At 49.4% G+C, this 71553-nt stretch overlaps 1 protein-coding gene across 4 annotated transcripts; it reads right to left on the bottom strand.

Annotated features, from left to right (window-relative positions):
- Positions 1 to 33995: 33995 nt before the first annotated feature.
- FAM174B (family with sequence similarity 174 member B) lies at positions 33996 to 69016 on the bottom strand. 4 transcript variants are annotated; one of them, XR_006887634.1, is made up of 4 exons: positions 68541 to 69015; positions 49804 to 49935; positions 34385 to 35854; positions 33996 to 34264 (listed from the first exon to the last, which is right to left on the bottom strand). XR_006887634.1 is itself a non-coding variant. In XM_046654691.1 (3 exons), the coding sequence occupies exons 1-3, from the start codon at positions 68855 to 68857 to the stop codon at positions 35851 to 35853; spliced, it is 453 nt and encodes a 150-aa protein (XP_046510647.1). In that variant the 5' UTR covers positions 68858 to 69015; the 3' UTR covers positions 33996 to 35850. The 4 variants fall into 4 exon arrangements, 2 of the variants coding, with proteins under 2 accessions (XP_046510647.1, XP_046510646.1); XR_006887633.1 differs by having other exon boundaries at positions 33996 to 34636; positions 35764 to 35854; XM_046654691.1 differs by having other exon boundaries at positions 33996 to 35854.
- Between the last annotated feature and the right edge of the window lie 2537 nt (positions 69017 to 71553).

Genomic DNA, 71553 nt, shown 5'->3' with positions numbered 1-71553 from the left:
CCACTAGAAGCCACACAGGAGCATCATGTGTACACACACACACATTCATATTCTTTCTCCTCTCTCTTAGCATTCTGGACGCCATTCTCTGATCCTCAGTAATTTGAGAAGCATTCCTGCAGTGAAGGATCAAAGTCTTGCCCTCTTTCCTCTTTCTCGAATGCAACCGGCAGCCAGCAGAAGTGCCTGCTTTGACTGAGGAATCTGGCAGGGCCGGCCCCCTCTCCAGACCCTTGTGCTTTCTCTAATGGTCTCCCAGTGGGCCCTGTGAGTCTGATCTGCCGGGAAGAGGGTCCCCATCTCTGGCACCTCCTACTCTTCCAGCTGATCTTGGATTTCGTGCTTTTGGCAAAGATGAGCGCTTGTCCCTGCCCATCCTCTAAGCTCAAATAGTAACATGACCGAGAATGCTGCTGACTTCCTGACAAATCCCTGTTTTCCCATCCCGCCTCACCATTGACCAGTTCTTTCAGGTTCTGCTTGGCTCTCTTTTTCCAGTCTGTGCATCTCAGAAGCTAACATGAATAGCCGCATGCATGATGAAGAGCCGCAGCATTTAGACAGCTAGAGATACATCCAGAGTCCCCTAAGGTGCTTTCCTGTCACAGTCCTTCCCATCCAGGAGCCCCCGAATGTCATCCTACCAAGGAGAGACGGGGCCCAATGACATAGTCACCTATCCCGGGCTGTCAGCTCCACGAGGCCAAAATACGCCCTGAGCTGCGGGCTTGGTCTTTTTGGGCTTGTCCAGGACCAGCTGGGCCCACCACTGGTGTCCTAGTCTAGGCCAATGCTTTTCAATTTTGGGGGACCCTAAAGCCACGGTAAGAAATAAATCTAGTAAAGTTTTCATCACCAGCCAGTACAGATATTTAGATATAATGTAAGTATAGGTATGGATACATGTACATACAATTGAAAAAAAGAAAAACTCACTTTCTGTAAGCAATACACTGGGGCTCTTGTTTCAAAGTGCTGCCTGTAAACCACTAAATTGATTTCACAACCCACTAATGGTCTGTGACCCCTAGTATGGAAAACTCTGCTGTGTAAGGCAGGCGATGCGTCTTCTGCCTTGCACCTTGGCAGGCAGCCTTTTATGCTCAAGGAATACCAAGGAAAGTTCCCAATCTGAGCTGATCCAAGAGGCCCTCTCCACCCACCACGTCCCCCTGGGGAGGCTGTAAGAAGTCTGGCTTCTCTGCTGCCTAAGGAGTTTCTGCTCCTGGCAACATCTCACAGAGGCCAGGCTGAGCACAGGGCAGGACTCGGCCCCCATCCCTCTCCATGGCTGTCTTCCCTGAACCGCTCCATTCTCCTCTTCTTTCTTCCCATTGTTTACAAGATTTTGGGGTGAACGGCAGTTGAACCTGGGGCGCCTCACAGCTCTAGTGGGAAGGGAATGGGCAGAGAGAAGTGGGCGTGAGGTGGAGGAAGGAAAGGGCCGATCCCGCTCCTGGGTATGGGGACAGGCGCCATCCCCATCCCCGGGATAATGGCTGGTTGGCACCGCAGCCCACGCAGGCCTGGGCACCAGCCTTTGTCCACCTTCCTGCTGCCAGGCAGAGGACCCCATCTTTCAGATCCCAACCCTTTTCTCCGCCCAGAAAAACCTTTCCATGACAGAGACCATCCGTGACCCTGAGAACCCAGTGCAGGGCGGGTCATCACTCACACCCTGAGTGGCTGGAGTCTGGGAGCATGAGATGGCATTCAGTTCCAGCTAAAGGAGGGTGAGACCCTGAGAGTCACTTGACAGAGTATTTTTGTTTTGTCAAAAGAAATCTGCAGTCTTCCGGCCCTCCTCACACTGCCATGGCCACCACCCCCTGGGTAGGTGGACTGGGAGCAGACAAGGGGCCTTTGCCACCCCGGCCGAAAGCTCCCAGCTGCTCACCCCTATGTGCACTCTCATTCTTTCCTTAATTCCTCTCTGGGTGGTGATGGTTGCTCTGCACCGATTTGACGTTCCCTCCCCTTAAACAGATGGTATTTGTTGTGTTCATGATGCTATTTCCAGCCCCACCAGCTCTCCGCTGACCTGCAGCCAGGTCGCCCAGCCCTCAGCCTGCCCCAGAAGCCCGGGTGGCCACTCCCATTGCTCCACACCGGAACAGCGACTTCCGCTCAGGCCACTCTAGGGTTGGGGCTGTGTTGGTATTCCCTGTCAATGGGTACAAGACTTTTCCTTTTCCCCTCAAGAACACAAGGAGCCACTTCCAGACTTTTATTTCCTCTCTTCATTTCTCCCTGGTCAATTCATCTCAGCCCAGGTTTCTTCCAGTCCAATCTTGGCATTAGTGTTGTCGACGTATGCATCTCTCCAGTGGAATATCACAATTCCCCTAGACGTGCTCCTGGGGATCACAGGAGAATCTTAAACCCACAAGCCAGCAGAGTGAGCAAGTACTGTTCTCAGGCTCTTTGTTAATAAAGGCTGAGGTTTCAGAGAACCAAAAAACACAATCCATGCCCTCAAGGAATTTACAGTGTCTTTGGAGAGAAAGACAGACAAACATAGGCAGCCATACAGGCAGCAGGAGGGAACTTAATCAGTTCAGAAGATTCCTAAAGAATGCCAGGTCACTGAGAGGAGAGGTTAAGCTGGAATCTGAAATTCAAGGCTCTCAGTAGGTGGGACGTGTACCAAGTACTCAGGACAGACATAGACGATGTCCACAGAAGAGTGAAGGATGAAGCAACAGAGGGAGAGAGGGAGGTGGCAGGTCACGGAAGGTCGGGTCTCTCACACCAAGTTGAGAGTTTGGACTTTAATCTGTTGGCAATGGGAAGCTGTTGAAGGTTTGTGAGCCGGACAGAAACAGGTGCCTAACTGTGACAGGAGACTTCCAGGCCAGTGGTGCATGGAAAGGACTGGAAGGGCTGAGCCTGGAGACTGGGAGACCAGTTGGGAACCTGAGCAGAAGTTACAGTGACTGGCAGCCAGTTTGTAGACCCATTGGAGGCTATGGATATGCACGAGTGGGCGAATGTCACAGTGATGGGGCTGGACAGTGGGAATTGACCTGATTTGTTGACTGATTGTGTTGGGGTCAAAGGTGACATCCAAGTTTCTGGCTTGGGAGGACTGGGCTCCATTACACAATGGGGGATCACCCGTTATTTGAGAACATAGTCAAAAGAGTTCATTTGCAAGAGTACTTGGCAGTAGGGTTATATGGAATTGCTACATCCTTGATGCAAGATCATAGAAATTCCACCAAAGGGATGAGTCAAATCACATACTTATTCTTTCCGTCTCAGCTTTCTCCTCAGTGCCTCCTTCAGAGTTTAGAGAATGTTTTCCTTGGACCTGGTGTCATTCTGCCCAGAAATGCTGGTGTTTCTCAGTTGATAGATTTGTAACCAACTGCCCCACTTACTAGGTGGCCCAAGCAGAGGTGGGGCCATGCCTTCTGCATGGCGGGGCCTGGTAGTTCACAGAGGACAGCTGATGTGCTGCCTGGAGCCGCCCTGGACCCCTGAACTGACTTGTCCTTGGGGAACAATAGTACCACTTCTCTTTCTATTGGCTCAATGGAGTGGGCAAGAGCCCCATCAGTTCCACTTCTTGTGGTCTGGGTCTTCCTTCTTGACCAGTAAGCTGCCTAGAGTGATGGGGATCTCTGCAGAAAAGCATGTGGCACCCGGGAACAAGGCCAATCTATTTCCCCACGGTCTGATCATTATCTACTTTGTGTCCTCACAATGCACAAAGCCCAGACATCAGGGCCACTTCTCTTGGTGCCCATGTCTGGCTTGTTCCCCTGAGGTGCCATTTCTATTCACACTCAGTTAGTGCAGGCTGTCCCTACTCTCTTCTCCTCTCTTTGATATTGCCAGAGTCTCCCAAGCCCTCAGCCTCTGCCTCTGGAATAGCACCTGTGGTCAGCAGTCAGGACACCTCTCCCAGCATTCTGGCCCCTGGTGCCCCTCCGTGGTGGAGCAGACTTTGTGGCAGTCAGCAGGGTTGGGAGCAGGGAGGGGTTGCTCTGGAAGAGTCTAGGCCAACCTTGTGGGGCTTGTCCCCCTGTCCAGGGCTTATTCTTTGGAGGGTAAAGTGTTCTGGAGTGAGCCCTCCTGTGTCTTTCCCTCTGTACTTTGACCTCGATGGTAGTTCTCATGCCACTAAAGATGAGCTGCCCCCGCTGATGCTGGGTCTTAAGTCCCTTATGCCTGGGCCCTCACGGCTGAAACCCTCTTTGGCCCCACCAAGGGGTGGCATGCAAGGCAGCCGCCTGAGTCACGGAAGCCCTTGTAGGCTGTGACCCAGTCACAAGGACGGCCCTCCAGGCTATGTTGGTGCAGATGCACACTGAACCCAGCTTCAGGAAGGCTGGCACAAAGGAAAGGAAATGCACAGGGTCTTCTGGGCCATGGTGGCCTCAGCTGTAAAATGAGGTCTTTGGACTTGGGGGACGAGAAGTGACCGTCCAGCACTAGCAGTCCATCATTTTCTGAAACCCTGTCAGCTTTTTCTTCTTTCCCCTAGCTCAATTTTTCCTGCCTCCTATATGTAGCGGACACAGGTAGCGGTCAACATGATATGGCCCAGTTCCAAGTCCTGGTGATTCTATCGTGATCGTATTAACATTTGCCTGACTAGAAACCAGGTGACAGGTCTAGAAGGACTCCCACTTTGGAAGCACTTTCATCCCCTAAGCATTGGTTAAATGCTTCGGGTGGGTACAGGGTACCAGCCCAGGTGATGCAGAACGAACAGATGGTAGACCCCACCTCTGGTTGCTCACGGTTCAGTAGGAGAGACAGACAAATAAGCAACGATCTAATCGCGTCATCTTCAAGGCCTTGCCTTCCCCCAATCAGAATGGCATGATGGACTTTTGACTCCAGCAGCAGGGAGGAAGTCACGACTTCCGTCCCAGTTCAACCTGATAGCACTGACACTCTTTCTGCTTTTCCTTTACACTTGGGCATTTTCTTTGTTTTTTGGTTTATAGGTGATTGGGCTCTTTTGATATTAGGAAACTTTTATAAATTTGGCTGATGTACACTGATTCCTCCTTCCCGGAATCACCTTCAGGGGATGAGCAGCCTGGGCCCATTTCCAGATGGGCACTGGCACCTGGGAGCCTGGCTGCAGACGAGGGGGGCAGCCTTGTCTGAGTGGCTCTTCCCTGGGGCTCTGAGCACTGGGCAAACTCGGGGGAGACCTGAGAGACGGTGGCAGGAAGTGTCCACCCACTGGTGCCAGCCATGACCCCAGGACCTACTCTCCCCAAAGGAGACCTGCCAGTTTCTCCTTTGTTCTTTGCCCTTCTCCTCTCCAACCAGCTTTCCTCCCAACCAGATGCTAAACCCATCTGTCTGGGTGACATTTTTAAGGCAAGGCAACTGCCCCCCACGACACCTGCTTTAACTCTCCTGGGGCCTGGGAGACCTCACCCTCCCTCTTCTCCATCCACCTGCCCCAGTCAGTCTTGACAAGGAAGGCATAGAAGTATTAGAACCTAAAACTATCCTAGATGTGTGTCAGCAAGGGTGGGGGGTCTTTTCCACCAATACCTTTGAAGCTGCTGTTGGGCACCTGCCCCCCAACTCTGAGCAGCCCCCTGACTCGAAACAAAGTGGCCTCCAACAACCCCCAGACACCACCTCCCCACACTGCACCTGGAGACTGACAGGGCATTACATCCCCAAAATCTTACATAGACACTTCGACCTCCTGTGCCTTCATGAGGATAAAGCGATGAGCACAGGCAGGCTGTCTGCCCTCAAGAACCAGTAGTCTAGAGGGATGAGACAGACATTAGTCAAATAATCGCCAAGTTCATGTCTACAATTCTAAGTGCCAGGAGGAAAATGCCCAGGGGATATGAGGACAGTGCAGGTTAAAGTGGAGAAAGGGGCTCTAGAAAATTCTATTTCCCTCTTGTCCCAGCTGAAGATGACTTCTTAACAACTTACTAGTTGGTTGACAACGGTTTCTTCTCAACTTCCTTCCAAAACTTGAGATAAAAGAGCTCTCCTGCAGGTAACTTGCATGTGGGACTCCAGACAGAAGAAGCCTTTAGGATTTGACTGGTTACTGGGGCTTCCAGTGACGGGAACGAGACATCCTCAACAGCCCCTTCAGGGGCCCTAGGCCAAACAGACGGAAGCCACCACCTGACAAGAACAACCAGCAGCCTTGCACCTGCAGGAAGGCTGGGTCCCTCCACTGTTATTTTATTTTTGACCTGCCCCTGGTGCCTTTGCCCCTGGAGACGTGCTGCTGGCTTGGGTCTTCTTCCCAGTCCTTCCTCTCCAAGGAGGGGGTCAGAAATCCCTCCAGAGAGTTCCACCCCGGTGTCTAATTTACTGCCTATACCACTTACCTGTGGCTGCCCCACTGAAAGTAGACTAACCTCTTCATTTCAAACCGTAGATTAATTTACAACAGGAAGGTGAATCTATAAATGGTCGTTTGCCCCCACATAACCCTCAGCTAAACCTCTTGTGCGGCCCGCCTGGACCCAGTCGGTTCACCTCTCAGAAAGCACAAAGCTAATATTCGTCTGAAGGCTGTTCTCCCTCCCTGCTCAACACCCTTTCCCCAGTGGGAGTCCTTAAGAAGCACCTCATTTGATGGGAAATGAAGCCAGAAAGTTTGGCTTCCAGATGTTGATTCAACAAGTGCTACCTTGATGTGCCCTTCTCTGGTCGATTGGGATCCTACCTGAGGACTGTGTTGGCTCTTTCAAACTTAACCAGGACAGAGAACTAGAGTCCAACAGGTTCTCTCTCACTGTTGGGTCTCACTGCCACATGGCATCGCTGTTGAACACTGACTCTGCCCCCCGCCCCCAACCCGTTCCCCAGACTCAGGCTAGTCCAGCAGTGAGCAGTGACAATGCCCTTGCTGGGCTGTGAGCAGGTTGCAGGCAACTTCAAGAGAAGATGGCCCCACTTCCTTGGTGTTAAATTCAACCTAGGGTGCTCCACCTTCAAGCATGCATGCCTGCTCACACACATGCACACACACACACAGTCACTATCTCCAAAGTACATCCAGTGTGCCTGAGTGGCTGGGTCAAGGGTTGTTTCCACCCCCACCACACACTGTGCTAGAAAGCCACCCTTTCCTCCAACTCACACCCTCCCTTCACCTTGCTTATGTTGAGTCTGGGTCAGCGTCTTTTCTCAAGATAATATTTTATGCCTGAGTTTGGCCCACTCTTTCCGTGTCAAAGACTTAGGACTTTAGACATCAGGAATTCGAGGTTGGAGTCTTTCCCAGAAGATCCTAGAACCTGTGCAAAGAGATCCACCTCCTCCCCTAATGAGCTTTGCATTCAGGAGATTCAGAGCAAGTCATAGAAGGTTCTTTAACACTATAAATCTATAAAAAATGAGTGCTTGCTCTCATTGCTTCTGCATAACTGAGAGAGATGCTCAAGTGGGTTTTTAAGGGGAAGAGATTAGCTTCTCTCAATTTAAAAAAATATTGAAGCCAGCTGCATTTACATTCCTTCTGGATGTGTGGTCCATTCTGTCTGCTGGGGGAATATGGTCACCCTTTCGCAACCTTTATTCTGCATATCCCACTAAGGAGTTAACCATCTAAACCAAAATTCTAACACTTTTTAGCATAGGCAATGAGACCGCCCTCTTGAGAGTTGGGAAAGAAAATACTTTCCCATGGGCTGTTCTTCTAGAAACAGACTACGAATCTAAACAGAGAATCCCTCAGCCCTCTTATTCATAAATAGTACTGATAGTGTTCAATGTGGTACACAGTATAAATCGGACAGAAAAATCTCATTTCCATCTGAGGTCAGCATCATATATTATATCACATTTGGTTCCATTTATCATTCTTCTTTAAATTTTTGAGATATTTAGTTGGGATAATTAGAAATCTAAATATGCTGAGCTGTTTTGGCCACATGTTGTGTAGCAGACCCTTAACAGCTCTCCCCAGTCAACATTTAAGGGCGGAATTTCTTACCTTGTTGCCTATCTCTGTTGAGTACCAGCCCCAGCCAGAAAACAAAAAAATTCTTCCTGGTCAAAGACCACATCCAATCTTATCAAATTATTATTACAAATTTCTCTTTGCCATAAATAAAATCTCAGATAAAATAAATCCTTGATGGAGGACCAGAATCTGTCCATCAGATCCAAGGAGGCGAGTTTAACTGGGGAGAGGAAAGGATGGGGAGCAGACAAATTAGAGCGTTCACTTTTTATTCTGTAAAGTTTCAAATTATTTGACATTCTTACAGTAAACAGTTACTTTCATGCTTTACTTTTATAATTCTTAATTTTTTTAAGTTTTAATAAACATTTCTTTCTTGATTAAATCTGGATATAGCTGTCCTTGGCTAATGTTGTACACAGACACAAGGATTTAAGCGTGGTGGTCCAGAGACACATTGGCTTGCTGTTTATCATCCCAAGGAGAAATCTTTTAGGAATAACGTAAGGCTGTAGCTTGTATTGAGTTTGGGCTCCGTTGATAGGAAATCCCTTGAAATAATGCTAAATAAAGCCAGTTCAGATCCCTGTACTGATGCCTGTAGGAAGTCTGTACTTTAGCATCAAAACGAGGCATATGGAAACTGTCATCTATCAGATAAGAATTTCCAGTACAGGTACATAGGAATGTAGTCTGATAGCCGCTCATATATGTTAGTGACCTGGAACCACTTTTAAGTGAACCAGATACAAGTCCCCCACCATGGAGGGCGAGGGGTGGGTGAGCTCTCCTCTGTGCAGATAACATGGTTTCATTGCCATGATTAGAAATACCTTGATAGACAACTGGCCCCACTTCCAGTCAGCTGTTACAAATTTTGCCCCCATAACGTGAGTAATATCCCCACACCTCATGTCAACAATTTTATTTACTGGGGTGACGTTTTGAAAACATGTATTTCCTGGATACAAGAAACAACTTTGCTCAAAGTTAATTGAGCATTTTATAGCGATTTCATAAATGCATTTGTAGGCTCAGGGGGCATCAAGTTACACCTGTTCTCAGAATGATTCAGGCTAGAATAAAAAGCACAGTCAACAAATATGCTTAAACACACACTGCGTTTGGTTGGGAGGAATCAAAAATTTAAACATAGATTGAAACTTAACTACATGTCACAGCCTCAAAAATAGATCAGAGCTGTAGAAAGATGGGATTTTTTAAATTGTGTGAATTTGCACACCAAAAATACTGGCATATTTTCATAGTTTTTATGTTTTGTTTCTAAATGATGAGAGAACAATCATGCATATTCCACACTTCCACATATAACATAATACAGCAAGGGAAAGCTTTTATTCCTGCCTCCCCAAAATGCGTGTACATTTTCCTTTTGAACACTGGTTTTTGAGGTAGCAGAGACCTCTTGATGTAAGAGTACCTCAAAATGTTCTTCAAACTGAGGATTTTGATGAGATGAATGCAACTTAGAGATTGGACAAGGGTTATCTTACAGCACATCTGTAGAATTATTTTCGTGTTGGAGCTCCCTGTTAACTTGTAATTCAACATCAGGACTCCTTATGCTTCCTAATTTTTAACTAACAAGTCCATTGTGGGTCTAAAGCAAATAACGGAGGACTAAGGGAAAGAGTTAAAACTGCTTGGTGGTCAGAGAGCATCATGGCAGCTGGCAGTGGTCAACTGAGAGCTAAGCCACTCAAGCACCTGAGTCCCGAAGATGCTCAGAGAATCTCCTCGAACTACCCCACAAATGCAATCAGTACACGCACAGAGCACCCACATTTTGCTTTAAATTGTTTAAAAATACTTATAGATTTTTAAAATAAGATGTTTACTTCTTTAATTCTTCCACGTGCCTCTCAGAATTCATGAACCAACAGTTGGGAAATGTCTCTTAGAACTTCTGATAGAAAGGCACAATAACTAGGACTCTGAAAAGTTTCAAAAGGGTTTGTTTGGGGGTGCTTTTTGTTGGCAGGCTTGTTTGTGGAGAAATATGGTTTCCGCTGACCTGAGTGTGCTTTCTCAACCCACACTCTTCCAACCCCTGGCTTTGTTAGGATTCTCAGCTTTCCTAGAAGATCTCAGTCCTACTCTGGCTGTGCTCCCTGTTAAAGCTCTTAACCAGCATCGTGGAGGAACCTTACTCCTGGGACTCATGAGGGACGAACTACTCATTCAGTTGAGAAAAGTATGGCGACTATGCTGAAACGCAGGACACCCTGTTCATTCGGCACTCCAAAACTACATTGTTCAGGCTTCCTAAATGCAGTCCTCATTTCAATAAACCCAAAAATCACACACTGTCCTTTAAAGTTACCTGGAATTTCAAGATAAGTTCAACTCCATAACTTAAAAACTCAACATGAGGCAAGAGGACAACATGCCAACTTGTTTCCAAACTCTACAATAGCCATAAACTGTTCAAAAGGAGAAAACAAAATGTTTGATATCTATAGACTGTAACATGGCTATGCACCAAGACAATAGAAGAGCATCAGTTGGAACATTTTTAGTATTAATAGGACATTAGGAAGAGGTAAGATACAAGATAAATATACAAAAAAATCTCCCAAATCAATACCCTTCCTGTATTCCAACAACAAGCAGAAAATATAGAAGGAGCATTGCATTCAAAGGGTATTGAAAAAATTTAGAAGCAATGCTAATGAGAAATGTCCAAGACCTATATTAAAAACACAAACTTTTTACAGAGATTTATAAAAGAGAAAAGCTAATGGAAAGACACAATCTTGGATTGAAATATTAGATATGGTAATGCTGTTAATCCTTGCCAAAGTAATTTTAGGTGAAATGCAATCCTAATTAAATCCCAGTGGGATTTTATTTTAGAACTCAATGAAAGATTTTAAAGTTTATTTGGAAGGAAAAAAAAAGACGTGAATAGCTGAGTCACTTAAAGAGTATCAAGGAAGTGGTTTCCCTAAGAGATCTCTAACTATATTATTATTGACACAGTAATTAAAATAGGGTGGTGCTGGGTCAAGGCTCTGTGGACCAATGAAGTAGAAGCAGACAGTCCTGAAATCTGTTATATATATTTTTAAAACTTGAATCTGAGAAAGGAATCACCAGAAAGCAGTGGTTAGTCATTGAATCATCTAAAAGTGAAATTAGAAAATGTGGCTGTTATGGGGGAAAGGGGGATCAGATTTGGTCCCTTCCTCACACCATACACCAGAATAAAATCCCAGTGTATTAAATGTAAAAGAAATGAATCCAAAAGTATCTAGAAGAAAACATTGGTGTATATTTAACTAAAGCCTAGATGAGGAAAAGCTTTCTGAACACGAAGTAAATGAAAGTGATTATCATAACAGAGAATGAGTTCTTTAAAAATAAATCGGGGGACCGGCTCCACGGCCAAGTGGTTAAAGTTCCATGCTCTGTGCTTTGGCGGCCTGGGTTCATAGGTTCAGATCTCGGGTGGGGACCTACTCCACTCGTCAGCCATGCTGCGGAGGCATCCCACATACAAAATAGAGGAAGACTGGCACAGTTGTTAGCTCAGGGCTATCTTCCTCAAGCAAAAAAAGAGGAAGATGGGCAACAGATGTTAGCTCAGGGCTATCTTGAGCCACCAAAAAAAAAAAATCAGAGACATCCTACGTAAAACATAAAGAGAAGCAACAGAATGATTAAAAATATTTGAAGGAAATGAACAAAGAGCTAACAGGCTTAACACAGCAAATACTTTTATACATCAGTAAGGAAAACCATCATGGTCAGAAAACCCAGGCATGCAATCTTTAGAAGAAATCAAAGTGTCTAACCAAATTCATGATAAATGTTTGATCTCAAGGTTAATCAGAAAAGGGAAAATCAGCAAAACGAGACCATTTTTTTCAGTTAATTATTATGTGTTTTAACTATTTTCACAGTTGATCAGGTGGAGTGGGGTGGCCTTGGGTCAGGGTAGGGGTGCTGCTCGGCTCTCTTTCATGAGAACCAGCCCCCAAGAAGCAGAGTTGACTGACAGTGTCAGCTGCCCGCTCCCACCCACTCATGACCACAGAGGGCCCCAACCAAAGCTTGAGAGTTAGGAGGGTCCTCATACTAGCCCATTCCCGCCTGTCTTGGAATTCCTCCTGGGAGAAACTTTGGTTTGGGGATTCCCCATCCCCTGCCCAAAACTTTCCCAGAATCAAGCAGTAGTCGCCTGCAGCAGAGGCTTCTACCCAGCCCTGCCCTCTCTGGCCTTCACAGATGTCAGTCGGCTCTCCAGCGTGCCCTGCTCCCTCCCCACTCCCCCATTCCCTGGGACGCCCCCTCCCAAGTCCACCTGCTCTCTGTTTCTCAGACCCCAAACTGTCACATGAAGTGACATAGGCACTGTCAAAGGCTGCTAATGGGAGTGCAAATGAGCACAACCTTTTTGGAAACTATGAATAATTGAATTATGGTTCTCCCTCACTCAATAGAATATTGTATGATCAGTAAATATCAGATTTGGGAAGAGCCTTGACTGGGAAAATACTTGTGTTATAATCTTAACTGGGCAAATTGAGAAACTACACTGACAGCATGATATCAATTTTATAAACTGTCACAAATAATAGATACATACATAGAAAAAAGCCAGGCAGCAAATCCACCAAGATGTACAGGATGGCTATCTCCGAGGATGGAATTCTGAATGATACTTTTTATACTTTCCTGTATTGCTCATATTTTCTGCAAAAAGTAGAAATTATAATCAGAAGATGTTGCTTTAAAAAAACAAGATTCAAATGTAAGCCAAAACAAGAAGTAGCGATGGAATCAGAGCCCAGCGTAAGTAATGTACAGAAACTCTTGTAAAAGAAAGACAAGCCGGTCCCTACCAGGGCTGGATGGAAAGGGTGACACTCAGAAGATGGGAGTGGTGGCTGTGGCTGAGAGAAGAAAATGGATGTGCACAGGGCATCATCTGAACTGCCAATGGGAACAATGGATTGTGAGAAAAGTCCTAGGAAATATTGAGAGGTTCAAGTCAGAAGAGCAAAGAGCCTTCAAGAGCTAACCTAACGAACCAATGGAAACCATGGAAGGTTTTTGGCTTTGCTGGTTGACCACCGCTGCTTTCTCCCCAGCTTTCCTCTGACTCTCCAGATTGGACTGTTCACCCAGAGAAAGCACTCATACCCCTAAGCAGCCAGAAGGAGTTCAGGTCTTAGTGGTCATGTGCGCTTCTACCTGACTAGATGGCACCTGTCTGGAAGATGGTCCAGGCAGCCATGGGCCCCGGACAGACGGAAACAGGGTTGCCCACCATCCCCACCTTCCAATCCAGGGAGGACGGGCTTCCCTTGAAGAAGCTGTTTGTCAGGATTTGTTTTTCTTCTCTTTGCTTAATCTGTGTTTCAGTTTTGAAAGGAGCTATTTGGGGAAGATTCCATTAGGGTAGATTACATGGTAGTCACACATCCCAAGAACGTAACTCTGAACAGCCCTCACATTTAGGGATGCAGAGGGACTGTTAGAGCCTGGGATGTGTAGCACCCTAAGAAATAGTTTGAAGGTTGCAGGGTGGGGGATCATGATAAACAGAAGCCATATAGATGCATCCCTGGGTGCTAATCTTTCTGGTTCTTTCTGGTCCAAGCACACCTCACTGCCCCTCACATGGACAAGTGCTTCAGGGACCCATCCCTCCCTATCAGATCTCCTCACTGAGACCTAGGAGGAAATCTGAGAGGAAGTTGGCTGCGGACATTTCCACTCTCCCCATCTTCTCGCAAACAGAGAAGACCTCTTCTGGCTCAAAAATGAGCAAACCAAAAGAAAAAAAACAGGAACAGAAAATAAATTCCCAGCCCCAAGCTTGAAGACTTGGAAGAAGAACACTCTTCTAGAAATTACCTCAGGCAATGTTTCCTAGCCATGTTTTAGCCATAGCTGGGCAGATTATGGCAACTGATTTTCTGCAGATGCTTCAGTTTGGAAAAATAACAAAGCCCCGGTTCCTGCTGGAATGCCTACACTAAGAAATCCTCCCTCTCTTGCTAGGCCTCTCTCGTTGCTCCTGTTTGATTCTTAGGGATCTCTCCAAGCCCTCCTCCCTTGATGCCCGCCTCTGTCTGCTCCTCTTTGCTTTTTACTCCTGTATATTGTAGCAAGCACACCTGTCACTCTTAGACGTAAACCATCATCTCCTGTCCTGGAGGACCCAGTGCTTCTTTCTCTCTATAGGGTCTTCCCAGGCGACTGTGGGTCTGACCTACTAGGAAGAGGGTACCAGATACCCCCAAGGGCTACCTGTTCCAATCTCCCTGCCCCTGCAGGAAGTGGGGTGTTCAAGAAGGGAGGGTGGGGTGAGAACAGGGAGGCAGGAGGCGGTGAGCCAACCTTATCTGTCTCCTTTCTTCCAGGCTGCAACAGGGCTCTCTTCTTCCAGCCTGTGCATGTCAGAAATTCACAGGCATTCTAGGGATCAAGACAAGCCCTGGACGTGTCATTTATCTTTTCACAGCTAACTGCTGAATCCCTTTTGATTACATTCCAAAAGGACAGCTCCTCCTACCCAGGTACTCTTGGCAGGGTCTGCTTCAAGAAGTGATGGGAGCACAAAGCTCACAGGGGTCCCCCAGGTCCAGAGAGGCTGGGTTCCAGGGCTGATATCCTCAAGGGGCAGAGGAGGTGTTCGATACCTCGTCCAGGAAGCAAATAAAAATGGTCACCCCTTTCTTTGGGACCTTTTATTCCCCCCATTTTGCACTTCACTCTCACTCTGCGTAATTCCAGGATTAGTCAGGATCAGCTGACACCTCCAGGAGAGTTATTCAGATATTTTTTTTAACCAGGACCACAGTAAGAAATACACCTTACGTGGGCACCCATTACACCCATTGCTGTACTTACAGAGAAAACATAAGTTTCACAAAACCATATTTGCCTTACTATGTGCAGCGTACTCTGAGGTTTCCCATTATTATTCTAACACTGTTCAAGACCCGCTAAATTACTTCCCAGCTCACTATTGGGTGGCAGCTGGCAGTTTAGGAAGAGCTGCCCTAAGAGATGGATGGTATCCCTCATACTCCCAGGCACCCTGGCAGCCTCCTCTTAGGTGTTAGAGAGAAACCATCAGACTTAGAACAGATTGGTGATGCGTATGTCATAGAAAACACCTAGGGCCCTGGCAGAGCTGTCAAGAAAGGAGGGTCAGACGATGGAAATTTTGCTGTGGAATTTGGACCACAGAAAGGGCACAACATGGACCGTCATGGCAGAGTCCATTCTATAGATGTCATTCCAGAATCTCGTCTTTCCAACACTCACCCCTGCATACATCCTGTCACTTTGTAGGTTGAGGAGGCCAAATCTCATGGCCCGTGGGTGGGGATGAAGGGCCAGTGCCTGTGGGAAAGACGGTGGGAGAAGAGGGAATTTCCCTGCTTTAACGTATGTCCTCTTTCTAGGTCACAAGTCAATGTGCACAGCAGACCCACAGGCATCTGATTTTCTAAGTCTTTCCCATTTCCAGATGCCATATACCCTTCTTCCTCCCTGCTAAAGAAACACTATTTAACTTGTGGGACGATCACTCATGGAATCCTGGTCTCCAGGACCCTGAGTTTCGAATAGAGCCGAGCTTGGCACTCATTTCCTAAATAACTAGTGGTTAGGGGCCGTTATTTATGGGAGTCCTTTAAATTCCTGATGAAGAAAGTGAGACTGAGCTCATCTGACACCCTTTCACTTGGGACACGAGAAATAACTGATTCCTTCTCCCTGTCCCACCCTCTACTCTATCATGGCGAGAAGCATCATCTGAAAGGTCCCTGGAAGAATGGAGCAGGAGAGGTGGGCAGAGTGGCCCAAAGCCCGCCCACAGCCCTGCTTTCCTGGCTGCGGTCCATGGGCACCATCCTTTCTTTGCCTTGCCTCCCCATCTCTTTGAGAATCTGGTGTCCTGTCCATTGAGCTGAGTGTTTTCAGTAACATCACAACCAAAGCCTCCCAACGACATCGCCCAGATGGCCAGCACCCTCGCCTTGCCCAGACAGGGTGCTACACACCAGGAGCTGACCCTGCCGGAGTTGGTTCACTGTTGATAAGGGAGACTGAGAGACTTTCCTTTTGTTGTCCTCTCCTCTTGCTGAGAGACTGGCCCAGTAGAGGGATTTTGTCAATCCCTGCCATCCAAGGTCTCTGGCTCAAGTCACTGCAGAGCCTCCCAAGTTCTTACACAACAATCATCATCCACGAGCATTGACAGAATGCTCCCCACACCATGCTCAAGCCCAAGGAAGTGACAAAGGCAAGACAAATTCCAAACACACAAGAAGCTTAGAGTGTCACTTGGAAGACACCATTAACCTTGAAAAAAATATACACAACAATCCAAGCAACGTATAAGTGCCCACCAGTGAACAAGACAGGAATGGAGAGAGTGAGGGCAGGGCGGGATGACTGGAGTGGTCTGCACAGGGAGGTGGAATGTGAGCTCAAGGGCAGTGATAGGCAGACGCAATTCCAAGAACAATTAAAGATACCACTAGCCCAAAACTGGAAGATCTGTGTAAGAAAGTGAATGGGATGGCGGAGGGGTGTGGGAGGGGAAGAAACATGAGGAAGTGAGGTCAGCCAAGCTGAAAGACTATTCATGAGGTAAGAATTAGGATACAGGGAAGCCTGCTAAAGCCAACCGTGGGTCCATGTTGCCTTTTCTCCTTAATCACAAAAAAATAGTTATCCTTCTAGAAACACAACCACATTCAGCTGGAAGCAGCAGTTGCAATTCAAGTCACCCTGGTTTCCAGGGATCCTGTGATGTCATCAGTGATGTGGCACAATTCTATGAGCCCTAGGATAACTAAAGCATGGGAACAGCACAATTCCAGTCTCCCAGGGCCACAGAGACTGGGCTCCACATGCAAGTAGCTTCTCCAGATTTAATTTCCCCCTTCTATGTGTCATCATTTTTGTCAAATGACAAAGAATGTTTTGAAAGAAAAGACCATTCCTGTTGTCTCCCCGTAGACTGATGCTTAGTATTCCTTAGCGCTCTAGATCAGAAAGTCAGCTCAGATATGTAATGGGGGCATGGAGCACTTTGAACAGGAAGATTAGTGCTTGTGCCGGATTGCCCGTTGGACAAGGAGAAAACAATTTTCTAAATTTCTTCCAAATCCGTAATCTGTAAGTCTCTTTACTCCTACCCAATTTCATCCTCCATTTCCAAGATTGCTAGGTGTTTGGTTAACCAGCTACTATCTCATTCCCCAGTCATGAAGTTAGGTGTGGCCATGTGAGTGCATTCTTTCTAATGTGAGCAGAAGGGGTGCATGCCACTTCCACGTAGCCCATTCAACCTCCCAAGTGTTCTTTCCCATGTTTTCCTGCATACCGTGACCTGGAATGACGATGACCATGATAGCAACCTTGGCAGCCACTGTTGAATATGACACAGCCATTGGCCTGGGTCCCTGAGGGAATCCACACAGCAGAACTTCCTTCCCTGATTCCAACAATCTAGAACATCTGCCCTGGACTATAATGTGAGAAAAAAATAAGTGTCTATCGTGTTTGAGCCAGCACATTTTGGGTCTACTTGTTATAGGGGTTTCACCTACCCCAGCATAATCTCAAAGACCTGAGTTTTCCTTTATCAATCACCTAAGTGGCTAGCTACTCGATTGCTTACAATTCTGGGGATTGACAAGCTAGAGAAAGAGAAAATTAAGTGGCTATTAAAATGATGGGGTACATGGTCACACACTTCCTCTAAAATCCTTTGGAGTGTCACCCTTAGCTTTGTGTACCTCCATTTGAATTTGAAGGCAGACTGGAAATTCCTTCTAAGGAGGTATCTAATTGAGGATTGGTTTCAATTCAACAAACATCTCCTGAGAGTCTCCCCATGTAGACCAAGTCCTGGAAAGGGAACCGGACACACAAGGGAAGCAGCAGCCAGTCCTTACCCCAGTGACTTTGCCATTTAATAGATAACTATCAATGGTTTATTGTAGGACTGCCCTTTGTTCCTGCTTGACTCAGCTGCTTCTCAGCTCTGGGGCCACCTTGCCTGATTCTGACTGAAGCCATGAATAGAAGTCTGCTGAGCTTGGGGGGCGCAGGGGCCTGAGCAGGACTCCCGGACCCCTGGCCTCACCTGGTCTTGGAATTGTGAGAAGTTGAGAGCCGTATGTGTGTTTCAAGTGACCTCCTAAAAACCTCCAACAAAGGGAGCCTTTATTGGGCTCCCAAAAAGCGATCAAATACAGTGACCCAGCTGGTTCTTGCTTGCCAAGCTCCTTCTCCAGGTCCTGGGGGACACTGACACGGTGCGAATGTGGTATATAGAGAAAAACCAAGGAGTTCTGGAAGGAGGGATGGTGATTTTCTCCACCCTTAGAATTCTCCTCTGCAGGACAATTGTGTCTTAGGAAGAAAACTACTGTGGTCAGCACAGTGCCATCCATGACCAGTAGGAAGGCAAGGGGGTACCTGGTAGGAAGGCAAGGGGGTATCTGGGCTGGGGAGAGATGCTTCCCCTCCTTCAGCTGCTAAGATGTCTTCGTGACCCCTCTGGGATGCTTCCAGAGCTCACATTTTAAAACACACATAAAGCGTGTGTTGGCACGTTGCACACCGTAGAACCTGAGATATACCCTCTCCCCAGTTGCCATTAAAATATCCCAAAACATGCCTACACCTGGAGGGACCCTCATTCACTGTTTTATTCAGGGTGGCAGATGGAGAAGCATGTCCCTTGAGACACACCAACTGCCCTCTTATGCAGAAGAAGACATCTTGCCTCAAGGAAGGCACGACAGCACTCTTGCCTCACCTGTCCATCCCTAACTCTGGGACACAGGAGCTTCGCCAGACCTAAGCAGACCTCTCCCCACTCCCCAGAAACTGGCTTCTGAGGGGGAGAGGATGGTGCCCTGCCCCCATCAGGCCATCTCTCCCCATCAATCAGAGAGGACTAGTGCTGACGGACGCACAGCCAGGTCATAGGTACAGGTGTACCTGCATCCTGGGAAAGGTGTTCTAGACATGAGCACCCCAGCCACCTTCTCCCTCCCCACCCCAAAGTTCTAATCATCACTTCCATTTTCTCCTCAGAGGGGCTGCTTTGGTGAATGGAAAACCCTTTACTCTGTTGGGCACCCTTAAGGGTTCAGACATGCAAGCTCAGACCTACAGAGAAGTACATTCACCTGTTAATGGGATGGGAGTGGGGGAAGAAGCAGGGATGCGGCATGGGGGAGGGGCACTGGTGATGTTTCTGAAGACTGTATGTGGCTCAGTGTGAACCCCTCGTTGAAGCAGCCAAGTCTACAGAAGAGAGCAAGAAATGTCTGGTGGGACTGGCTTGTCTGGGGAAAATGGCTGTGATTCACATTGGTTAACATGGGTGGCATGAATTCAAAGAGAAGTCTGAGGCCAGGGCACAGGGAGCAGGCCCTTTCCGGAAACTGGCGGCAAGACACAGGTGAGCTTGGGCTTCTGTAGATCTGTGGCCTGGAGCACTGCTGATGTGATAATGTGACCCCACGAGCTGCAGATGACACGTGGCCCCCCTCCCAGGATGGGCAGGATGGGCGCATCCAGAAGACACCCCCGGCACGGCAGCCTCGCTGGTGACAGGCCTGTCTTAACAGAGCTCCGTCACTTACATGTTTTGAGAAGTGCTAAATTGCAATCATGCAAATATGTTATACGTCCCATTTCTTAATCCGTGTAACGGAAAGAAATGCAAATGAATGCACCCGGCAGATACTGTGACTGGATCACGTCTTTTCTCAATCGCCAGAGTCCTCTGCAGATAGACATCGAGACCCCAGGAATGTCATTACCTCAGGTCCCAACATTCTCGCTATACTAACTTGTACCGCAACTTGCTCAGCTGACCTCTGGGCCGCCAGGGCAATGCGCCACCTGCCGCCTCTGACCGGCTCACAGCCCAGCCCCGCTTTCCTCCCCTGATGAAAGCCTGCCCGTGCTGACACTGAGCTCTGGTTTGTCCTGCAACTTGCCCTACCCCGCAGATACAAACCTGACAGAGGGCTCTGCCCAGCCCCAAAAGGCTAGCGATAAAAGCTAAAGAAACTGGATGCACCCCGGGCGGCTGGCAAATACAGTCCTGGAGGGAGCCCCCCTTGTTCAGGGACAAGTAACCATGGGGGAGAGGAGGAGTTTTGTAGCACAGGAGAGGGAAATCCTACTATGATGACTTAGAAGAGTGACAGATTCCTCAACGGGTCCTCATGCAGGAAAATACTCCTGAGAATGGGAAATCTACATGGGCAGGGCTATGTTTGGTCTGTTTTGTAGGCTGGTATGTCCCCAGCGCCGAAAAGAAGACTTGGCACACAGTAGGTGCTCAGTAAATATTTGTGAAATGAATGAATGAATGAATCGATCAAGATTGGTTCCTTACAAACCTGTGGAATTATGAAGTTGAAGAGGGTCCAGGCCAGCCGAGCTGCCCAAGGAGGTCACTGGAGAGGCCAGCTACCTCACTGAGCAAAGGCCTGCTTCTCCCAACAGCCTGTGGGAGGACCAGAGGAGGCACAAGGCCCTCCCTCAGCCTTTGCAAATGCGGAAGCCTGGGTTTCCCTGGTATCCAAAACTGACAAAGTGTAAGCCCAAGGTAATCACTAGAAAAAAGAGAAAGACTTCTGTCGCAGGGGCCATGAGCATGGTGGCATATCTTCTTGGGTCTGCTCCCTCCTCTCTGCTCCTCTGAAGTCTGGAGGTCCCTCAGCATTCCTCACTCCTCCTTGGCTTACATGAGGGCTGGGAAGTGTGAAATCAGGACAAGGCACATTAACGGGGCACTTGGGCGAGACTCACATTATCATTTGCGGCTTCTTGGAGTGCAAGCTGGTGCGAATTCTCTAGAAAAGACAAAAGCAATGATTATATACACCAAGAACCTTTGCCCCCATGATCCCATTTTCAGGAATCTATCCTTAGAAATGATATGAGAAGGCAACCATAAGACATCTGTAAAAGGATGTTTTTCAAAGCATTAATGATAGCAATGAAAACTGGGAAGCCACGTAAACGTCCCAGAATAGGAGAATGGTTAGATAAAGAAATGTACGTCCCTCAGGAAATCCATCCATGCCCTCAGCAACACTGTAGAACCAAGAGATGGCAGGAAACTCAAATTCAAACAACCCAGCCCTACAAAGGATTCTGTAAATTGGCAGGAAGAGGAGGGGGTTTGTAGAGATGACTTAACATTGCAAAGAGACAGCATCTCATTCAAAACAGAAAAATTCGTGTACTCAGCTGTTGTCCCAGTGTCTCCCTGGGCTCGTCTCCAGCCTCCTGAGCACCCTGCTGTCCTCTAGACCCACTGGATTCAGCATCCCCCATTGCTTCTCCCTTCCTCCTTATTAGATATTTATAAAAAGAGAGACCTAAATCCAATGTGTCCCATGCCAAATAAGGGGTCATTGGCACAGGTACCTATGAGACATGGCAGAAAGAGGCCACAGGTCAGAAGGCACAAGCTGACCAAGGCTGACCCCAATAACATAAATGGATATATACATAAATATATGAAAAGAGAATTGGAGGGAATTTGCAGAAATATAAATGTAATTGGATTTCCATTTGGGCCTATTTTTCTATAACAATGCCTAAGTTCAGGAAAAAAAAAACAGAATACACTCCCTAAAGGCTTAGGTGGGAGTCCCCCAGAAATACGTCGGCTCTTTATATCTGCAGGCAATTTGGTCTCTCCTCTCTGATCCTCTGAGGTCTGCAGGCCCCTCCAGCACTTGCAACTCCACCTGTCTCCTGAGCGATCCCTGCCGCCAAAGCCCCTTAGAGAAACACAAACTTGGCAGCTAGTGAATAAAGATGCCAGTTCTGGAGGCTCCCTTGGGTGGTCCAGATGCTGGACACTCCAAATCCTCTTGGGCAGGTGGGCAGGCCTCTGACTTGAGACTGTATCTCTGAACTCTTCCAGCCTCTTCCCCCACCCCAAGGCCCAGCCAACCTCCCTCTGCTCTTTCCCCTATGCTCTGCTGGACTCCGTTTTCCCACGGTGGGCATCTCTGAAGCTGGCGAGAAGCCCCAGGCAAGGAGGCACCAAGAGAAGTAACTAAGACTTCCGCTTCTGGAAATGGCCTACTAGGCCAAACAGTTGTTTTTTTTTAAGGGTGGTATATCATAAGACAAACAATCTTCTTAAAGGCATATAACAAGATAGTGAGAAATTGCTGGGCAAAGTCGTAGAGAACCCAGAACAGTAAACCCAGCTCCCAAAGTTGCTTTTGCCTTGAGGGCACTGGTGGATCCAGATAAATCTGCTTAGAAACTGAGCCGTGCTTCCAATGGGCTTGTAGACGAAAGACACAGCCCAGCACCCACGGAAGTTGGGGGTCCTGATGAGGCCTCCCCCACCTCCTTTATTAACCCCGAAGAGTTATACTCTCAGAGCAAAGGTGATTTCGAATTAAGCCAACCCTCCAAGGACTTGCAGTTCAGCTTCGTGTCATCGGGTTGACTCAGGGGACCTCAAGCTGTGAACTTGGATTATGGTGGCCCCAGTCTGGTGCTGCCAGCAGGCATTTGTCTGAAGCAGAGAAAAGTCTTCTCCAGAAGATGATAACATCATCCTAGGCCTCAAATCGTTCCTACAGAGAAATAACCATCCTCTAAGTCCTGCCTCACCAGGAACTCCTGGCAGGTAGCTCCCCAGAAGGAATCATGGAAGTCACCTTTCAAGGATGCTGAAATGGCTGACCCCTGGGCAGAAACAAACCTGACCCCTCCCCACACTGCCACGAGCCCTCAGTGTGCCCTTTTCTGGGATGAACCTGGACCCAGATGCAGATTGTCCTTGAAATCAGCTGTGTCCATGCTGGAGGTCTCTTCTAGCTGAAATAAAAAATGCAAGTTAGAACCATTAAACTCATCGCCCTCTTCTCCCCCACTTTTCTTTGCCCGGAGCCATGAAGATCTCTTAGGAATCAGGTAGCCATGACCCAAAGAGGGGGTCTGACACTGGGAAATCAGGGCCAGGCTCTTTGACAGCAAATTAGCCCCCATGATGGACTCACGCACATGCCACCTGCTGGCCATTTCTCCGGAGCTTCACTCATGGTCCTCCTTCATCCTTCCCTCATTCCCCTCAAGTCTCTTCCTGTCCCTTCAAGCAGGGGGGCTGCCCACTGCCTGACTTGTGGTCGACACCGGTCAGGAGGCCACCACTCCGTCACCCCTTAGAGCTCTGAGCACAATGCCAGGATTTTTCCTTGCTTGCTCTCTGGCTTGTGCTTGTGATAAATTCCACGGAAACCGAAGCCAAGTCTGCTTTGTCCGCTAGGGTGTTCCCAGTTCCTAGAACAGTGCCTGGCACAGAGTAGGACTCAGCCACTTTGTATCCTGAGTGAATGAAGGAAATCACAGCATTTCCTATGAAGCCCAGAGACTCAGGATGGCCAGCTCAGGGCTTCACCCCTGCTTTTGCTGCATAGATGGATTTTCTCTTCCTTTGGGAATACTGGGAGACCCTCTCCTTATCTTGCTTCATTTTCCTCTTCTTTTGTCTTCTCCTTTTCTACAAGACTTTTGAGGTGCCTGGATCAACAGGTGCTTTTATACTAAGTGCTGGTTGACTCTCTTTTCTGTTCTAAAAATGGTCCCAAATTCACCTACTGGCAGGTCCTCAAACTACCGTCATTGTCACTACCAAAAGTGAACACTGCCCCTCTGCCCAAGTACAAGACCTGCCACAAAATGACTCAGCACAAAAAGGATCAGGAGTCCGTGCCTGGCCAGAAGCAGGACCAGCGAGGGCTCTGACCACGTTACAGACACATAAGTTTGAAATGTGCACCTTCTGAGAGAAAGAATGCTCTCTGCTGGGGTGGATGGGAGAGAGTGTGATCTGTGCTCATGGCAGAAGTGAGGTCCCAAGAGCCTGAGGTGGCCCATTCCCAGGCTCAAAGGAGAGGATGAAGTAACTGCCCACAAGAAGCAGGGAGACTAGGATGTTTTGGTTGGGGGAAAGGATGAGAGGGGCGAGCAGAGTGAGGCAACAGAGGGCTGGCAAAACGAGTGGAATCAGCAAGAGGCTGGACGCTGACCTGCGGCCCGGGGAACATTCCAGTGGCAAGTGGGCAGAAAGAATGTGTAAAAGCAGGAATGTCTAAGGCATGCTGGGGAAAGGGAGGGCACATGTTAGCCATCCCCAGAACATCCCCAGCTCCTCCAGAAAGTCAAAACACTGCCCCCGAATATTTTATGTGATTCAGCTTTGATTGCGTCTTATACCCAGAGTGATCCAGTAAACCGAGAGAGCAGATGTACAGAAGGCAGAAACCAGGAGGCCAAGATGACCCCACGGTCACAAGCCCCGGGCTTCCAAAGCAAGCAGACAAAGTGGGAAGGCATCAGAGCGCCCGAGACCTGGGATCTCAACGGGGCTGGCAGCCTCAGAGAACAGACACCTCTGGAGATCATCACCACGGCCCCAGTGGGTGACGTCACCACACAAAAGTGGAGCTTGAACTGCATCTTGACTGGAAAGGGAAGGGTGTGTGGTACGTCCAGGAGTAACCGAGGAGATTGGCTGGACACCAATAAGAGAGTTGTGTAGATAAGAAGCGGAGGAAAGTGCAGGATGGGGCCGTGGGCTGCAGAGCCTCCAAAGCTAAGTTAAAGAGTTTGGACTTTTAATCTGTTGGCAATAGGGAGCCACTGAAGGTTTATTGACCAAAGGAGCACCTAGGTTGAAGAGTGCTTGAGACAACCCCCCCGAGGGTGGCGTTTGAGAGGCCCTGAGGCAGAGCAGGGAGCACCTAGAAGCCGAGGGACCAGTTAGGAAACTCTGCAGGAGTCCAGGCTCACGGGAGGAGGACCTGGACAGGTGCAGGGGCTGCGGGTTCTGCAAAGGCAGGATTGAGGATTATAATGGTTGGAGAATTGACAAGAATCAGGGAGCAGCTGGCTGGGGGCAGGGAGGGGGGAGGAGGACAGACATGGAGTCAAAGAGGACATGAACAATGTTGGTGCCTGGGAAGAGTGTGGGGAGAGGCAAGGGGACCCCGGAGAGAGGCAGGTGGGTTTCAGGGCGCTCCAGCTGGGAAATGCACCAGATGTGCTCATTTCGGAGGGAAAGGGGGTCAGCGGGAGAACTTCTTTACTTTGAAGCCACTTTTCTCAAATGCAAACTTCCTCTCACTCTCTTCCCCTGTCTTCTCAAGTGTACAGAGGCTCTGTGCCATCTTGCCTTGCGCTAAGAGAGGTATCTGTGTCTCATAGGACAGACACAGGCCACCCCAAAATGCCCACTTGGCAGCCACTCACACACCACTGGTTTACAGCACCTACGGGTGAGCCTGAGCAAGGCAGCTCTCACCTGCGGCGGGTCCTCTCCCCTGCCTTTCCGGGAGTCAGGCCAGTGGGACCACGTCCATCCCACCCTCCTGACCCTGCCCAGAATCTACACAGCTGCCCAGCTGCCCACTCACTTTTTCTCTTACGCCATCTAGACCTCCACATACAAAAGCCCTTAACTCATTTGAAGTATCCACGGGCAAACGTCCGAAATTCTTGGAGACATTCAGCATATCTCACCTATCTGTTTACTCTTGCACTAGTCTCGTGATTCTTTACCTCTCCTTGCAAAGTCTGAACTTGTGACTTTTTATACATTGTAATCGAAGGTTTCGGGGTACTTTCTCTTTTTCTCCTTTGCATCTATTTCTTCCTCAGGCCAACCTGCACCAGTGCTTGGCTAGTTTCCAAATACTTCGCTGTATTCATCCCCTCCATGGCTGTCGTTCCGCTGGATAGAGAGTGACTATTTGGCCCAAAACCCTATATGCCATATCCCGTCTTTCTCTAATCCCAAAGAGGACTCTGGCACCACAAATCCTAGAGTCTTGCAACACCTTTTTTTGTTTTAACTTTCCCACCATCCTCCCGAGCTCTGATCTGGAGATGCTGCACTGATTACTGGCAATCCCGTTTTCCCTGGGACGTGCCCCTGGCACACTTGGAGGATGCGAGCTGGCATGCCACGGCAAGACTTCCTCTCCAATCCGGCCTGCAGTACAGGTGCGCCCTCCAGGAGACGCCTGGTTTTCCTCAAGGGCTGGACCCTCTCTTTCTGAATCAGAGTTTTTTCCACTTGTAGCTTGCTGAGAAGGGAAGGAAACTCTGTCGTGCTTTTTGAAATCTCAGGACCATCTTCCTGGCAACCACCACCCTAGAAACCCCGTTCCTCCAGACAGAGTGGCTCTCCTGAGCATGGGGAGGAAACTCACCCACCCAAGTCCCCGCTCTCCTCCAGGGCACGAGTGATATCCTCATCCCGGCCTTCTGGCCTCCAGTATCTGGGATGGTCTGTGGAATAGGCATGTGAGACTGCCCAGCCGGGACATCCATGTCTGCTTGCTGTGATTTTAATACGGTTGGGGGGGGGGGGGGGAAACAAGGTGTTTGAGGGGGGGTGTGGGGGGGGGGGGGGGGGGGGGGGGGCAGCGGGGGGTGGGGGGGCGGGAGCAGAGGGGGGGAGGGGTCAGGGGTGATCGCGGGGCTGTGGCCTAAACCTCCAGGGCCAGAGTTCAGTCAGCCAAGGTGGGCTGATGAAGCAGGGTGTAGGAAAAAAGCAACCTAGAACCTTGCTCTTCACGATGCAGTTCCCTGGACCAGTGGTGCTCCTCTCCTGGGAGCTTGTTGGAAATGCAGACTCTTAGGCCACAGGTCTAACCAATCTCATCTAGGCTCCCGCAGTGAGTTCTCATGCATCTTCCACACACTGTGTGGCCTTGGCCTGAGGGGTCCCCGACTGGGCCTCCTGTGAGGCCGGCTGAGCTAGCTGTTGTCATTCCAGGGCCCGGCTGCTGCCTCCTCCCTCCGGGGCCCCTAGCACCCCTCACAGAATGCCCAGACCTGGCACCTCCTCCCCCAGAGTGAGACACATGTGGCGGAACCCAAGCAGCAGAAGCCACAGTGATGAGTTGGGGCCACCTCTCTCCACTGTGCTTCCTGGTCCCCCCTGGTGAAATTCAAGGCTTTCAGACTCCTGGGTCCTTGGTCACTGAACTCACTGCTTTGGGGAAACACCTTACAGAGAACTCCTTTGCTGGCACCACATTATGAATCTGGGGTTTTTCTATGGGTGGGTCCAAATCCATTCTCTGCCCCACATGCAGTGGCCACATCCTTCCCAGTGTGGATGTGGGTGAGGTGTGCCCATCTAGACTCATCCAGCCACATCCTCCCCTGAGCAGGGTAGGAAAGCCATGAGGCACAGGTGTAGAAGGAAGAACTGGAGGAAGAGGAAGCCAGCAGCCTGCAGCTGAGTCTTGCTTAGAGTTCGGGGTAGAGATGTCCAACTTCAAAAGGAATTACTCTCCTGTGGAGGAAACAGTTGGAATTCCCAGAAACTCTGTGAGCCAGAGTTCCCTCAAGTATAGAATAAGGATGCTGGACTCCGTGATCCCCAAATGCCCATCCAGCCAGAATACCCACATTATAAGTCCCTGCTGTCAATCCTCAGGTACAGACTTGTGTTGGACCTTTCCAGGCCTTAGGACCTAGTCCTAAAGATAAGTAGAGATAAGATGCAAAAGCTTTAAACATAAGACTCTGATATAGAACTTACTATACAACAGAGATGGTGTTTCAATTCAGTGGTGTGGGGACAGGTGGATAGACATCTGAGAACAAACAAAATTGAATCCCAGCCTCACAGGACAGCTGCTTAGGGACAGGGCTCAAAGAGACCCGTGGTTCTGAACCCTTTCCACACATCAGGACCTCCGGGGGCTCTTAGCGCCACGATGCCTGCGGGGGTTGGGTGAAAGCTAGTGGGGCTTTGATGGGTCTGTCATAGGCGAGGAGCTTCGTTTCACTTTGCCCACTCCCTGCACAGGCTCCCCATGGGCTGTGGGATCCACTCAGTGACACGTGGACAATCACTGTGCTGCTCCACCCCGGGAGGGAGAGCTGAGGGTCAGAACGGCACCCAGCCCGGTCGTGATGGTTGCTCCTGGCAGCAAGCAGAAGCTCCCCGGTGGCGCACAGATAATGATGGATCATGGTGAGCTGAGCTCTGCGCTCAGGCAGCCTTCATCCCGCTCCAGGTTGCAAGCTGAAATATTGAAAGGGGTGCAAAGGGGAGGGAGGAGGAGGAGGAGGAAAGGAAACTAATGGTTATCAGAGCTCTTCTTGGGGGCCAGTTCAGACCCCAGGGGCCTCACCCCTGTACTTTGCCATGGGGCCTCTTGCATCCATAGCTTTTGCCAATATAGGTCAGACACAGGGTCACACAGTGGTGCAATCCTACAAAATACAATTCTAAAGCTGCCTTTAAAAATTGTTTTAAATATTATGGATACGAGGAAATGCTTACAATATTAACTGAAAAAATCAGGTTATATGATGCAATTTTGTGGAGAAAAACATGGAAAGGCACCCACACAGAAGTCCAGAGATCACTTGCCCTCCAAGCAGAGCTGGCCCCTCCCTTGTCAGGGCTTCTGAGGCCCTCGTCCCAGTACAACCCCTCATCCTCTGATGTCCCTGGAGGTCACGTGTCTGCTCCTCCACCAGACTCAGCTTCTTGAGCCTTCCAATTAACACAGCACTGGCACAGGTGGGCATTTGATAAGTGTTTGCAAATGAGAAGTGGATAAATGATGGAAAGAAGGAAGGAAGGAGGGAAGAAAGGAAGGAAGGGGTGAGTTCAGAGGGAAATACACCAAAATGTTAAGGGTTATTATCATCTGGATAATTTATTTTATCTTTATAATTATCTGTCTTCCAAAATTACATGAATGAAAGAATCACTTTTATAATAAATCCACTTCTTATCAAAATTCTGCTATTTAAATCAATCTGAACTTTCTCATAACTTCAAGTCCTGTTTTTAACTAGTGAATCCAGAAGACACTGAACTAGATCGTGTCCACCACAGCAGCCACATCTTCTAGAGCCAGTACTGGGACACACAATCTAACAGGTTCCCAAATGCTCATAAAAGAAATGGAACCGAATACTTGGAATCATGGTGCTTCACGAATCTGAGCAAGACCCCCACATGTAAGGAACAGGCACCTCACATCTAAGGAAGAAGGCAGCATTGCGGGGCGTGTGGGATCTGTTTCACCCAAAGCTGGCCCCTCTGAAATGCCCTAATAAGGATGGAAAGAGGGAAATGTGGAAGGAGACAGACACCCTATCCAGGTCCGATATTCCTTCCAGCCCAACCTTGCTTCCCCGAGGCTGAACTCATTCTGCTTCTAAGATATGTCTCTTGTCTTCCCCAACGAGGAGCTGGATATTCCAGGTAAAGGGAGGCCCTTCAGCAGCCTCCTCTCCCCACCGCATCCTCCCTTCTCCCTTCTGCCCAGAAGCAATATCCGTGGCCCCACTCTCCCAAGCACCAGCCATCAGAAACACCTGCCCCGGGCAAAGAGAACCGCCTCAGGGGCCCCTACAGGCCCCCAGCACTCTGCGCCTCTGGAACCCCACAGAACTTTGTAGCTCTGGCAGGGCCTCAAGGCCTGCATGGGACCTGACCCCCTGAGCTGGGAGCGAGCTCCAGCACTGCGTGGCGATGCAGCACTGTGCATAGCACCCAGGGCATCAGACCTGGGCAAGTCCATTACCAAAGCCTCGGTTTCCTCGCTTGTGAAGCAGAAGTGATAACAGAAGCTACTTTAGCATTAATGCATGTTAACACCTGAGTGCTGTGCGCCTGGGGGTAGTGTAAGCACTGTAAAGACGTCACGCATCCAGTCCACAATGCTCGATGAGGTGGGTGCTGTTACCACCCCCCTTTTACAGGAGAGCAGAGGGGTTCACAGAGGCGAAGAGCTGTGCCCGAGGTCCCACAGGTGGTAAATGTTAGAACCAGGATTCACTCTGGCTTCAGAGCCCGAGCTCCTAACACGGCACCTGGAACCTGTTAACAGCACAGTAAATAGTAGCCGATGCTGTACTGTCGCAGACGCCTTAATAAAGCAGAGGGTGGCCACGGTGGGGCTCTGTGTGCAATCCTCCTCTCCCTCCCACTCTAACTGCCTTAAAAGACGGAGGCGTGCCTGTCCCCTTCACCTTTGTCGCTCAACAGGCCCCGGCATCGTGACTTGTGGCTCCCTGAGCACCTGCTGGATGCACGGTGCAATGACATCCCATTTACTAAGCACATACTGGGTGCACGTTATCTCATCTGATCCTCCCACGCACACTCCCCCCATCTGCGGGCAGCTGAGAATGTCACTGTCTCAGCCAAAGGGACCCAGGCAGGAGGTGGCCAAGGTGGGTGTCTCCAGGCCACCTCGCCACCTCCCCACAAGCAAGGGGTGAACAGTGGACAAAGGGAGACTGATTCTCAAGGCCGTGTAACGTGCCCCTGGGGTGGCTTTCAAGTGAAAAGGAGATAAGTCCATTTCATTAGTTGCTTTATGTGGTGCTTATCCAACTCTGTTCCTCACTTTCTATTCCAGAACGTTTCCAGTAATTATTTTCCATGGATAGTGATTCCAAGTCAAGAGAGAAAAGAACACCAAGGCTCACCAAGGCCTTGAGGGAATCGGGAGGGAGAGCGAGAGCATCAGAAAACCGGGGCTGAGGCCAAGGCCAGTTCAAACAACAATGGTCTTAAAGTCTTATAATGTGAGAAACGGAATCACTGCAAAGAAAAACAAAGCGATCTCAGCACAGTGGCAATCTCCAAGCACGGCTGCCGACTTCATCTTTGATAAGAAAAAAGAGGAGACGTGGAAAATTCCCCCAGAACCCGACCCCAGTTGGGCAAGGGGTCCGTTCTAACCTCACAGGCACCCAGAGCAGGCTCCTCATTGCGTGTGTGCGCTTGCTTCCCTGCCCACCCTTGGTTCTAATGTACGCCACTGCTGATGTGATCAGAACTAAAACTGAGACCAAATACACTACTTTCCTCAAATAAAAAAAATAAAAGTAAAGCCAGAGTCAGGACCCAGCCGACCTGCACCCGAAGTTTGCTGGGCCAGGATCAGGATTTCATTGAAGGCCCCTTCTCTTGCCTTCCTCATCTGGTCCACATTACAAGGGGCCTCGAACACCTGTGGACACCACAGCCTGCACACACCCATCCTAGTCTCACCTGGTGCAGGTAGACGAGTGGCCCTAGGGAGGATGCCCTGGAAGCCAGCTCCAGGATATGTGGGCAGAGAATTCTAGGGTGAGATCTGGAAAGGGAAGGGCATGGGCCCCAGGGGACACGTCCCCTTTATCCCACCAATTCTTTTCCCCATCAGGAGGCCACAGCCAGAGTGGGGCCCTCTAGAGCGTGGGGTGCCAGTTGGGACATTTGACCTTCAGTGTCCTTGACCCAGAGCTCAGACCTCTTATACCATCCCACTAGTGAGCTGCTTGGGTCTCAGAAGAGAAACCCCCCCTCCTCCCTTCAGGGGAAATTGCTAGAGTGGGCAGGAGGCCCGTGGTCCAAGACCAGCCCCTTATAACCAGGTGACCCTACACAGCCACAGAACCTTCCTGGTCCTGTTCCTCCAAGTACAAAATAAAGACCATCGCCAGCCTCAGCACACTGCCGGCTGGACTCAGAGGGTGTTGAAGTGCTGGGCCAATGTGAGATTTGTTTTCTTACGGGGAGCCAGGGAGGGAAGCGGGGTTCTTGGTGGGAACAGCCCTGGGCCTATGGAAATGACAGTGGAACTCCAAGTGGGTTCCAGGGACGACGCCTACCTGAAGGACTCCCCAAAGGACTGAATAAGGAAGTGGATACAAAAGTGCCTGGCACGCAGGAGGGGCTCGAACATCACTCTCGGTGGAGGTGGTGGCCGTGACCATTTCCTGAGTGACCCTGTGCCGGTCACAGGCAACATGCACTTTGCTAGATTATTCCTTTTAATGATCATGGTAATTACAGAAGTAAGCTTGCCCATAATCCAGATGAGAAAAGTGAGGACAAGCTCACTTAGCTGGTGAGTCGGGGGCCAGGAATCGCACACGGGTTTGGACACAAGAGCTCACTCTGTTCCCGTCCACGTCAACTTGGCTAATCAAAAACCCATCCCGGGAGACAGAGCTTGCTGATAAACCAGCCAACGAACCCTGGAGGAGGCCCACCAGGAACTACCAGTGCATTCAGAGGCGCTTTACAAGGAGAGTCACATTCAGACTCTCGTGGACCAGAGAACTCAGGTAGCAATGCAGAGCATGGCTCACGAGCACCCAGAACATTCGTGTCCATTTGGTTCCCAACAAAAATGCAAAATACACTTGTTTTCACAAGCTGTGTGCCATTCACACTGAGTCCACATCAAGCGTTCTTGAATCCACTGATAAGTAAAAACCACAAGAATGTTTCAAGATGCTGGCACTGCCGGGCCCAAGGTGAGCAGCCTGCGGGTCTTGTTGTGGCAGACCCTTTTTCTGCACTGTTGGGCTGCAGTAGACACCTCCAGGCCCCCAGAGCTCGCTGGCTCCTCAGGCTCAAAGGATGAAAGCATTTAATTGCGTCAGACAAGACCTAACCCCAATAGCCTCAGAAAACCCAGGAAGATGTGAGTGGTGAGAAATGTAAGCAATATGGGGACCTGCAGATTCATGACTGCCCTGGAAGAGGTGTTGTGGGGGGGGGGAGGGGGGCGGTCACTGAGAAAGCCTCCATGAGGGGAGGCAGCACCGAATGGGCACAGAGCCCTTCACTGCCTTTCTCTCCCATGCCCAGTGATCATCCTCTGCTGATGCTCCCCACCCCTCCTCACCTTCTCCCCTCCTTCCCCCTTCCCCGCCCCTCCTTCCCCCTTCTCTTCCCCTCCCCTCCCTTCCTCCTTCCTTCCCTCCCGACCTCCCCTCTCCTTCCTGTCTCCCCCTTCTCCTCCTCTCCTCTCTTCTTCCTCTCCCTCCCCTCTCCCCTTCCCTTCCTTCTCCAGGAAACGACAACACCCACGTCTCAATCTCTTGACCAGCTTTGGTTGCTGAGATCTCACAGGCAAGTATGGGGCACTGCTGCGCTCCAGCCCCCAGATCCTGCCCTTCAAGGTCATCTCACCCTAATTGCATTAAAACAGTATCCAAACACAGGAATCCCACGGAGGGGGGCAGAGAAGGGACACAAACACAAGACTTCATCACGGGCCTTTGGGGATAACGTGCCAATGTCCTTATAAAATGTCATTTTGCAATGACACCCCAATCTCTCCCCCATCCCCACAGTGTGAGAGTAGACATATAATTAACTTCCATGATTGAAAATACAGGCAGTAGAGGGAAGGGCTTTGATATTATGAATTCTTTAATAACAGGCTTTCTGCGGGTCCCACATGGCCCACTGGGGAGACAGGTTTTCTTTGTGTAGAAGGGGGCACAGCAGGAATTGAGCCCCAACTGAATCCTCAAAAATAAATGGCAAGTTGCATATCGGCCAACCCTTGGGGGACCCCTGCCGACTCCAGAACATGCCTTGTCTCCCACTCAGGCCGGTCCCTCCCTGGGTGTCTGAAGGAACCTGCCTGATAGGACTTTGGGGGGGTGACTTGGAGAAAGAGCTCCCCAGACACCCAGCTGCTACTGCGGTTGTAGAGAAGGCAAGAACCGGAGCAGCCCTCTCGGGAGAGGGAGGCAGAACACCCGCCAGCTTCTCCAAACTTCCGAGGGCATCGTGTTAGAACGGAAGCACACAAGCTTTTCTTTCTGGCGTTTCCTCACTCACACATTAACCCAGCCTGGACTTACTACGCTCGCCTTCTAGAAAGCTTAAGCCAAGCCAGGCAGAAGGCAGTAAGAAGCCAGCAGTTTTTGACTCAATTGGTTATCTATTCTTTGGAGAGATCCCAAGATGCCCCCAAAACAATGAGGCCTCACTATTTCCCAACCAAAGAGGCCACTGCCAGGAAATGACCAGATGCACCTACAAATGTATGTGGGAAAATACTGCATCCCCTTTTCCCGGGCACCCTTTCATTCCTAAGATTTTTCTAAACCAGCAGCCCAGGGACCTCTCCCTGGCCCACCTCTGCCCTCCTCAGAGACTAGTGCCCCCACCCCCAATCACAAAAAGGCACCTCGCTGGCCGCCTTCTCAGAAAACATCCAAACTGGTGCACACATGGTTCACGCCTAAAGGGTTTTTATTTAAGAGCCTGCAGGGCTGAAGCTCCAGAATTTGGAAGGTCATTCTGGGCAGCTGCTTCTGCCAGGCCCAGTGGTGAGCCCCTGGCAGCCGCTGCCCTGGAGTCTGGCGTTTATGCATAAGGCAGAAAATTCCAGCTTTTCCGTAGATGGTTCAGCTGCAGTCGTCAGTTCCAGTTGGAGGGTTCAGAGGGCGCCCAGCTGCTTGGTGACCAGTCGCGTTTAGTCACCGCTGGGGCCCATGAGTACACTGTGGAGGGGAGAGATAAGGCAGGCCCACCCTTCCAACAAATAGGGCAGAGAAATGGAGAAGGAAAGTCAACAAAACCAGTGCAATCAAGGGAGCCAAGGGCAACGTGTGCGTCCATACCGCGCTCTTCTCAGAGTGGCCTTCCCAAGCGGCCGTCTCCTTCCGGCACAGGCCAGCATGCCTTCCTAACAGGCCAGGGCTGCAGAACCCCGTGCCCAGGGGCCTGGGGAGCCAGAGGACCCTGCAGCACCGGCAGCCCCTTCTCAGAAAACTGAAGAATCTGAAACCAGGGGGAGTCGGGAAAGGCTGGAGTTTTCATCCAAAGCAACAGAGCAGACAGTAAACAGGCAAGTACACAAACCCTGCAGAATGCTAGAAAACAAAAGAGTAGATTAAAAAAAAACACCTTTCCAGAGAGAACAGAGTCCCAGGACCCCAAAGGCACTGCTAGCAGACTTTAGCAGAAGCATCCTAGTTGCAGCAAATAACCTCAACCCCAGGGAAAGAGAGAAACGGGAGACCTCGATCAGCCTGAGAAGTCAGCCCAAGGCCCTGCCCCCAGGAGCCAGCAGACGTCCTGGCACAGGAGCTCTGGGATCAGCCACCCCCCGGGACCCCCCCCACACTGACCCCTGCGGGAGGGGCCCCCTGCAGTAACCTACTGGTCCAGGTGGGTTTCTAGTCCAGTCTGGCCCAGACCAACATCAAATATAGTCCCTGACTGTACTCTTCCAGTCAACCAAACCGCCATCTGCTTAAATCACCACAGTGATTGTTTCAAATTACATTTCTAAGACCATCAACATAGAACCGTGACAGGGCAGAGAAACACACAAGGCTGTTACTAACCAAAGGCTGCCTCGTGCTGTCTTTTCCCTTCAGAGAAGAAGGAATTATTTCAAATGTATATGCACACACTCATCTATGCACACACACATGCACACACACGCACACAGGTGTAGGTTTTTCCCTGATATTCAGAATTCTTTGTCAACTAGCCATGCCTGATTTTGCTGAACCCTTAAAAAAAAAAAGAAAAGAAAGAGAAGGAGCCACAGACAGGTGTGTACTTCTGCCAGGGCTGCACAGCTCTGAGCACTGTGACTTTGAGCTTCCACACGGTCATCACCAACCCAAGGCCGGAACTTGCCCAAGCCCCAAAGACCACCCAAGGGTCAGACATCTAGAACGTCATAGATCCAGGAGAAATCCTAAATATACAGCTGAATATCCTTCAGGCTTTGTTTAGGTTCTTGGTAACTTCTGATCTCTTTTACTTTTGTCAATAGTTGCTTTAAAATTATTATTTTTAAAATCAACGTTTCTACCCTTTGCCCCTTAGCAGGGCAAAGCCCTCTTCAGGAGGGAGAAAGGGTGACATTCTAAAGGGGCATCCAGAGCGTGGCAGAGGTGACTCCTGCGGTGGCATGCTGAGCGGACGTTCGACACACACAACTGTGCCAGAGTGTCATAAATAATGTGTGTTTTGGTTTCAACACCTCAGATGAGACAGCTTCAGATCCTTCACATCCCAGACTTCAGGTGACCAACCTTCCACAGGATGCCGACTCACTGGAAAACAGGTTTTACCTAAAAGAAAAGGAAGAACAAGTCAGTGTCCTCCAGCAGAGCCCCAAACCCATTCTGGCCCCTCCCTAACAGCCTCCATCATTCAGGCCACGCTGTTGCCAGCATGGCAGCTGACATCCCTCTCCATGCTTCTCACGCAATGCCTCCTACTCTCTCAACCCTCATCTCTACTCCTGCTACACAAGCCGTCTTTTCAGTCCTTGAAAACGCCATACTCCTCAACCACAGGACCTTTGAATGTGCTGTCTGGAAGGTACACTCCACTCCTCCAGGTAACTCCTTCCCTTCCCTCAGCTCCCAGCTCAGGATCCTTTCCTAGCTTCCCACACAGATGCCTTGTACACAACCCCTTTTCTCCTTGTATCCCTCCTTCTCAGCACAGTGTTTACTCCAGGGCTCAGCAAACTCTTCCTGTACAATTCCAGAGAGTAAATACTCTTGACTTTGCGGGACCTACAGTTTCTCTGGCAACTACTCAACCCTGCCACTGGAAATGCTTGGTGTGTCTATGTTCCAATAAAACTTTATTTGTGGATACTGAGATTTGAAGTGCATATAGTTCTTACATGTCATGAAACATTCTTCTTTTGATTCTTTTTCAACCATCAAAAATGTAAAAATCATTCTTGGTCCGTGAGCCATACAAACACAGGCAGTGGGCTAGACTCGCCCTACGGGCCATAGTTTACTGACCCCTGACTCACGTAACCTGGCATATGGTTTCTGACCCCAGGTTGCATCATTATCTGATTCCTGTCTGTCTCTTGCTCAGACTGGCAGCTCCTTGCAGGCAAGACCCTCATCTGAGCTTGCACATCTTTAAACCCCAGCACCAAGCACAGTGTCAGACAATGTAGGGGGTGCAAGAAATATGTGTGCAATGAATGAAAGAAAGTTTAAAAATTGTATCTATTCAAGGGGCCGGCCCTGTGGCTGAGTGGTTAAGTTCACGTGCTCCGCTTCGGCGGCCCAGGGTTTTGCCGGTTCGGATCCTGGGCGCAGACATGGCACTGCTCATCAGGCCATGCTGAGGCAGCGTTTCACATGCCACAACTAGAAGGACCCACAACTAAAGATACACAACTATGTACCAGGGGGATATGGGGAGAAAAAGTAAAAAAGAAAGAAAAGAAGTTTGGCAACAGTTGTTAGCTCAGGTGCCAATCTTCAAAAAAAAATTTTTTTAAATCTATTCGAGACATCATCCAAGGGAGTTTGAAAAGAAGGGAAAATCTGAGAGGTCGCCATGGGCATTCTATAATCACACGCGTAAAAATAGGATTGAACAGAATTTACAAAATAATGAACTTGTTTTCCTAATGTTACAGGATCCCAAATACAATATAAATATCAGGTAGTTATTTACTACAATATATGGACATCATTTTTTTAGGAAATACACACTTAAGTATTTGCAGGAAAGCGACATGATATATGTAACTTACCCTCAAATGGTTCGGAAAAAGAATCTGTGTGCACACATACACAGCCATCATAAGCCAAATGAGGCAAAATGCTAAAATGGGAAAATCTGGGAAAAGGATACAGGGTGTTCCCTATACTATTTTTGTTTTTGCAACTTTTTCTCTTTCCAAATAAAAGCTTTTTTAAAGGAAAAAAATACATATGGGTAACCTCATATTGGCCACCAGCATCCCCTACTCAACAGACTAGAGGAAGAAAAATACAAATGCCCACAGGCACATCCAAGCTGTGCAGGCTGGCTTTCTTAGAGCACCCACCTGCCTCCAACTCTGGGTTGGGGAGTGGGGGGCAAACCCCCACTGACTGACATCCATGGAGACCTGCACTCTACAAATGCAGCCTGGGGACCTCGAATGTGAAGACTCTTGCCAGCCCTGACTCAGCCTTCCACTGCCTCCCGCTGCAAGTTCAATGCTGAGGATAAGGAGCAGGCACTGGGGACAGAGCGGCGAAGGTTTCGAAGAAGAAACCAAGATCAGACCACAGAGAAGGGACCCTCCTCCCGATAGCTCCACCAGAGCAGACGTGCACACGAGCAAAAGCAGCGACAGCGGGCCCGCTGAGGCTGGAAAGAGCAGACCCTCAGAATTCACAGGGTAACTTCATATGCCTCCAATGCTGAAAATTCATTCCCAGGCATCCCAATATTGCTGTGCTGGGGACATGGCATCTTGTGGACACCCCAAGAGCACAGCCCAGGGGCCCTCTGCAGGTCCCCTGCCTGCACCCCCTCCCTCGTCTGCAGCTGTTCACACCCCTGTGCTTACAGGAACAAACGCCCACGAGTAAACACACACGGAGGGTGGGGGGAAACGGAGCAGAAGGAGGGGCCCCCCCAGCGACCATCAAGCACATCACCATCCTCAGGCCCCTTCCACAGCAGAAATAAACCTCCAGGGCTGCTACCAGAGTAGAGAAAACAACAGATCTTTCGTGCCCCTCCATGGGGAGCAGTGATTCTGGGCACGGGCGAGTGCCCACGGAAGCCACCTACTCAGCCTCTCTAGGAGGTGAGCCCATCTCAAGTGGGAGCAGTGGAGCTGGCAGGCCCTTCAGACTCTCTGGTGCGACTGTGACTCAGGAAGCTCCAGGGACAATGGAGAGGCTGGCTGTAAAGTCCCTGGTCTCCTCTTTTCATCTTCTGTCTCCCTGAGGCCATGCAGCTGCGGTTCTCCTGGAGAAGGGCCTGCGGGCAGAGACTCACAGTGGCAGCGCACCTGTTCACCCCTGTGCTCGCTTGAACTTGCACATGTTGCACATGCTGCTTCTTCTGGAATGTCCTCGCTCCCCCCTGCACGTTAATCCGCTTTGGGCTCGCTTCCTGGTTCTTCCAAACCCACCCTAAGCTTCACCTCCTCTGGGGAGAGCTTCCTGCCCCGGAGAGGTGCCCCTCCTGGCTGCCCACAGCACCTGTGCATTCCTCCCTGCGGTGGCCAGGTGTCTCCTACTCTCAGCGCCAGCTGGCGGAGGGCAGGGCCAGGCTCACCCATCCTGCACTCACAGGGAGCAGAATTAGCAGGCTCATGAGCTAGACTCACGAAGGGGTGACGAGCAGAGATTTCAAGCGGACTTTCTTGGTCCCTTTCTCTCCCCGAGAACAGCCAAACTGCTAATGACACTCCAGTTTCATCAAGTTAAACCGGAAGAATGTTAATGTCGACCCTGCCCCCATCCCCGGAAATGCCATGAGAAGTGAAGACACATTCAGGTGCTGTCGCCCAGGCTCATTCCTTTCAAATTTCCACTATCCTGGACAACGACAGTGGGTTATAACCATCCCAGAGAAGGAGAGGGCCACGTCCCAACGTGTCCCATATTTACAAGAAGCTTGTCTATCAGCAGAAAGAGCCCGGCACCTGTCTCAGCACCTGTCTCAGCACCTGTCCAGCCCCCCGGCAGCAGGCAAGGACACCTCAGGAAGAGGGCACAGAGGCCACGGGACAAATGACAGGGAAGCTGAGGGAGGAAGCCAGGCTCCATCTGTGAGTCTACCTGAGATGGACAGATGTAAGGACTAACCACCACATGCCAGGGGCCCTCAGCAGTCCTACCCCTGTCATCCAGGACACCAAACGCGGAAAAGAGCAACTAGAAAACAGGGCTAGATTTCCAAAAGCATGGCCAGTCAGAATTATTTGTGCTGTTTTCCTTTTTTATTTTTATATTTCGTTTGAAGGCACACGATGCCTCTCCTGAGCACTGCCCCCAGAAGGCCAACACTGCTTTGCAAAGAAACAAAGATGCCTCATGACATGACCATTTTAACACCCAAGCTCAGCACTCAGTAAGGAAGATGGCTGGCAGAGCTTTATTTAAACTGGTCTGGGGATGACCTCTGTTTCAGGTCCAGGTAGGACACCCTGGCATCCTTAAGGGAGCCTGCAGGTCACCAGGTCCCCTCTGGTCCCTTCCAGGCCTCAGAAGCTCATGATATCCATTGCATCCACAGCCGTCCTCATGCGAATGCTTCTAACAGCTCTGCTCCTCATCCTCAGGAGATGAGGAAGCCTGGGGTGGGCAGAAGGGCCTTGTGAGCGCAAGCATTCAAGAAGTCACTACTTCGAGTGTGCTTAGCAACTGCCATAGGGTATCCATGGGGACCCTGAGCCCCAGGCCTCAGTCTAGGATAAGCAGGTCTGTTTCCTCCTACTCCCAGCCTAGCCTCCAGGGGCTTCTCGCTGCAAACAGCCACCAAATGCGCTTCATTGCAAAGACAAGATGCCAGGCACAGCCCCCAGTGCCACAGCAGAAATCTCTTCGGTTTCTAATTATATTCCCACAGGAAGCTCTATCCACGAGAAGGTGGGAGGCAGGCATTTCTAGAACATTCTAGAACACCCCCCAGAGGCCGTATCTTTTCCAAACCTGAGAAGCAAAGGAGTGGATCCCTCCCCCTAACAGGGAGGCAGGGCTGGCGGGAGCGGCGAGTTCTCCCAGCACCGCACCTTTGGGCTGCGCCTGTCACAGCTGCCAGTGCGCCTACCAGACAAACGGGAGGAAGAGCAGCGTCTGCCTCGCCTTAGGGGAGCGCCTGGAGGGTGTCACAAAAGTCTCCTGCAACAAACCAGGGATGCGCAGAGCCCCAAAACATCAGCCACAACCGCACGCTAGGCCAACCAAGCTCAGAACACACGCAACCAGGACTCAAGTGCCTTTTGAAATATGGCACCATTTCCACAGCCCAGGGTTCCCTGTATTCCTGTATCCATGCAGCCACCATTTCTCTCTTCTAATTAGCCTTTTTAAGTACAGAGTTAGAAACTCATTTCCACAGGCTTTTTTCCCTCCCCACATCCGGCCCTAAACATTGAGGGTCTTGCCCCATGGAGAATAACATCCCTGTTGCGTGGAAGCCTAAGACGAGGGCTGTTCACGGAGGCCTTCCCCCACCCCCCCCGCCTTCTCTCCGTTCTCCGTTTCCTGCCCAGCTGTTGCGCACGGGCCCGAAGTCACGAGATGCTCAGAGAACTGTGTGTGTAACAATAGGAGCCAAGTTCCTGCCTAACTGCCCTGGCGTCAAAAACACGATTTTCCTCTTTGCACTCACTCATGAAACAACCCCAGGTCATGACGCAGCTGCATCCAATTTAAATGTAGTCTGTCTCCCAGGGGGAACCAAAAACTTTTGTGGAGCCATGTCTAAACAGGAGAGGCGAGAACCTGTGCGTGGATCATCACGTGCAGACACAGGCGTTCTCTGAAACACTGAACTCAACATAAACTGGCCTTCGAATTCCTGTTCTTTCCAACGTACTGACCTGAAAAGTTGTTTGCGAGATGTGGTTCAAGTGGAAAAACTTCCCAAAACAGCACGTGTAACGTGGGCCTAGTTCTGTAAAGAGTAAAACTCCACGGATCTGCACTCACACGCACTCTAGTGGTTAGCCTTCAGGAACGAGCTTAGAGCTCATTTTATTTTCCCTTTTTCTCATCAGTAATTTCTATACCATCCATGACACCTGTTAGAAGAAAAGTTGTCACTCGTTCTAAGTGGTCAGTCGTCTTTAAGCCTGAGGACTAGAGTGGTCTTGTGTCCAGGGCCTCACCTCCAAGTTCACTCACATTCTGATGTTACAGTCATTTGTCGCTTAATGACAGGGATACGTTCTGAGAAAGGCGTCGTTAGGTGATTCCGTCGTTGTGTGAACATCACAGAGTGGACTTACACAAACCAAGACGGTATGGCCTACTGCACACCCAGGCTACATGTAGAGCCCGTTGCTCCTAGGCTTGCAAACTGGACTGAATACTGCAGGTAAGTGTAACACAACGGTAAGTATTTGTGTATCTAAACCTAGAAAAGGTACAGTAAAAATACGGTACAAAAGATTAAAAATGGTACCCCTGTACGGGGCTCTTACCATGAATGGAGCTGGCAGGCCTGGAAGCTTCTCTGGGTGAGTCAGTGAGTGAGTGGTGAGTAGATGTGAAGGCCTAGGACATCACTGGACACTGCTGTAGACTTTACCAACACTGTGCACTTGGGCCACGCCAAATTTACAAAAAAATATTTTTCTTTCTTCACTAATAAACTAACCTCAGCTTACTATAACTTTTTTGCTTTGTAAACTTTTCAATTTTTTTTTTTACTTTTTGGCTCTTTTGTAATAACACTTAGCTTAAAACACAAACACATTGTACAGCTGTTCAAAAATATCTTCACTCGGGCCAGCCCCAGTGGCCTAGTGGTTAAGCTCAGCACGTTCCACTTCGGCGGCCAAGGTTCGGTTCCGGGCACAGACCTACACCACTCTGTAAGTGGTCTTGCAGTGCTGGTGGCCCACATACTGAAAGATAGAGGAAGACTGGCACCGATGTTAGCTCAGGGTGAATCTTCCTCAGGAAAAAAAAAATTCTTTCTTTATATCCTTATTCTGTAAGCTTTTTTCTATTTTTAAAATTTATTTATTTTTTTTTACTTTTTTAACTGTTTTGTTAAAAGCTAAGTCACAAACACACACATTAGCCTAGGCCTACGCAGGGGCAGAATCATCAATATCACTGTCTTCCACCTCTCCGTCTTGTCCCACTGGAAGGTCTTCAGGGACACTAACATGCACGGAGCTGTCATCTCCCATGATAATAATGTCTTTTCTGCAATATCTCCTGGAGGACCTGCCTCAGGCTCTTCTTGAGGGGGGTGTCATTCTTTTCAGAAATATTTCCATGGCGGTTTGCTTGGTTTGCTTCTTTTTTCATCACAGATTTGCTTGTAAGCAGATAATGCACCATGAACATTCCTCTCCATTAATGAAAACGTTTAGGTGTTGGGGTCTATGTTCTCAAACATTTTAAGGAGCTTGCTGAGGTCTGCAAAAGCTTCTGATAAACCCTGCACTAGGAATTTTCCTGGAGGCTCTTCTTTTTCTTCTCATGCAGTTTCCTTTTCTCTTGCTTCTTCTTCAGCTATGCCTTCCTGTTCCACTTCCAACAACCCCTCACTAGCCACTTCCTCAGGAACCACCTCCAGGAGCCCCTCAGTGTCATCCTCATCCACATCCTGGCTAAAGCTGTTTGCCTTCTTAACCACAGCCTTGTCAACTTCTGCAACCTCACCCTTGGCAAATCCTTTGAATTCACTGACAAACTTCTCAGGTGTCTTCTTCCAGATGCCATTCATAGTCTCCTTGGTGACATGACCTCAAGCCCAAGCAAGGTTCTTGACGCAGTCATAGATGTTGTAATCTTCCAGAATTGCATCAGTGTCTTCCTCAGTTGCAGCAATAGTCTGGGCAAAGGTCCTCCTCAGGCAGTAGATCTTAAAAGCTGCTATAACTCCTTGATCCATTGGATGGGTCAAAGATGCGGTGTTTGGAGGGAGAAACACCACTTTGATGTTGGGATGAAGATTACCAATAAAAGGAGAACGTCTGGGAGCATTATCAACAATAAGCAAAATCTTAAAAGGTATGTTGTTCTCCACATAGTATTTCTTCATTTCACTAGCATAGCAATTCAGGAGGCATCTTAGAAAAGGAGCTGGGTCATCCATGACTTCCTGTTGCTCCTGTAGTACGCTGCCAGCGTGTGCTTACTGATACGCTTGAAGGCCCTGCGGTTCTCACTGTGCCCGATCACAAAGGGTTTCAATTTGTAGCCTGCAACATTGCCCCCAAGCAAGACTGTTATCCTGTCCTTAAAAGTCTTGAAACCTGGCATTGTGTTGGCCACCTTATGGATGATTCATTTCCAGAATAGGCAGGTTTCATCCATATTGAATATTTGCTCTGGCAAGTAATTTTCCTCCACAATCAGCTCATCTAGAGTTTCCAAAACTTCTTCAGCTGCTGTCGCATCAGCACTCACAGACTCACCCCTCTCTTTCACATTATGGAATTAATAATGATTCTCGAATTGTTTAAACCATCCGGAGATAGCAGTAAATTCAACATCGTAATCCCGTCCAGCCTTTTCTTTCAACATTGCAAACAAACTTTTTGCTCTGGCCGTGATCCCCAGAGTGACAAGAGGGATACACTTCTTGTGTCTGGTCTTCAATCCAGGCCATTAGAAGTTTCTCCATGCCTGATCTAAGCCCTTCTCGAATTTTTGTTAGTCTCATTGCCTTCAATGAAGCAGATCCTTTAATAGCTCCCATCACTTTGCTGTTACTCTTCAAGATTGTAGCTAAGGTGGAATGGGACATGCCTGACTGGTGAGCAATAACCATCACTGATTTTCCACCTTCTCAGTCCTTAGTCACTTCTAATTTCTTTTCCAGGTCAATCACTCAACATGGCCTTTTATTGTCAACGTTAGCAGTGAATTTTGTACCCTTAGGGGCCATGATGAACAAAACAACATGAGGTTAAATCAAGCACAAGAGAAAATGATGCAGTCAAGATACACGGTATAAACACAGGATATATAAGCTGCTGCTACATAACAGGGCATATTGTTTTACAGTAAACTTTTTTTATAAGTAAAAAGAGTATATGCTAAAAGAATGATAAAAAGTATAGTACAGTAAATGCATAAACCAGTACATAGTTGTTTATTATCATTATCAAGCATTATGTATTGTACATAATTGTATGTGCTATGCTTTTATACAACTGGCTGCACAGTAGGTTTGTTTACCAGCATCACCACAAACAAGTGAGTAATGCATTGCATTATAACAGCGACAACGTCACCAGGCCATAGAAATTTTTCAGCTCCATTATAATTTTATGGAATCACTGTTGTATATTCAGTCCATCGTTGACCGAAACGACTAACGTTGTTAGACAGCATGACTGTATTCCACCCACAAACGACACAAACTTCTAATGTGAGCAACTTGAATTCCAATTCTTCACAACCAACAGGGAGGCAGGAGAGTGCCTGGCAGTGATAAGGAAGCCCGTGGGAGGCAGCTGAAGCAGATGAAGTTTCAGAATAAATGCTTACACCAGAAAAGAAGGCTGAAAATGAAGGAGCTAAATATTCAGTGGAAGAAGTCAGAAAAAAGAAGAGAATAGACCCAAAGAAAGCATAAGGAAGTGAAGCAGAAATCAATGGAAACTGAAAATGAGAGCCAGCCCTGATGGCCTAGTGGTTGAAGCTCAGTGGTCACCACGATGGCAGCCCAAGGTCGTTTCCCAGTTGTGGAACCACACCAGCCATCTGTCAGTAGCCATGCTGTGGTGGTGGCTCACGTAGAAGAACTAGAAGGACCTACAACTAGAATATACAACCACGCCCTGGGGCTTGGGGAGGAAAAAAAAAAGAGGTAGATTGGCCACAGAGGTTAGCTCAGGGTGAGTCCCTGTAAAAACAAAAGAAAAGAGAAATGGAAAATGATAATATAATAGAGAGGATCAAAGAAGCAAAAAACTGGTTCTTTACGTAGACAAATAAAATTAAACTTCCAGTAGGATTGATCAAGAAAAAGGAGAAAAGGAGAACATAATCAATATTAAGAATGAAAAGGGGGCCATGACTACACGTTACAAAGGTTAAAAAGACAATAATAAGAAAATGTTGTGAACAACTTTAGGTGAATCCATTTGAAAACTTAGAGGAAATGGACAAACCCCCAGAAAAATACAACCCATTGAAATTGACCCAAGAAGAAAGAAAGACTAAATAGTCCCATAACTATTCAAAGAATTGAGCATCAATCCTTTTTAAAAATCTTTGCACAAGAAAAGCATCAGGCTCCAGACAGTTTTAGAACCTTCTAAACATTTAGGAAACAAATAATTCTAATCGGATCCAAACTATTCCAGAGAAAAGGAAAATAAGGAACACGTCTCAGCTGGTTTTATGAAGCTAGTAAAACTTTCACCAAAGCCTGATAAGGATATTATAAAACAGGAAATGATAAGCCACTCTTGGTCATTAAGAGAAATAAGAAAGTCCTAAACAAAACAGCAGCAAAATGAATGCAGCAATGTGCATAAAAAGATAACACCAGGCGGCCGGCCCGGTGGCACAGCAGTCAAGTTCGCTCGTTCCACTTCTGCAGCCCAGGGCTCATGGGTTCGGATCCCAGGCGTGGACATGGCACTGCTTGGCAAGCCATGCTGTGGCAGACATCCCACATATAAAATAGAGGAAGATGGGCATGGATGTTAGCTCAGGGCCAGTCTTCCTCAGCAAAAATAGGAGGATTGGTGGCAGATGTTAGCTCAGGGCAAATCTTTCTCAAAAAAAAAAGATTTTTTTTGTTTTTTTAAATATAGCACAACCACGACCAAGCTCGTGTGATCTCAGAAACGTAATTTGGTTTAATATTAGCAATATCAATGAATATAATTTCACCACTGTAACAGATTAAAGGAAAAAAACATGATCCTCTCAATGGAGCTAGAAGAAACATTTAATAAAATCCAACATTAGCAAACTAGGAAGAGAGAAACTTTCTGGAAAAAGTAAAATCTAGAAAACCCTATAGCAAACACCATTCTTAGTGGTCAGTATGAAAGCGTACCCTTTAAGATCAAGAACAAGATCAAGACAGGATGCCTATTACCATCACTTCTATTTAACAATGACTTCGAGGCCAAGAGGACAAAAAGGCTAAAAAAAGAGAGAAAACGTTTAAGGACTGGGACCACAGGGGAGTGGGTGGGATTCATTAGTTTCAGATGATACATCCATAAAGAAAACCCAAAAGAATCCTCATTTACACTACTAGAATTAATAAGAGTTTAGTGAGGTTGCTGGCTTTCAAAAATCAATATTTTAAAAAATCAAAGTGCACGTCTAGACACCATGAACAAAAAGTTAGAAAATGATTTTTTAAAAAAAAAAGATATCAGAGATGAGGTCACCAATCATGTGACAGCAGTTTGCGGAGGAACCTGTCTTTGAAACTGTCCCCAAAGTGACGGCAGAGAGGAGCCAGCAGCCGGGGAAGCAGACACCCAGGCGTGGAGACTGACCCTGCGGGACAGGGGGATTCATTACCGCGGGTGATCTGGGTAAATTTGCTGGGTCCTGAGCTTCTGCCCAGAGTAGGGCTGGAGAAGAAACACTGAGGAACCTGAAGGACCTAACGTGATTCCTGTGTCAAAAACAACTGCGTGTGGAAGGGTTCCAGGCTACTGCTGTATCAGATGGGGACGGAGTGGGGTTATCACCGTGGCCAATGAAAGCGCTCCAGATCACGCTTTGAGACCCAGTTTCTTACCTGCTTTTGTCCTCGCAACAGACCAGGTAGTAAGCTTGGACTTTCAAAAAACAGAAGTATTATCTGTTCCTTTAACACCTAGCAGGTGGTTCCATTTAAACATTTGCCCTTGGTGAGCAGTTTCACGGCCAGCAGCAAAGCCAATGCAGCACTGTCAGCCGAGAAAAGGAACATGCTCCACTATTTGAAGACTTGAGACAAGCTGTGGAAGTTTCTTAATCTGACAGTGGTTTCAATGTGTACTTTATCTTCATTATACCAGAGCCAATATCAAGCCAGCAGTCTTTAGACTGCAATAATATTGGGATCCACGTACTCAAGAAAGGGCCCTTTTTCTACCTTATACTCAAGACAGAGCCTGTAAGTAGAATTTCTGGACAGACTGACGGTTCTATTTCTTTGTTTAGGGTCTTCTCTTATTTGGCTGAGTCTATCACAGCTCCACGATTTAGGCCAGGCACCAAATACGGATGAGATGCTATTCAGTGGCTCAGAATCAAAACAGGGCGCTGATCCACTTAAGCCATCAAGCACTCCCCATTGTACCACACTCCCAGGCCTGCAGGATGCAACAGACCCTTTTTACTATGACTAACAACAAGGACGTAATTTTCTTCACCTTATGTTTTATTTCTGTGCATTGAATGTGAGACAGATAAAACAGCTTAGGAATAAAATCAATACCATCGCTAACTTTCTTATGTATATATTATTCTGCAGTATGGATGAATATTACTAATTGCTCTGGTTCTTCTCAAAGGGTGCTGCTCTTTATCGAAAATGCAAATTATAGCTAATGGTTTGTTCCCCCACTCTATCTATAACCAATCCATGTTCTAATGTTTGTATGTTCTTCATAAAACTTAAGTATGACTGATTAACAAACTCTGTTTCCAAGAGGGGTATGCACGTAAACAGGATAATAGAGTCATTTTTTTCAGACGTGAGTATAAATAAAATAGTATTTTTTAGAGTTAATATATATGTGTGTGTATATATATATATACATATATATATACACATACACACATATATATCTCTCTTAAAAATGTGAAACACCTGGGAATATATCTAACAAAACTTATAGGGACTGGCCCAGTGGTGTAGTGGTTAAGTTTGTGCAATCTGCTTTGGTGGCCCTGGGCTCGCAGGTTCAGATCCCAGGCACAGACCTACACACCATTCATCAAGCCATGCTGTGCCAGCATCCCACATAAAAAATAGAGGAAGATGGGCACAGATGTTAGCTCAGAGACAATCTTCCTCAAGCAAAAAGAGGAAAATTGGCAACAGATGTTAGCTCAGAGCCAATCTTCCTCACCAAAAGAAAAAAAATTATAATATATTTATGGAGAAATTTTTGAAAGCACTGAAAGGCATTTTAAAAAATAGCTAAATAAATGGAAAGTCATTCCATGTTCATGGGTTGAGAGAGTCAACATAAAGAGGCTGATTCTCTCTAAATCCACCTAGGGAGTCAGTGCAGTTCTCATCAAAATCCCAAACATTGTTTTGTTGAATCTGACAACTGATCTATATAGAAGGGCCAAGGGCTAAGAATAGCCAAGGCTGTGCCAAATAAGATCAAGTCAGGAGAGGCGGGGAAGACTTGCCTTCCCAGGTGTGGAAAAGCTATGTGTGATGGTTAATCTCATGAGTCAACTTGACAGGTCACACAGTGCCCAGATATACGGTCAAACATTATTCTGGGCAGTCTGGGAGGGTGTTTTGGGTGAGATTAACAAGTATCTGAGTAAACTGAGTAAAGGAGATTGCTGTCCCCAGTGTGGGTGGGCCGCATCCAATCAGTCGAAGGCCTGAACAGAAGATAAAGACTGTCCCTCACACTGACTGCCTTGGAGCTGGGACATGGTTTTTTTCCTGCCTTCAGCCTCAACCCAAAACATTAGCTCTTCTTGGGTCTTCATCCAATCCACTGGAGGCCTGAACAGAATAAAAGGTGGGATAAAGGAGAATTCACTCTGCTTAATTCTTTTTGAGCTGGGACATTGGTCTTTTCCTGCCCTCAGACTGGAACTTACACCATTGGCTCTCCGGTTCTCAGGCCTTCAGATTGGACCTTTACAACAAATCTCTGTCTGTACAGAGATGCATATCCTATTGGTTCTGCTTCTCTGGAGAACCCTGGGGGGAAAGCTCAGGGCTGGGTCCAGCCTGGATTTGTGTCTCACCTTTGCTACTAATAACTGGGTCCCTGGGCAAGCGACTGCCCCTCTCTGGGCCTTGGAGCCCTCACCTCTAAACTGTGCTCACCCCTAGCCCTTACACGGAGAATCTCACATATCCAAAGTACATTCCAAAAGGATCCCAAAAGGATCCCAAAGGCACCACAATCCTGAAGGCACAGTCATTCTGACCTTCTTTTAGGAAACACACCCATCTTTGGGGCTCATCGGTTCCTCCAAGGAGTTACCCCTCCACCACCCCCCCACACTCTCGGCATTGACTTAAGTGAAGCTGAATGAGAAGCTTCCACTTGTGCGCACGGCGTGTGGCACATGCAGGTGCTGGGACCAGGTCTCCCACAGCGGGTGCACGACAAGCTCGTTGCCTGAAATCCAGCCCCCCTTTTGCTCTCATAAAGGTGGCTTCTCGGTGTTGGCATTTGGGAAAAGCAGGGAACACCCCTTCTTTGGCAGTACTTCTCGGCTGGCTTTCCGGGTGCTGTGTGCCCTAGGAAGGGATGAGAGCAATTCTCCCCATCATTAGAATGCACCAACACTCAAAGACAGAACAGCCCGACCTCGTGGTGTTCTCAGAGATGAACCGTCCCACCACCCCACGCCCACAAGCCCAGGAGGAAGCCGCCGTCCCCACCCCGGACCTGTATTTGATGTCGAATACTGTGGAGTCCTCATCCTCGTCATCCTCTTCGTTCAGCGGGGCCATCTCCACCCGCTCGGCTGGAGTGGTGATAATGTCATACTTGCGGGTCTTCTTCAGCCTCCTTCCCGACCTGGCAGAGGAGAAGCACATCCCTGAGAACTCCACCATCCCCACCTGGGGAAACCAGGCCGCTGCCTCCAGCCAGGCTCCCAGGAGACCTAGCCAACACCCCAGCTCCTCCACTTCCAGCCACGGGACCTCGGGCGGGTCACTGGCTTCGCTGACCCTCGTCATCCTCATCCACAAAGCAAAGATGATTACACCTGCTCCGAGCACGGAAAACCCCAGAAATCAAGATAAAGAATACCCAAATGCAATATTTTAGAAAGGCAAAATTAACGTAAAGAAAATACACCATGAGCAAAAGATCAAAATGTTCAATGAGGACAAGGTCTAGCCCTGCGCTTGCACAGGCACGACAGCCCTGACCCCTACCCCCCTTCCCCCCCACCCTCCACCCAGCCCCGCTGTGTCTGCAGGTCTCTCCTCTGAGCACAGACGACAGCGCCTGGCATTGAGAGCACTGGCCTATGGGCCGGCCAGGTGGGACTAGGGTCAGGGCTCGGGCACTCCCTGCCGGGGTGATCATGGACAAGTCAGTGAATCTCCCCAAGCCTCAGTCTCCTCATAAACAAAATGGGATAAGAGTAGTGTTTGTCCCTCACAGGCGAGGGAGGATTAAATGAGATGATGCGTTTAACAAGCCTACAAATGAGGCTCTCAGCAAAAATTACTGTTAGTAGGGGCTGGCCCAGTGGCATAGTGGTTGAGTTCACGTGCTCTGCTTCAGTGGCCTGGGGTTCACAGGCTCGGATCCCAGGTGCAGACCTACACACTGTTCATCAAGCCATGCCATGGTGGTGTCCCACATACAAAATAGAGGAAGATGGGCACAGATGTTAGCTCAGTGACAATCTTCCTCAAGCAAAAAGAGGAAAATTGGCAACAGATGTTAGCTCAGGGCCAATCTTCCTCACCAAAAAAAAAAAAAAAAAAAATACTGTTAGCAAAAATAATAAACAGAAGTACTACAGCCTCTCTTGTATGACAATGACTTGTAAAAATGAGTCAATATCGTATCCACCACAAGGATTTATGAGGATAGCAAGTTACAACACTAAGCTTTTACCTCTGGGATGGTAGAGGGTCACTGTGGACCACAGGGAAAGTGCTGAGAGAGGCCACTTGGGTCTCTGGCGTCAGTCCCTCTGCATGAAGGATGCCATATATATGGAGCATGGCTGAAAGTTTATGATGCCACCGGGAATACTACTATTATTATGACTACTGATGCTCTTTGCATTTATTTCCCCACTATCTTGACCTTTTCTCCAAATGTCTTGTATTCTCTAGTGTCCCTCCTTCTGAAGTATATCTGAGAACCAGCCAAGCCCAAAAATCCTAAGTGGGGCACTGAAGAATCATATTCTCTAAGCATTCTTCCTGCAAACTGTAAGCCGTTCCCGGGGGGAGATCACACCAAGGACACATGTGAGATCTTGTCCTCCGCAAGCAGAAATTCTTCAAGAAGTTTGCAAAATAATGAAAAAAGAAGTGCACCTTCAGGCAGCAACTTGCTCTCATCGTACCTAGTCTGATTAAACAGAAACGTAATCTACGAAAGTGTCACTTACATATAAAATACACATATTTGTCTGTATCTTTGGCGTAAAGCAACCTCTACAGTCTATGGTACCTGCTCCCTGTGGTTCTTTGGGTAGAGGCCTTGGGAGACGGGGAGAAAGCAGCTATGAAGCTGATGAGCCCCAAGCCCCACCCCAAAGTTGTGTGTCCCTCTTGCTTTCACCACAGTATACACACACACACGCACACACACGCTCAGAGGCACGGGTGTGAGACTTCTTGGATTTTGAAGACAGGATGAAGCACGGTACAGATGCCAAGCCTGGTGGTGGGAGGCGGGAGGGGCACAGCCAGTCGCCTCCCGCATGGCCCTGGGACAACGGTACCTTGGAAGCAGGCTTTGTGCGGGAGTGTCAGTACTAACCTTATAAACGCCGTTGGCCCCATGTGCTCACCATCCCCAGATTCTTCTTTTTCTCCACCTCCCCTCAAAGGAGGGAAATAAATCTTTGCATTCTGCCTGAGATGATTTATAATCCCCGACCAATTCCCTCTCTAATACCGGATGGGGGAAATTTAAGCCCAGAAACAGCTCCGTATGCCACAAGCAACCCAAGGCAAAGCCACAGGAAAACCAGCCGTCCTCAAGCCCTCAAGACTAGACTCAAACTCCCCGTCTACGCAGACCCACACACCACACCTTCCTCTGGAAGACGGCCCCCTGGCTCTGCCCAGATGATTCACGCTGTGGGGAGGGAGCACGTGGCTTTGCAAGCAGCGGGGCACGCCCCTCTGTTGACCCTGCCGTGCACCCAGGTCACCCGTTCCCCACACGCATCTGAACAAGCATCTGCGGTCCTAGGAAAGGAGCCGCCCAGTGAAGCCAGGTCTTGAGGACGCACCTGTAGACGCCTGGAGAGTCTGCCGCCCGATGGCTACAGGCTGAAGGCTCCCAGGCTGCCTGTGACTCTTTCTCAGGTGTCGTGAAGCCTAGAAACCACAAACTCGGATTCAAAAAAGACTTGAAACCTCGTTTAGTCTTTGGCCCTGGGGCAGGACTGACTGCTGACCTTGGAAGAAGGTTCCAGAGGCTCTGACTTCAGCCCTGTTTCATGGGAGTGGATCCCAATCACCCATAAAGTCTTCTTCCTTCTTCCCGACTCAGTCTTCCTGCCTCAGAATCTGGTGATGAGAAAACTAACCTATTTAGCTCAAAAGAAGACCCTTAACAGTTACCCACGGAGAAGCTGGAAAACAACCCCAGCCTCTAGAACATCATGGCCCACATGCTTTAATGCCAACCATTGCAACCACATCACCTCAGAAAATAATTGTAAACCCTGAGATTACACAGAAGGTGTGATGGTTCATTTTACATGTCAACTTGACTGGGCCACTGGGTGCCCACACATTTGGTCAAACATTATTTCTGGGTGTGTCTGTGAGGGTATTTCTGGAAGAGATTAACGTTTGAATCAGCAGACCGACTAAAACAGATTACCCTCCCTAACGTGGATGGGCCACATCTAATCAGTTGAAGGCCCGAATAGAACATAAAGACTGATCCTCCCACGAATCAGAGAGCGTTCCTCCTGCCTGACTGCCTTTAAGCTGGGGCATCCTTTTGTTTTGTTTTCTCCTGCCTTCAGACTCAAACTGAAACATTGGCTCTTCTTAGATCTCAAGCCTGCCAGCCTTGGGACTGGAACTTACCCCACTGGGTCTCTTGGGTCTCAGCTTGCCCACTCATCCCACAAACCTTGGGGCTTGTCAGCCTCCACAATGGCATGAGCCAATTACTTATAATAAATCTCCATCTCTATCTCCTTGGTTCCATTTCTCTGGAGAACCCTGACTAACCCAGAAGGCCGTTAGCGAGAGTCCTCATGCACGCTTCAAACGCCAGTTCCGACAGAAGGAGCTGAAGAAATTACATCTCAAACAGTCAATTCTCTGAGACACAACACCCCTCACAAAGGAAGAGTCACTTCTGCTGTTTGGCTGTCGAGCGTGTTAATAAGGGAAAACTGGGACTCGTGAGTCAAAAGAGACTCAAGCTCGTTCGTGGCAGAGGCTCACGGGCTGCACCGAGGAGGGCCTCCACGGGCAGGGGGGAAACTACGCGATGTATGAATGGAGTCAGGTGGGGTAGGGGGGAAGGGGGTCTTCACATTGCTCCCAAATTAAAAGGCGAACCCTTCCTTTACCAGCTGTGCGAGTCAGAAGCAGGAAAACGTGTGAACAGAGTGGCTCAGCGTTTCCCGCATATCCTCAGATTGCCGAGCCTAACCGTCCTGGGGTCAGAGGATGTGCCATCCCGCCTCAGAGAGGGAGACCATGAAAGCCGGACACAGCTCAAAGCCGAAACCACCTTGCCACATCCTGCTCTCTCTTCTCTGAGTAGGGACCCCCCCGATGTGTCTTTTCTAATTAATAACAGTCCACAACAGCTGAGCTCTCCCTGGGTACTGGCTCAGCAATTCACACGTACGATGGCATGGAAAACATACAAATCACCTTAGAAGGCACTGTTGTTACCTGTTTTACAGCTGAGGAAACTGAGGCTCAGAAAGGTTGACGTCCCCATAGCCACATGGCTAATAAGTAGCAGAGTCGGGGTTTGAAGGCAGGCGACCCGATGACTAGACAGCTGGACATCTGCGCCTCCTTCGCACATGCTTAAGTGACAGTGCTACCCGACTACTCGGTTTGCAATGTGCCCAGGGCTTGAGAGCTTAGACTGTGGAGACAACTCAGGAAAACCCAAGGGCGTAGTGAGTGCATGTCGTTCCTGATTTGCTCAAAAGAGGGCCAAGGGCTGCCCCAGCGCCACCTTCCCTGACGGGTCACCTTGACCCACGTCATGCTTGCCAAGAGGCCGGGCACCAGCTCTCCTCGCCACCTCCCACTCCCTCCCAACAGCAAACCCCCTCCATATCCCCAGCAGACTTCGCTCGACTTTAACACCCAGAAACTCTCGTTCTGGAACTTGTCACTCTATACACGTTCCTATTTCAAGTTGATCTGGGTGCACGTCTAATAAACTCTCTCTAAATCGTGACTCCTTCAGGACATGTGCCAGTTTGGGGCAGGCCAGCATCCGTGTCCTCCCTCCTTTGGGCATCTGTATCCTCAGTGGCCTTAGTGAATCCCCGTCCCACACGGTCCCTGTGGTTGAGAAGGCCTGACCACTGACCGCACTCCCAACTCCAGGAGGGAACATGGGACTCAAGCCAGAGCCAACGTGTTGCAACCCCCAGGCCATGGCAATGGGGTGCAGTCTGGGAGGGCACGTGACCTATCAGGGCCAGTGACCCTTTGCTAGGAAGGCAGGAAAAGGGGCAGTAAATGCCCTGCCCATACTCACTGGCATCTTACCACCTTCTAGAAATGGAAAACAAAGCCAACATGGCAGAGAACAGATCAGACAGAGAGAGACCATGTTCCAACCCACTATGAAGCCAGCCGTCCTTGGTAACTACAAGGCTACTCTCTTTTCACCAAAGTCAGTCTGGGCCAGGTTTTCTGTCACTCAACCTAAAGAATTCTAAGTGCCACCAGATCTCAAAGGAACAAGGGCAGGCCCAGCATGAAGAGGAACCATCATTGTGAGAATAAACACCATCTTGGGATTTCTCCACATTTTAAGAGTAAACCTTACACATATAATTCTCTCATTTCCTCAAACCCTTTAAAACCTTAGGACTCTTCTCTGCTCTAGAAACAAACAATTATAGAGAAAGAGTTTCTCCATGGCAGTATCATAAATATTTCTGCTTCCGGCTCCCCTGTGAACAGGTTTTCCAAGAAGACAATCATCCTCAAGACCCCCTCATGGGGCGTTTAGGAGCACCCTGGCCTGAGGAGACAGTGAAGGCCACACGGCCACGGAGAATCTGAAGTCACCCCAGCCTCTCCAGGGCACAGTGGGCCAGCCTCAGGGACAGAGCCCTCACCTCCCAGACGCACGCACCTTGAGGAGGAAGCACCTGGTTCTAGAATGAGCACAGGTTGAAGGTCAGACTTAGGTTCAATCTCAGCGTTTCTGCAGAAACACAGAGCGGTTTCCTCAACCATCCAGGGGGTGGGGTGGGCGCCCGAGCAGCACAGCAGCTGCGAAAACTGTCAGTCATAGGAGATTCAGGAATCAAAGATGGGAAAGGATATTGCTGGCCCACCCTCAACAGCACGGCACCCTTGCCACAGCTTTTCTTTTCTGGAACAAGGTCTCATTAAACCAGGTGGCCTCAACGAAGAAACTGCAAAGGGGGGTTGTAAGGAAATGTCCCTATTGTGCCTCCCAGGAACAGGCAAGGCCAGAGAAGTTCGGGAAGAGACACAGGATTCTTCCACTGGAACCAAAACACACATTTCCAACAAGACAGAGGAGAAGTTCAAATTCTTCACTCTGAAATGTAATCCTAAAACCAGAGCGTTGTTTATTCAAAGGCCCTTTCAACAGCTGCTCAGAAGCAGGTTTCCCAAGGGGCGCCAGCCGGCTGCTTGTGCAAACAGCAGGGCCGAGCGAGCGGAGCCTGGAGCTGGGCCACCGACTTGGAGAGGGGCCTCCCTTCCTGCCCTCCCCCAAAGAGAAACTAAACAAAGCCAGCCCTCGAGGGCGAGTTTGTTATTCGAACTTCAGCTCTCCGGGGTAGAGCGGTCAGATCCACAGACCACGTGTCCAGACACGGAGGTTTGGATCTCGCCTCCGCCACTCCTCAGGGCAAGTCGCTCACCCGGAACCTGAATCTCGTGTCCGTTTCTACTGCTTGCCAGGTGCAGTCAGGGTTCTGGTGACAGATCCTCATGGTGCTTCCTCACCCTATCCACTTCATGGGGCCACCGTTTTCCCATTCCCCAACAAGGCCTTGCCAGGACAGCCTGGGCAGGCCAGGTTTCCCCCTTCTTCAGGCTCCTGTGGTCTCCATTCATAGCCACCACCCCCACTGCAGGGTGCCATCAACCTGAGACTCTGACGTACACGGGCCTTCCTGCATCATCGCTCCACTAGGGTAATAGGGACAGCAGCCACCATGAGGCAGCAACCCTTGGTGCCAGGCACTGATGCATCGTCTCATCGCAGCCTCCAGCCAGTGAGGCATCACGGGGTCAGGGAGATAGAAGCCAGGAGGCAGCACACAACCTGCCCTGTGAGTGGGACTCAGATTCAGGCTGCCCGAGGCCAGGACCCGAGCTCTTCACACTCCAACGAGAGGCAGGAAACTCTCCTCAGACGTTTGGTCTCCTCATGCCCTTGGAGTGGCCCCCCCAGGGACACCTCTCAGGCAGCCAGAAGTGCAGTCGCAAGATCTCTTGGCTGCCCGCCACCTCCTGCTACAACCAAAAGCAACCCAGCGAAGATGGTGTCAAGAGAAGGAGGCCACACCGCGCTCTCGACTAGAAAGTTTCAACCTCATCGAGATCCCATGCCTCCTGAATTCATCTACAAGCTTCACAAAATCAAAGAAAACACTGACGGATTTTTGCTGGAGAATCTAGACTAGCTGATGCCAAAGTTCAGAGGAGGGGAAAAAAAGGGCAGCAAGAATAGCCAGGAAAATTCCAGGAAGGAGGAGCGTGAAGGGAAACTGACGTTAACTAGAGTTCGCCGAAGGCTGGGGCTCGAGACGGGGCTGGGGTGACTGCTGATGGGCTCAGGGTTTCTTTCTGGGGGGTGTCGCTCTGAAATTGATTGGGGTGATGGTGCACAGCTCTGTGAATAGACTAAAAACCATAAATTGGACACTCCCAATGGATGAACCGTATGGTATGTGAATTACATCTTATAAAGCTGTTATCAAAAACAGAGAAATAGATGTATACTTATACAGGCCTGTGTATATATCACATTCATGTGTGTACTTATATAATCTCTCTGGAAAGAGTCACAAGGATGGACAGCTCCAGAGAAGGAAGCTAGGTGGCTGAGCGACAGGGGTCGGAGGAGACTATACACTGGCTCCTCATCAATTTCAAGCATTGTAATTATACGACCCATTTTTAAAACAAATAAAATTCAAAGTAAGTAACTAAAATAAAATTTTAAAATGAACTAAGCATGTGTCACACCTGCCTCTTCCTGGAGCTGGCGTGGGAGTCCCTCTGTCCTGCCCAGAGGCTGCACGTCGCCTCCTCAGTGTGGTTTTGCTCATCTGCTGACTTCAGGAGCCAAACCCAGCAACTCAAACCTTTCTTCCCCCTTAGCTGTTCTCATCTTAAGCCCATGAAAGTAGCTCTGTAGCTGGCTTTCTGCTGGAACCACACTACTTCTCACAAAGAGCATGTAACCTTGGATATCTAGAAAAATGAAAATAGAAAATGAAAACAAAACGTGGAGGACGAGACCAAATCAAGTAGCTGCTGCAAGTGGATGGGAGTGCCAAACCGGCGGGCCTCATGGCCTGGCGGAAGCTTCGGGTGCTCTGGGGACAGAGGTCTGTCCCCTTTTAACCTCTGACCTCCACCCTGAACCTTCTCCCTCAGATCACAAGACATAACTGAGCCTTCCCTAACCACCAAGTAGACTTGAAAAGAGAAAGAACGTGACTCCAGAACCCACTTTCCAGCCCCAGCCCCCACTCCATCCTGTAGGGATCAGGTGCCCCAGAGGCTGTGACAACAGCGCTGCTTCCCCTGGAAAATGAGCGATGACCTAGGATCACTCCTGGGCTTGGGTGGCAAAGCCACCACTACCAACCACCAAGGCGGGTGGCCGGTGGTACAATTCCCAAGTCCCAGCCTTCCTCCCTCTCCCGCCTTGGACACAGCCCCTCCTCTTAGAGCAGTTGAGAGAAGCCACTGAGAAGGCCAGTGTGACATGAATCTCACCCCACTCCGCTCCAGATGGGCAAGTTGAGGCACTCGGTTACACACGACCAAAGCAGTTCCGCCACTGCAGCACGAGCTTCCGCATCTCAGCAGCCCAGCTCTAACACGGCCCCGGCCAGCCCTCCTGAACACGGGTGTCCCAGAGCCTTCCAGATGCACCCGGCGGCATCTCCACACCTTACCCCTGTCCTGGGGCCGCCCCCTCCCGCAGAACCAGGGCCCCTCTGTTCCAGGACCAGCGCCCAGTCAAGCGCAATGACTCCAAGCACCATGTCAAGGCCCCAAATGCCCCAGAGCCCCACAGGCGCAGGAAACCAGTGAAGCAGCCTGGTGTGACAGAAACATTAGAACAAACACAGTGACAAATGGTGACCAACGCTCTGTCTCAGAGTCAAGAAGACACAAGGAGTGGCACTCAAACCCAGTCGAGCTGGAATGGCCACTCCCCAGCTCCCACCCGTTCCTGTCACATGGAACAGAGGCCTTGTGTTTCCAGGTATTCCCACCTGTCAAGAAAAGCAGATCCAGATTTTCACTCAAACACCCCCGATTTTTAAGTGTTCTTAACCACCCCAGTGGTTAAAACCACTGTGCAGATCAACACAAAACTAAACTAAAACACACGTCTCTGGGCCATCAGTTTGCAACCTCTGACTTAGTTTCCAGGCCACGGTTTATTTGGTCATGGGTGTCAAGCATGAGTGATATTGAATAATTCAGCTAAAAATCATGAGCCCAGAGACACGGACTGATATCCACATTCAACCCAGGGCTTCCTTCTGTCAGTCCACCAGCAGTTCAGTCACGATAGAGGGGGACCAGTTGCTATTTATACAACCTAGCTGCTTCCCTCCCCTCTTGGGCACCATCCCCTCAGGATTAACAAAATGGTACCACTGTTGATTGATGCCAATGCCTGCATCCAGCACACAATACAGAGTGTGCCCTGGGGGGCTTATACTTCATATAGGATCACACAATGTGGGCCAGATAACCCCAAAGAGCTCAACTACATGTCTTAGGATTTTTCTTCTTAACACTATAGCATTTTGCCTCCATCTGCTCCCCACCCTTGATTCTCTTTCCCCATCAATCCCTGAGGGATAGATCTAACTGTCATTCTTCCAAGACAAAATAAGCACACCCAGGGTTTGACCTTTCTGAGGAGGCACATGAAATATGGCAACTGCAAACGCCCCAAGACCTGTTCCTCCAGCTCCTGAGTGTGTTTGCCAAGGGCTGGGCTCACTTCGCTTTCACAGGAGATGCCAGGTAGGGGAAGCCAGGCTTAAAGTGACGAAGGAGCCTCTAGGGCAGCTCCATGGTTTCCAGGGCAGTGGCAAGACAGCCAACAGGGACTCTCTGGTGGACCCAGGGGACCCAACCACAGCCTGGAAACTCTGGGGTCACTGTGCTGTGGGACACACGTCATAAGTGACCCTTTTAACAACCACTTGGCCCTGCCACGTGGTAGGGGAGGCGTGGGAATGTCAGTCCTTGCTACCACCACCTCCACTTGAGAGACAGTCACTTCTCAGCAGACGCTCCTGACCTCTCCGCCTCAAGCCCAGATGTCCAGCTGCATGGCTGGCATCTCCATGAGCGAGTTTCACCTGTACCACATCCTTTTTCTCACCAAGCTTTCTCCCCTGCCTGACCACCCCCTTTACCACATCTCCCCCTTCTCCCGGTCCTTCAGGGCATCCTGGCATTTTCCTCTTCCTCCTTTTCATCCACTCGGGTCTCCAGCGCCCCCAACTGGTCCTTTCAGCACCTTCCACGGGTCTCTGAGCCACCCCGCACCCCGACTCAGCCATGTCACTCTTTATCCATTCACTCAGCAAACACTTATTAAGCACCTAAAATGGGTCAGCATTTCTAAAGCAGCCCTCTGATTGTTTCACTCCTGTATTCCAATCCTCCATTTGCTCCTCTGACCCAAAACAACTCCCCAAATCCTCCAGCTGGAATTCCTGTCTGCAACAGGGGAAGGGTGAGGAATGTTGGATTGGGAGCCACACTGCTGCCCTTCACCAGCTGCGTGGCCTTGAGCAAGACACTCATCAGTCTGTGCCTTGATTTACTCCTCTGTAAAATGGGGACTCCAACGGCACTCTCATCATAGGAACAAGGAAACACACAGAAAACACTTAGCATGGAGCCTGGTACACAGCAAGGGCTTAATAAATACTAGTTGCTATTCTTATTGTCAACATCATGACCATTTTCACAAACCTTACCCACCACAAACCCTCCCTGGCCATCTGGTCCTGGGAGGACCTCTTCTGCCACACTGAAGTCCTAACCATCCTCCTCCCCAGGCCATTCTGTCCCCACCAAAGGCCCTGGGGCCGTCCTTTCGAGGTTGATGCTTTTGTTTGACACATCACTCTCCTCATGAATTGGATTGCTTCTCATCTGCCAAGGAGAGCCATCTCCCAGATTGAACTGGAAGCACCCTAGCCTCTGGTGTGTTCCCAGAGGGTCCCCACAAACCCTCTAGGTTCACAGCAGGCATCATTAAATACACTGGGAAGATCGCTCTATCCATTCAGCCATGTTTTCTCCTGGGTCCTTGGCTGGGTACTGGGGAGGCCCAGCTGGTCCAGGCCAAAACCTAGCCTACTACGTCTTGGAGGCCCAGTAAAGGCCAAGCTGAGCATCAAGACCCCTCAGCTTAAGTCCGACTTTCCCTACAAACTCACTGGATGACCTTAATAAGCCCTTCCCAGTTCTGGGCCTCAGTTTCCTCATCTGTACAATGGGTGGAGGCAGAGAGGTCAGGGGAGCTCTCAGTGCAAAGAAACCCCACACCTGAGAGGTTGCAAGGCCCTGCAGCCCTCTCAGGCCTGAGGAGCCCTGCCCAGGCTCTCCCCATGTGCCCCAGCCCCTTCTCTGCTCCACACCGGCCGGGGGGAGTGAATTTCCTCCTCCCTGCACCCCTAGGAATATAAAGATCAAGTCCGGATTCCCGGCAGACGGCCCTTAGATTAAGTACGGATTTTTACGGTGAAACCATGACAACATAGTTCTAAATTCATAGTCCCAGAAATTCCCTTTACAAATGGTTAGAACCAAATACCAGCCATAAAACTAAAATACCGGACACAACCCCTTAAGCCTTCCCTGCTGAAATCTGGGAGACCTTTCCTCCCGGGACCCTCTCCCTACAGGACGCCATGCAGACGCTGACACTGGAGGTGCCCCACGCCTCGACGTGCCTCGGGTCTCAAGAAGAATCCGCGTTTGCAGAGCCCAAACACAATAGGCACACAGGCATGAGTTTACAGGTAAAACCAGACAGGCCAGAGGGCTCAGGGGTAAATTACAGAGGGATTTCCCTCCCTTTCCATCTCTATAGAAGGAATCAGCGGCAGGTGCCGGGTGCTGGTGGGGCACCTCCTTCACTCGGGAAATCAGTAGTCGAGGGAGGTCCTATGTGGGGTCCCACGTGTCCACGGAGGCTCACTCAGGCTAAAGAGTCACCAATTTCATTTTGTAAAGGCTCAGAAGCAGATGCACCTGTCTGATTATTTCGACCATATGGCTGTATCCTCATTTACAGGCAGAAGCAAGACCAAAAGGTTGGGTGTAAATTATATCTGCTTTCAGGGTGTTATTTTTAAATACAATAGGACACTCGGCTGCTTAAAGGGGAACTGGGGACCTGGTTGACTCGCTCTCAGCTAAACACCCCCATAGCCCTTGGCAGCGTGCACTCTAATTAGTGATGCCCAGAAAGGTTCGGAAAACCGCTCACATCAGACACCCAGCAGCCTCGCAGCCAGGACTCTCAGAGTTCTCACCCTCGCACTATTGACCTCTTGGGCTGCATCATCCTTTGTGGAGGGGGCTATCCTGTGCACTGCAGGATGTTCAGCAGCACCGCTGGCCTCTAATCACGACATGCCAGCAGCATCCCCCTCCCCAAGTCAAGACGACCAAAAATGTCTCCAGACATTGCCAAATGACCCCAAAGGGGGCGAAATCCGCCCCAGGTGAGAACCATTTGAGGGACCCTATTCTTCCCTTATTCTTCCCATGTGCCATGCCTTCTTTTTTTTTTTTTCTTTTTGAGGAAGATTAGCTCTGAGCTAACATCTGCTGCCAATCCTCCTGTTTTTGCTGAGGAGGACTGGCCCTGAGCTAACATCCGTGCACATCTTCCTCTACTTTCTATGTGGGATGCCTGCCACAGCATGGCTTGCCAAGCGGTGCCATGTCCACACCTGGGATCTGAACCAGCGAACCCTGGGCCACCAAAATGGAATGTGCGAACTTCACCGCTGCACCACCGGGCCGGCCCCCATGACTTTTTTTTTAACTTGGTGGAGAAGTGAATCAAGGGCACACTCTCTACCCTCTTTAAAAGACAATCTGGATTTTTGCTGTTTGAGGTTTCTTTAACACTCTTTCTTCACTGCGGTATATAAAATGACACAAGGTGGGCTGGGGAAGGTGGTCAAAAGGTACAAAATTCCAGTTATAAGACAGATAAGTCCTGTGGATGTCACATACAGCATGGTGACTGTAGCCAACACTGCTCTAAGGATGAGAGCTGCTAAGGGAATAGATCTCAAAAGTTCTCATCGCAAGGAAGAGACTTTTTTGTCTTTTTCCTTTTTTTTTGGATCTATATGAGCTGATGGATGTTAATTAAACTTATTGTGGCAATCATTTCACAATATATGTAAGTCAAGTCCTTCTGCTGTATATCTTAAACCTATATGGTGCTGTATGTCAATTACATCTCAATAAAAAATCCAATTAAAATTAAATTAAGATGAATACGTTTCACTTCTATAGCTTTTCCCCCAATTCAAAACCTTGGTCAAACAATCAAAAATGACCTCCTGGTGCCAAACCACCTCCACAATCTCAAAGTCACAAAAAAGGACTAGGCCTTCTAACCACAACTCTGCCCAAAGCACCGATTTATTAAAATAATGTTAATATGCTAATGAGCAATAACTAAAAACATTTCAGAATGGTCACTTTCCCCAAACCCTGAAAATATTAAGCTTTTGTATTTTTTCTTAACTTAGATTCTTATTACAAATGTCAATACACAGACGATGGGGAATTGGGGAAAGCCGGCGGAGCAGGAAAGCTTTCGTTCCTTTTCAAAGACCTGGCTTAGGAAACGAGCTAGGCTTCCATGGTGCCAGCGTCTTCGGGACACGGCAGTGTGTGCCTCTGCCACGGATCCAAGTGTGACAGCTGGGCAATGTCAGATCACCTAGAATTCACCTTCCTCCGCATCTCCCAGGAAGCACCAAAACAAACCCTCCTTTCAGATAAGAGGATTTTACAGGGCTTTTGAAATAAGAAGTGGCTGGGCATGCAGCCAGCAGAGATCTGGGAGAAATGTGGCCTGGGTAGTAGAGCTGGGAGACCTGCCAAGATGGGGAAAGGATCCGCAAAGCAAAGGAGAGTGGTGGTTTCAGGTGGTGGTTACCCCGCCTTGTCTACACTCTGTTCATAAGATAACAGAGAGTGAAGTCAGATCCTCCCAGATCTCAACTGGTAAAGGCAGACCCAAGAGAGTGCATGGGGAAAAGATACAGAGAACAGGCCCGCTGGCTGAGGCCTGCTCTGCCTGAATCCATGCAACCCCAGCGGACACTTCCCAACATCAAAAGACCAGAGGAATCACAGTTTTCCACTTCAACACCACCTCTTTGTTGATTCCCTTCCAGCTCTCACAAACATGACAAGTAACAGACCAATGGGGGATGGCGCACACACGCGCGCAGAGACACACACACACACACACACACACACACACACACACGCACGCACGAAGGTACCCTCGCCAGAGGGCCCTCTGCTTCCAGATTGCCTTTTCCTCCTTCCAAATTTGTCTCCAGGCTTAAAATAGTTTTCCTTAATGATTAAAATACATGAAAAAGGTGGAAATGATTCTGCAGATGGGGAAATCGGATTGCTTACTAAGTATGAGAAGAGACAGCTGCCCAACCTCAGCAGAAAACAGAGAAATGCAAAACAAAACAATGAGACACCAAATTATACCCCTCTGATTGGAAACCATTAGACAATTGGACAATACTAAGTGTCGGATATGACGGGAGGATCTGAGGACCCTCAGGCACTGCAAGTGGGAGGGTAAACTGGTTTATACTCAAGGAAATCAAGTCTGAGCACCGTGGGACCCAGAAATCCCACTCCTACGTGACACCCCAGATGGTCTTGTACGGGTCCTCAGGAAGACACGTCCAAGGATGCAGCAAGGAGCTGAGTGTACAGACAAGGAGAGAAACAATGAATACGTGTCCATAAGGAAATTCATACAATGTAGAAATATATCATGAATCATAAATAAATACACGATAAAATAACAATCACCCACATTCACACGTGCACGCACACATATATAGATTTCTTTGTGCATTCACATCAATATATATAATTTATCAATTTAAATAAGCTCATACTATACCTGCTGTTTGTGACCTGGCCCGCTCACCAACATCCAGCGAGTACCATATCAACATCACCATTTTTACCAGCTGCACAGTCCTCCACTGTCAGCATTACCATAATTTATTTAACCAATGCCCAATTGTCGGATACATAGGTTATTTAAGGCTTTTCATTATCAAACAGAACTGCTCTGAACTTCGTTGCCCATGCATCTTTCTGTCCGCTTCTAATTAATAAAATTAGAAGCAGAGTACGTATCAGTGTGAAAAATGTGCATGCCTTAGGAATGGAATTGCTTGGTTAAAGTTATATATATTTTTCACTACAATACACATTCTTTGCTTCTAATTTTAACAGTTTCCTTAGATCCACATTTTTTCTGTTGTCTGCCAAAGTGACTCCTTCAGGGAAAACAGAAAACTGGGCTAGGATTGCTGCTTCCTAAGCAATAATACTAACTATGCTCTTCCTCCCTTATCTGCATTGTTAAGAAAACGGAGGGCCGCCATGGGAACAAATCTTGACCTCACAGGTTTCCGGCATCAGCCACGCACCTAGTCACAGAGGACATTTTGAGAAGCATCAGCAATGCAAAATACTAGACGTTCAAAATTCGTTTGTTAAAAATATCTTTATGCCATGCCGGCTTGTGCTTGGAGCCACAGCAGGTGTCAGAGAGACACAAAGGATGAAGGCCCAGCCCTGCTCTTGGAAGCCCTCAGCCTGGGAAGGCAGAGGGACACATGCAGAGAGACTCAACTCCTGAGTAGAAAATTCAAAACTTGAGTATGTTCTGGGAGCACTGGGGGTCCTGGCTGGGACCAGGAGGAGGCTCAGAGGAGGCAACACAGGCAGCCAACAGCAGTGAGCTGGCCACGCAGTCTTGGTGGTGGAAGGGACTCCAGACAGAGGGTCAGAGACAAGACACGCAGGCCCGAGGCCACACGACACCTCCGGAGAACCCCTCAAAGTCCAGCAGGGCTGGAGCAGCAGGGAGAGCCGAGAGGGGGGCTCCCGAGGGAGGCAGGGCCCCAGTCACGAAGAGCCAGCCTTGCCACACGCTAAGGAGCTTGCGCATGGGGGCAAGGGGTGGGCAGAAAAAGGATGAGACCAGAAGAAGGAGGATGGACGGGAGTGTGGACAAGGTTGATGGCAGGAGCGCCAGCCTGAAGGATGCCGCTGTGATTCAGGAGACAAGGTCGACAGGTGCTGGCAGGTGGGGAAGCTTCTGTGGGGGAAGGTGTGTAGATGCAGGTGAGGGAGCCTTGGGGGGCAGGTGGTGATGGCCAGGATGCAGCTAAGGAGCTGGGAGAGGGAGCAGGTACAGAAGACGCTCAGCCAGCACAGAGGCGTTCAAGGGACCTGATAAACCAAAATGTAGAGCACCATGAAAAGGCGGAAAGGTGACAGCACAGAACACCCAGCAGCGAGATGGGCTCTGGTCCTGCCTCAGTCACAGATTTGCAGAGTGTTCTAGAATCTTGTGGATGACTTACTCCACTCCCCGGTATGCAACATTCTGCTCCGCAAAGGAGTACGTGGGGACTGTGTACCATCAAGGTCCCTGCCAGCTGTAAAATGCTGTAAGCTTCCGTCTACATCAGAAACCGGGGTGGCAGGTGTCCGCCTGCAAAGTCACCCCAACAAGAATGCCTTCTTGGGAAGACACAGATCACGGCCATAACTGGCTCCTCCTATGAATCGGACGGAACCTTCTTCCAACACTCTGCACACAAGGCAATGAGGACCCCTCCTTTCCAGGCCTGCGAGCCGGTGCTCCCACTCAGACACGCGCCTCAAGGCCCTCACATCTGGCCGCATGCTGCTTGCTTTCTCCCCCATTCCTGGGTAATAAGGAGCAGACTGGCAAAATAGTTCAAATACCTTCTTAAAAAGTACACCGCCTTGTGGGCTCGGTGGCCTATTTTAAGCGAACTGTTTCAAATCTCCAGGCTCAGAGCGGCTCTAGGCATCAACGTTCACTTCATCTGAACAAGCAGGAGGTCAGTAAAGGACTACGGGGCACCCACTGCACACCAGGCCAGCATGGGTCACAGAGACACTAGGACAGACTGGACATCCCCGCCTGCAGGGCTGTCTGCTGAGTTGGGGAGCTGGGCACTAAACCCAGCCTCGCAGCACAGCAGGAGAAGGCTTGTATGGAGGATGCACAAGGCTAGGGCTGGGGGAGGCCAGAAAAGGAAGTGGTGGTCTCACTCGGACGTCCAGGAAAACTGCACAGAGGAAAGAGCATGGGAGCTGGGCCTGGTGGCTGTGTGCAGTCTCGGCAGGCGGCAGCAGAAACCAGCCCAGGAGCGAGAAAGCACACGCCAGCACCGTGAAGTGTAAAGAACAGAGCAAGCGACAGGGAGAAGGCTCAAAAGGGCTGGCTGATGGCCACAAGATGTGCCAGGGCCAGCGTGTAAGGGTCCTGAATGGCACGCTCAAGTGGTAGCTCCAGGGAGCCAGTGAAGTTTGTAAGCAGAGGAGCGAGCACAGTGAGAAGGATAGGGTGAAGAGGGGGGCAATTCGATGCCCAGAGCACATCAAGGGGACCAGCACAGTGAAGAACGACGTGGCCTGAGCCAGGGCAGGAGATGGTGGGACAAATGTGAGACCACGGTTCCCCCTCCTCCATTTTCTCAGGACCACTGGCATTTAAGCCCACGGACCCACAAGGAAACACCTTGACTCAAAGTCACACAGCAACAACAGCAAAGCTCAATAGAGAGCTCCCAACCCTGCCTTCCCAGGTCTGGTTTCTGCTCCTGTGCTGAAAATGCTCCCGGAGGGGAGAGCAAACCCATGGCCCCAAACCTCCAAGAGCTGATCAAACACAGAAGCACACTGCATACATTTGGAAGGGGAGGGAATGGGCCGTGAATAACTGACACACGCACACCCAGATTTCCCGGCGGCCGGCCTGAATAACAGGACACATTTAGTGCATTTCCTGCACAAACAGAATTTCCCAGGCATTCGGGGAAAATGTCCTCCTTGCATTCCCTCAGCCCCCCTCCATCTCACTACTCCAGGGAGCTGGGTCACCCTTCCTAATTTCCCAGAAACTTTCTCCCTGAACTTGAGCAACCTACAAAAGCTTCTCCAAGATCCCTCACGCCCCTAGGCATCCTCACTGGGGCGGCTCAGGCAGCCAGAGGCATGGGAGAGTGGTCTGCATCCCCCACTGACAGAAAGTCACCGTGGGCGCAGAGGGTCACCAGGCATCCCCGAACCCAGCTCCAATCCAGGGCACAAAACGCACCTCAAACAGCCGTCCTGGGGGCATCCACACACGCCAGACACTGCTTCTTTTGGTAGAACAACGAGGAAAAGAAAAAAGACAGGTGGGGTGTGAGGGAGCCTCAAACGGAAGGAAGGGAGGGGTACCAAGGTAGGAAAGGTCAGCCAGCCTGGGCTCAAAGTCTACCTCCACCACTGAGTTTACTTGGATAAGCCACCCTACCTCTACTGGAAATCTTTTCCTCATCTGTGAAATGGGTATGAAAATAAATTCCGTGTAAGGTTATCAGAATTCGGAGCCCTCCTGTGACTGTTAACCATTAGCAGGGTTCAAAGGAATCTAATAGTTAGCATATATCGTTAAAAGGGGAGAAAATTCCTAAAATGTTACCAGGGAAAACCAGACGGGCGCACCCCTGCGTGGCAAAGCCGGGAGCCGCTTGGCCAGCCGGAGCGCATCAAGGCGCCAGGCTGGAGCCGAGCCACGCACCCGGAGCATCTGTGCGCGCAGGTGGAGCGGGCGCGTGGGGACAGCAGGTGGGCCCGCGCGGGAGGACCAGGGGCAGCCGGACCCACCTGAAGACGCGCAACAGCAGGCAGGCGATGAGCAGCGCGGTGAAGGCGCACGCCACGATCACAGCCGCCTTCAGGGTGGGCAGGTCGCGGAGCAGGCTGGAGATGCGGGTCACCAGGGTGTCACCGCTGCTGTTGGAGCTACTGCCGCCGCCGCCCGCCGTCCAGGTGGCGTTCCCGGGCCCCGGGCCGGGCTGCGGCGGCGCGGCGGACTCGGCTCTGCTGGCCCGGGCGCCGGGCGCGGCCAGGAGCGCGAGCAGCAGCAGCAGCGGCAGCGGCAGTGGCAGCTGGAGCGGCAGCGGGAGCGGCGCAGCGCGCATGGTGCGGGCGGAGGCGCGGGCCAGGCGGGGCGCGCGGCGGAGCCCCGGGTCCCGCGCGAGCGCCGAGGCCTGCACCGGGGCGCCCGCGGCGGAGGCGGCTGCGCGGGGCTTGGCAGGAAGCTGCGGCGCCCGGAAGAGCCCGCGCCGCCGCCGCCACCAACACGTTGCAAGGAGTCATTCGACGGGCCGCGGCCCCACGTGGGCGGGGCAGGCCACCAGGCCCGGTGCGTGCTGCGCTCCGCTCGCCGGCCGCCCCTATTCCTCTGGGACCCGGGACCCGTTGGAGAAGTAAGAACAGCCAGGCTCACTCTTCTGCAGGCGCTGTCCTGCCCGTTTCATGTTTTATTTCTTTTAATCCTAAAACCTCCTTAGGAGACAGGTATTTGTCATCCTCCTTTAATCGTTGATTTAGGACCCAGAGAGCCAGTTCACAGCAACCCAGATTGTCAGACTAAGAATCAAAGACCGTGGAGGGAAACCTCCGTTTCACAGATGGGAAACTTAAGGCTCTAGAGGGAAGAGGGTTGCCCGATGACCTAGGCATTGCATATATTTCAATACCTCCCCAATTTCCCCCTTTCTCTCAAAAGGGGTTTCTTATCTCATGGCTTGCGATTTTTCAGGCGTTCTGCACCTCTGCTGATGAACTAGACTGAGGTGTGCATTTCTGCATTCATACCTTTGCTGTGGAACAGCAGTGGGGCAGTTAGCAGCCTCCCTCCCAGGCTCAAGTTTCAGACTCCAGGGAGTAATTGGCTTGCTGCCTCTGGTTTGTAGGCTAAATGATGCTGAAGTGGAGAAAGACCTTTACGGAGGTTCTAGTGGGAGGCCCAAAGGTGGGAACTGATGGAGGGCACAGAGCGCTTTCCTGGAGAACTAGAAGCTACACTGAGGGCCTCAGGTTCCACCTTGCACCCTGAGGATGGATCCTGGCAGGAAGCTCTCCAATGGTGGGAAATCAAGTAAACACACATGACAAAGATTCAACGACCTTAAACAGCTCATTCTTGGTCCTGCTAGAGAGAGAGACAGATAAGTAAAGATAGTACAGTGTATTCCTTAGCCATTGCTGCCTTGAAAATTACCCCAAGACTCATCCGCTTAAAAGAATACATATGTATTATCTCACAGTGTCTGTAGGTCAAGAATCTGAGCATAGCTTAGCTGAGTCCTCTGCTTCAGGGGCTCTCACAAGGGTGCAATCAAGGCTGGGGCTGGGGTCTCATCTGAAGACTTGACTGGGGAAGGATCCAAGCACAATCAGTAGTTTTTGGCCACATTCAGTTTCTCACAGACTGTTGAACTGAGAGCCTTCGTTCCCCACTGGCTGTTGGCCAGAAGCCACCCTCAGTTCCTTACCATGTGAGCCTCTCCAACATGACAGCTTGTCTCGGCCAAATGTGCAAGTCTAACAAAATAGCAATGTTGAGAGGATGTGGAGAAAAGGGGACCCTCATACACTGCTCATGGGAATGCAAACTAGTGCAGGCACTATGGAAAACAGTATGGAGATTCCTCAAAAAACTAAAAACAGAAATACTATATGACCCAGTGATCCCATTACTGGGTATTTACCCAAAGAACTTGAAATCAACAATTCAAAGAGACTTATGCACCCCTATGTTCATTGCAGAATTATTCACAAGAGCCAAGAATTGAAAGCAACCGAGGTGCCCATCCCCTGATGACTGGATAAAGAAGCTGTGGTATATATATATATATATATATATATATACACACACACACATACACAATGGAGTACTACTCAGCCAGAAAAAAGACAAAACCTGGGGCCAGCCCAGTGGCACAGAGGTTAAGTTAGCATGTTCTGCTTCAGTGGCCCGGGGTTCTCCTGTTCAGATCCCAAGTGCGGACCTATGCACCATGTATCAAGCCATGCTGTGGCAGGCATCCCACATATAAATAGAGGAAGATGGGACAGGATGTTAGCTCAGGGCCAGTCTTCCTCAAAAAAAAAAGACAAAATCATCCCATTTGCAACAACATGGATGGACCATGAGGGTATTATGTTAACTGCAATAAGCCAGACAGAGAAAGACAAATACTGCATGATTTCACTTGTATGTGGAAGATAAACAAATACATGGACAAAGAGAACAGATTAGTGGTTAGCAGAGGGGAAGGGGTTTGTGGGGTAGGCAAAAGGGGTAAAGGAGCACATATGTATGGAGATGGATAAAAATTAGATTAGTGGTGAGCATGATACGGTCTATACAGAAATTGGTAAATAATAATGTACACTGGAAATTACACAATGTTATAAACCTTTATGACTTCAGTAAAATAATTAGAAAAAAAGTGTGCAAGTCTAGTCTACTAGCCTACTAGCCTGCTAGTCACTAGTCTACTAGCAAGACAGAAGTCACTATCTTAGGAAACCTAATCACAGACATCCCAACGCCTTTGCTGTAGTCTGTTGGTTAGAAGCAAGTCACAGATCTCAGCCACACTCAAGAGAAGGGGAGTACACAAGGGCATGAATGTCAGGAAGCCGGGATTATTGGGGCCATGTAAGAAGCTGCCTGCCACTTTATGTGATACATTTCAATTTAGTGGGATGAACAATAATCAGGTTATCAGAAGACAGACCCCAGGAAGTACTATTTGAAATGCACATTGAAAATTACAGCATGACCCAGTGGTGAGAAATTTGGACAGATGACATGATTTAGGCC

This window comes from Equus quagga, chromosome 2 (genome assembly GCF_021613505.1).
Source record: "Equus quagga isolate Etosha38 chromosome 2, UCLA_HA_Equagga_1.0, whole genome shotgun sequence".
NCBI lineage: Eukaryota > Metazoa > Chordata > Mammalia > Perissodactyla > Equidae > Equus > Equus quagga.
The sequence above is the reverse complement of the archived record's forward strand: the minus strand, read 5'-3'. Positions and strand labels throughout refer to the sequence as shown.

Excerpts from the sequence above, each read along its gene's own strand:
- FAM174B (XM_046654690.1), bottom strand. The coding sequence starts at position 68,857 with ATGCGCGCTGCGCCGCTCCCGCTGCCGCTCCAGCTGCCACTGCCGCTG. Across the intron at positions 49,936-68,540 it reads CTGCTGTTGCGCGTCTTCAG|GTCGGGAAGGAGGCTGAAGA; the intron begins GTGGGTCCGGCT and ends CTCCTCTGCCAG. Across the intron at positions 49,653-49,803 it reads GTATTCGACATCAAATACAG|GGCACACAGCACCCGGAAAG; the intron begins GTCCGGGGTGGG and ends ATCCCTTCCTAG.